Below are 72,089 nucleotides of genomic sequence, written 5' to 3'. Positions count from 1 at the left end.
ACTCATGGCAGTTCGATTTACAGATATCCCCATTTTGATTTCTCACTAATTCAGCTTCTGGTGATTTTTCCTTCAAATAAATCATGTATCGAATCTTGATAATATTTTTGTTATTTACAGCAGTTGGATTAGTGAAATCACATAATGAAGGAGGTGAATGGAGTTGTGAATCAGAATCTGAAAATAGAATTGAAGCTATTTTTAAACCTGGTGTTATCACAATCGATGGGCATACAGATGATTGGAAAGATATCGATGGTTTTGAATTTTCTCTTCTTCCTGCTCTTGACCCACATCAAGATGATGCTTATAAAGCTGGATCAATGACTGTCAAGGTTCGTGCTTCTTACCCTCAATTTTTAGTTGATTTTCTGTAAAATTTGCTTTGTTTTAGTAAGGATTTTGTTTAATAAAACAAGGTTTGTTTTGATTTAGGCTGTACATGATGGCAACAATGTGTTTTTCATGTTGGAAGTTAATGGCAAGTATGCTTACTCAAAAGGGTAAGTTTCAATCAGCTTTTTCAAGTTCATTCATCTACCAAGATTTTTAGATTACATCATTCTTTACTGCAGGGTCACCTCCCCATCTTGAACAGGATGTACTCTAATAGATTCGTTGTTTCACCATATTCAATTTCCTACTAGTAGCACACTAAAGAAAAAATATTGATTTTGTTTTTGATTGTGCTGTAGTGACAATAACAAATGTCCTTCTGTTGCTCTTATGTTTCAAGTTGGGGAGAATGCCACATATCATAATGTAAGTCGATTTAAAGGTCTCAACATTAGATTGGTTGCTTAGTTGGTATGAATTTATATGCTTTTTGTTTTTTGTTTCTTAGAATTGAAACTGAGAAAAGCTGTATTTTTCAAGATGGGAGGGTGTAAGGAATCACCAGATTCATGTTCCAGCAAGACCTGCAAAGGAACTGAAGTGGATATTATGCATTTCTCCATTGGAAATGCTATTCCTGGACGGCTCTATGGAGGAAATCCAATAGATAATAGAGAAGGACATGGGGGTGACAGGTGATTAAGTCTCAGTCAGTTGGTTTTTGGATTTGAATGATTCATGTGATGTTTATCGTTATGTATGTTAATATATCTTTTGGTTTATAGGTTCGGACATTTGGTTGATCTGTATACTTGGACTCCTCACTGTCGACACCTCGATGGTATCAGTCCTACAGGTGCTGGTTACATTTCTTGTTTTTGTTTTTATTGTTCTTCAAAGTTCAAACTGAAACCAGCTGTAAATTAACAATATTGTCAAACTCTATTCTACTCCATGTCTATAACTACCGACTGTGCATGAATAGAGTAAACATACACTTGTAGTAAACACAGAGGTGTATCATTTTTCCAAATTCTTGGATAATTAAATTCTTAGTTTTGGACCTCTTCAATTGTGATCCGCATTCTTCCTCCTATTTCCTGTGTTTCTTTTTGCTGCATTTATTTATTATTTTTGGTTCCTTTCTAGGAAATGATACTAGTGCCCAAAATGACTGGAAAGGTGCATGGTGGCACGATAGCTTCAAGGTCCACTCAGGTAACACACCCATATGCTGATTGATCTTAACCATCTTACTAAAGACTTGAAAATCACAAAAAGAATGAAAAGAGAAATATCGTTTGAAGAACTCTTCACTGTTTTTAAGTATCGTTGGGTTAGGCCAGACGACAGGACCATCGAGGAGGAAACCTCTACTATTTCTGATCAATAGGGCTTGTACTAAGCACACAACTCCTTTTTCTATATGAATTTGGTTAATATTTTCGTATGAAATATATACGTCCATGCAACTTTCTTCTGGTCAACCTTCAAGTTCTGAAAGATTTCTCTGGCAGGTTTTGTAGCAGAAGACAGCCCATATTCATCTGAGGATCAAGATGGTAAATACTTCTTCGAATTTTCCAGGCCTTTGAGAACCATGGATCACCTTCAACAGGTTAGCCGTCCTTAACTTCTGCTTTTGGTAATCTTTGACTTCCCAAGGAATTATGTTTAAGCCAATACACGTTCTCCAGCATGTTAACCTAATTAAAAGAGTAATGCAAATATGTTTCCTTTCAGTAATCATAGAGCAATTTACAAACCTGAACCAACTTACTAAGCCAAGTTAAAACTGCACATAATCTAAACTAGGATTGTTCAAAAGTTGTTCAAGCCATGTATAGGGATTGTTGCTGGAACTGCTTCGCATTTTGCTTCCTGTAGGCGAAATGCCTAGTTGACCTGTTTTGAAGAACTTCTTTTGAAATTACTGAACACCAAATTCACTAATTCGATGAGGTCTAAATGTCGAGATGAGTTGCAATGATAAATTGATAATATATTGGTTCATGCCCTAGCTGTTAGAGTTTAAATTCATTACTGAAAAATGCAGGATGTTCAATTTTCAATCGGCCAACCAACAAATATGGCAGTAGCATTCTGGTACCCTGAGGATGGAAAACCATGGCACGGGTCTGGGCATTACTCTATTAGCTGTAACTGGGTACCATTAGATTTGCCCTCAAGCAGCTCACTTGCTACTAGGGCAGGTTCAGGAAACTCATCCGGTGCTATCAGTGCTTTCTCTCTTCTCTTCTCTTTGGTTGCATTTTTCTCATCTATATTTGTCGGGTATTATGTCTCTAAAAACAAGTCTATCCCTTTCACGCCTATGGATCGTCTATAGGTGGTATGGTTGAGGCTTGATTTTTTATTTATTTTTCGTGAGTTTGTATTCTTTTAGGCGTGGTTCTGTTGAGGTTTGTGTTGCCTTTGATTTCTTCCCCAGGGTTGGCAGATCTGATTTCACTTGATTCTTGTATGTGATTATTGTTAAAGTGTCATAGTTGATAAAGTTAGGGTACGAACGGTTCAGTTAAAAGACCATTCTATTGTTATTGGTTAGAGTTGAGTTTTCATCTCATACTGGATTCTCATTACACCTTTTCCAGTTCTACTACACTCAATCCCTTTAACTGAACCCAAAGTACATACCATTAGCATATGAATAAGTGTGTCTGGTCTAGTATTGTTTACAATGTGAACAGGGTAAGGTAACATTTTGATGAAATTTCAGTGTATCTAGCATTTGGAGAACCTTGTATATTTCTAAAAGTGGAAAGGAAAGCTCTTATTTTATAGACAGAAAACAGTCTTAAATCTGGAACTCTTTATACAGAATTCTAATAATCCAAACTCAGAGCTAGTACTCAAACATTGAATGGCGTGAAACTAATAAAATTTGGAAGGGCCTTGTTTACCATTCGTTGATTTCTATGCATTTTCTAAGCTTGGACTTTTCTCCTAAAGCTTTCAGGGAAACAATAGTATTCTTGTGAGGAATGGCTTGAAAATATTTCAAATCGCCAGCAGCAGCATCACCCATGAGCTTTTTAAAAGTTTTTGCTTCTAAATCATAGCAACAAAGAACGGCTCTGTTGTACCACAATAGAACATTATTGTTCTTCAAGAGGGCGAATGGCTCATAATCTTCACACTTGTTGAGTCCCTGCCACGCTATACTGAACTCCTTACACCAGCTCCACGAAGAATCATAGCTATCATGTCGATTCATGCTAGAATCACAAAGCTTATTCCTCCCCGTCATTTTTAGCAGCCAAATGTCGACACGGTCACTTGGCTCTTTATGAACGACGCACAAGTGTCCTCCCACTTCATGGAGTCTATAAGAAGAATACTTACCTGAATTGTTTAAACACGGTGGTGATAGGATTAACTTAAACTCCTCATCGACCAAATCGAAGGCCGTTATGGTACGGCATATGCGGTCTAGCCAATGAAGAGCTCCATCAACGAGGATGCCCGGAGATGATAAGAACTGGCAAGCAACTTTTCCTATTTTTCTCCACCCATGACTACTGCCAAGAGTGTATACCTCAATCTGTGCAGCAGAGGCCTGATCTAAGAATTTGTTGTAGATTCTTACAACCTTGTACTCATTGGTAACCTGATGGTAACCAAAACCGCTCACCACAAGGCCATCTTTTTCAGTTATTCCTGGAAGATTAACGTATTCTCTAGTGTAAGGGTTACATATATAAATAGGATCATCGATACCATGGTGAGGTATTGAGAAACAAACCAAAACGTTGCACGAACCAACCATGACTTTGGTACATGACCGATATGGCATGTTGATGGGAGGATGGTCAGTCTTTGACTTTGTAACAAGTGTTCTGTAAAAGTGTTCTTTATCAGGGTCATTATCATCACACTCTCGATAACAAAGGCTGGCCCTGCCTTCCTCACATAAGACAATGGAGAAAAGTATACCCATCTTGGCAGATTGGAGGAGATTCCGCATTGTTTGACATACTAGTTTGTAGGAATTGACGTTTAGTCCCAAAATTTGTGGGCTTTGGACGTTTTAGTCCTGTCCTGTCAAGCCTAGTACAAGAAGGTCTAAACTTATCAAATCTGTCACCATAGTGTCCGTGCTTCAGTTATGAGAATTTTGATATTTTCTGATGCACGTTTGAGCAATATTTGGAGAAAATATGCAAAATCCATGGTTTTGCTGAAACCGGCAAAAATACATGAGATGATGAAAATAATAAATAAACAAGGAATCACAAGGTGTGGGACTGGCCACGGCTAGGGCATGGCCGGCCGGCTGACACGCGGTCCTACATGCTTTTCCCAATTTTATGTATTTTTCTCTGATTTAAGGGAAATTCCATGAAACTGGAGAGTTTGGCGAAATTAGGGAACTTCCATGAGATGAGAGGCATAAATTAAAATATAAAATAGGGAATGGGAGTGTGGGACCGGCAATGGCCGTGGCATGGCCGGCCGTCCAATGGGCACGGGCCCAAAGGCACTCTTCCCAATTTTATGTAATTTTGACGATTTTAGATAATTTTTCATAAAATCAAAGGGATTTGTTGAAAACCAAGATATTTTGTTGAAATTAGAGAGTTTTCATGAAATCAGGAAACCAAACACCAAATAATAATAAAATAATGGGCGTGTGGGACCGACTAGGGCATGGCCGGCCGGCTAGAGCCCGGTCCCACAAGTTTTCCTAATTTTCCATGAGAGAAAATACATGAAATTAGGTAATTTTAAGGAAAATTCATAAAATCAAGGAATTTTCATAATTTGAGAAGAAATAATAAAATAATGGGACGTGAGGTGTGGGATCGGCCAAGGCATGACCGGCTGGCGGTCCCGCGACACCTTTCCCTAATTTTATTAAAATCATGTGATTTAGATAAAAATACATGAAATTAGGTAACTTTCATGATTTTAGGGAAAATTCATAAAATCAAGGAATTTTCATAATTTGAGAGAAATAATAAAATAATGAAGACGTGAGGTGTGGGACCGGCCACAGCCAAGGCATGGCCGGCTGGTGCTCGGTCCCGCGACACCTTTCCCTAATTTTATTATTTTTTGATAAAATCATGTGATTTAGATAATTTCTTTGAAATAAAGGAAATTTGCTCGAACGAGAAGATTTTCATGAGATCGTGAAAATAGGTAAAAATATGGTAAAATATAAAATTGGGAGAGGGACTAGTCATGGCATGACTGGCTGGCGAGCCTAGTCCCCTGGCGCTTTTTTTTAATATTTTATTATTATTATTTTCCCTTCCTATTTTGCATAGCATCCTCGTTCGTTCGTATTTTTGAAATGCTCGTTCGTGCATTCAAAATGCTGGTATGTGCATTATCTGCTAATTACACTTGCACCATTTTTGTCAGGGCTTATTTGATGCTTAGATGCCTATTCCGTTGAATATTTATTACTAACCTGTGGAATTCTGTTGGGAAGAACCACAGATTGAAGTAACGAAATATAATGAGGAATCGTAGAATATTGCTGAATATTCAGGCGATTAATTGACGACTCGTAGAATATTGCTGGATATTCAGACGATGGCTCGTAGAATATTGCTGGATATTCAGACGATTTAAGATAATTAATTGCTGGCTCTATACTAGAAGGGCTTCCTGTCTAGGAGCATTAATTACCTGAGGGCTGAGCAATATGAACTTGCTGGAGTGTCATATTGCTCTTGCATAGTCGGGGAAAATCTAGTTACATCCCGAAGACGTTGTCGCTCTATACTAGCAGACATGTTGTCTAGGAGCCGCCCAATCTTTCGATTCTATACAGTATGAGATGTGACGTGGCCTCAGCTGAGAGACTGCACATCTTCATCTTCTCTGAGAGACTTTCTCCATCAGAGGTGGCATGAGCTTTCATGCACAGAGACATGAGTCTCGATACTCATATGATTGCCGGATCCGGAGTAATTACTGAAATTGCTCAGTATTCATGAGATGTGTTGTGGCCTCAGCTGAGAGACTACACATATACACGTACTCTGAGAGACATCCTTCTCAGTCATAGATTTATGACATGAGCTTTCATGCTTTAATGAGAGACATGAGTCTCAATACTCATCTGGTTGCCGAATCTGGAGTATAGTTTTACAATTCTACCCTTTGTTGAAAATCCACCATCTACACACGGGTACCCTGCTTAGTGAGGAACAGTCATGTTTCTCAGTCAGCATTTAATGGTGATTTTCCAGGTATAAAAATAAGTAATTGAACTTAGTCATACGATAAGATATTACCGGATTTCGACTGAATGAGAAAATCATGGTTTGAGCGGGAACCTATGTGGCATAATAGAGCGTCATCCAGTGAACATAAAACCGTGTAGAACCGCTGGTTCGATGGTGGAACCTTGGTTGGTTTAGGATTCACGGGTCGGGCGCAAAAGGGAAATCCTTATGGAATTAGGTTTTGGAAATAAAATTAGGTATAAAAGGAAATTAATCCTTTTTTTTATTTCTTCCCACAACCGACCACCATCTTCATCTTCCTCCCATCTCACGTCCGAGCATCAGGAGCAGCAGGAGAAGTTCGCCGGAATTCCACCGCCGGCGCCGTCCGTTCACCGTCCGGCCGAATTCCGGCCGATAACGTCCAGGTAATTTTTTTATTTTTTATTTTTGTACTTTTGCTGGATGATTTCATGAGTTGTTCATACTTCCATCATGTTAAAATTCTATACATGTGTATATGTTGACGTGAGTTTTGTAGAAAAACCCTTGTTTTATCAAACATATGTTCGTTCGATCGTTAGTTTTGAAAACTAATAAAAACCTCTGATTTATGGGAGATTTTTTTTTATATATATGGACTTAGGTCCAGTGATAAAACTTAGTGTATGAGCTTTCATGTGAACCAAGATTTTACCTTAATAGATGTGAGCTTTCACAAAACCGAAATAAACCCCGTTTTAGAAGACGATGCTCATTCGAGGAAAATAGATATACATTTTTATGTATGTGAACTTATGTCCAGTGATAAAACTTTATTTATGAGCTTTCATGAGAATTAGTATTTGATCACAATAGGTGTGAGCTTTCACAAAACTAGCATAAACCTTCGTTTTTAATAAAACGCTAATACGAAGGAAAATAGTTTTTTTGTATATATATGTAGCCGTGACATATTTTATGTGAAACATGATGACATATTTTATTCACATGGATTTTTTCTTATTAGATAAATTCTGAAAATTTATATGAATAAATTGCATTAATTATTGTTTTGTAAAATCAAGACATGGGTTTTGAGTAACCTTTAAACTATACAACTTATGTGTGATGAAATCATGTCTTATTGTAAATATCATAGTTCAGTTGTGCGAATGTTCACATTATGAAAATTATGTACATGATCTTATGAGAAAATCATTTTCCATGAACTAATGAAGTGTTGTTCTTTATTGCAGGTTTCAAGGAACGAATTGATTTCGTGTGTTACCTCTTGTATTGCAACCACTATTGTTAGTGAAATTGAAAGAGGTAAGAGTTCAAGATTTACCGTTTGTATACACCGGCGTTTTTAATTTGCATGATTCCTTCATCTTATTGAATTCTCGGATGACTAAAATATTGTGTGGATTTCACAACAGCTTTGCGAGGATGTCTGATTTTCCAGCCAATGACGCTTCCAGAGATGAAAGGTGTGCAGATGATGATATCTACATGGAGGAAACATGCACGGATGAGACTTCCGTTGGTGAGGAAGACGAAACACCTGGAGTCAAGAATGTCCCAAACATAGATGACGCTTTCTTTAAGTTTCAGGAGCCCGAAAATCGTCTCAAGTCCCCGGGATATCGCCTTCTGATCAATCCCAGGACGGTCACTCAAAAGAAATTGGTGACTCCTCGTGCTGCTATTCGGTTCTGTCTTGAACGAGGATTATTCCAGGCTTCAATAATTGAATTTAAGCTTTCTCGACGCCCTTTAGAGAAGATTTCGGGATGGTCTAGGCACATGCTGGGATTTCCTCGTGTTAGAGCTATGATGGATAGAGCACAAATTACCAGGGTCGTTCAAACATCTGGATATTTGTATATCTTTCATGATACACGAGGTATTGTAGCTCTTCTTTCTCGCTGGTGCATCCCAACTCATACGTTTATATGCAGCCGGGGAGAGTTCACTATTACCTTGGAAGATGTAGTTGCTTTGTTGCATCTTCCAATTACAGGTAACTTTCCTGAAGAACTTTGGACGGCGGAAGAGAAAACAGTTTCCAAAACTTTAACAGCTGAGATGGAGAGAATCAACAAGGTTTTTGGTAAAGGTTATTACGCTCATTGGTTGACACATTGGTGACCACGAGACGCCCCTCTTGATGAACCCGAGGATATGTTGTCTATTGCTGCTTTCTTGTGCTTATGGCTATCCAGAGATGTGTTTGAAGATGCTGGTACCTTTTTGAAGCCGTTTGTAATTCCTTTCGCTATTAAAATGGATCAAGGTGAACAACTTCCGCTCGGTAGCTTATTCTTGGGTTCTTTATATTCTAACCTGGACTCTTTAGTCGTAGACTCCAGTGTTTCGAATGGCTTCATGAAGATTGAATGCTATGCCAATACGATGTTCCTCCAAGCTCTGATGTGGGAGTGTTTCGGAAACTATGCACCCATTCCCCGTAGTGTCTTACAAAGTATGAACTCTGTTGATGCTCGAAGTATCTTCCTTGAGAAAGACAACGCTAGGATTATGCGCTGGTCTACGAAGCAAATTCAGTCCAGGACACGCTTCATTGACGTATTAGATGACGAGTCTGAGTTCAACTTCCGTCCTTGGGTGGTGGTTCCTCCTCACGTTTCTCAATTGAAGACTTTCAATGCTGGAGAAAGTAAGTATTTGAAATCTAGTGCTGATTTGAGTGATGGCGAAAGATCTTTCATGCTGAGTTGTACTCCCGGTCACATAATATCAGCAGCGTATGGAGATTTTTCGGTGGAGGAGTATAATATTGACAGAATCGCCTGTCAGATGGGTATGGACCAATGTGTTCCAACCTTCAGAAGGAGAAGACCATCAGTGGAACAACTTAAGACTTGTTTAGATCACACGCATGATGAAGGGAGCTCTTATTGGTTCCCTTGTATTGATCGAACCACGCACGTGACTCCAGGTTACATGGAATTTTGGGATCAGCAGCTTGAGCGTCTTAATGATTATGTGACGGCCTCCCAATATTTAGTGAAGGATCCCCCTTCTTCTGAGATGAGTGCCTCCCGTCCCAGACTAAGAAATATTTCTGGTGGTGACAAACGAAAGACATCTCCAGGAGGTTCACCGGTATGCATTCTCTTGCATATTCCCCATACAACTCGTATAATCGTCTTTAATTACTACATCAATTTATTTTGCAGGAGGGTCGTGCCGTGATACCTCGAATTGAATTGAATTTCTCAGAGGCGGAGGCAATTTCCCACTGTGGAGAAGGCAGGAGCAAGAATTGCAAGTTGTTGCCCAACACCATAAAGTCCCCAGTCGCCTTTTTGGTGAGTTGTTGATATTTTTCCGCTGTGACTTCTTCCATCCGCATTATCAGGATCTCAAAACCAATATTTGTTATTTGGTTACAGGACTTTGCTCCGTCTAGTATTGACGGTCTTCGATTCTCTGCTGCTGAGCAGACGACTTCTGATTTGAGCGTTTAAGAAGAAGTCGCCTGAGTAATTTCCTTTACCATCGGACATAAAAGTTTTATGTGAAGATGCTAATTACTTGATAATATGTCCAGGAGGATGTTATCATGGAGGCGTAAAGTGCTGATGTTCGACCTTCCTCTGAGAATATAAATGAAGGCGCTTCCAAAGATTCGGAGCCAAATAGAAGTAATGAACCCCTTGTCGTTAATACGGACGATCATAATTCCTCGAGTACTTCAGAGACCTCCAAAGTAAGTATATACCCTGTACCCTCTTCATAGAAGTATGAAAGTGCTGATTGGTGAATGAATGATGAGAATATATGTGTATATATGAAAAACTTGGTCGAACTTCGTCGTCAGAAAATTCAGAACCCAGGTTTTTACCAAAAACGCCGTAAAATCTTCATCTGGAGTCGGATTTTCATGATCTGCATATGCATATTCAAGCCATGAAAATTTCCAAGCTTTAGTGAAGAAGCTTTTTAAGTTTTGAGCACATTTAGGGCCTGAAAAAGACGAAATAGTAAACTTCCAGAAGACTTTCAGAACTTTTTTCAGATTGCATGTTGCCCGATGTTTTGACCACAGCTCCTAGCTCGTTCGCCCAATTTCCATGAAATTTTGATATGTTGTGGATGACTTACATACGAAGATAATGGTATATGACCCAACTCTAGAATCCATACCAATTGCTCCCAGTTCGTCATTGAACGCAGGGCAGTGTAAAATTTCTTCAGCTGAGTTTCTTTGAAAACGTGTTTCATGACTTTGATGCTACTTGTACACGTCTTAGATGCATGATAAGGAACTTAGATGATGTTAGTTCACTTACTTTTTTAGTTTTATAATCATATTGGATTTCCATCCTTGAATCATTCTAATCCCATGTAATCTTCGCATTAGGTGCCGAACAACGAAGTTGGGAATTATGAATCCAGTAATGACGGTTTGGGCAATCCAGGAGTTGTCGGTGACAAGACTTCCATATCTGTGCCTCCAGATGATGAAGCACTGGTCGTTGATGCCGTGGAGGTGGAAGAAACTCTAATTGTGCTTCAGACGGTGGAACCCGAACCCGAAATAGCGGAAGCTACTTCTTCTGAAATTGTCTCTATGATCACCGATGTTGCTCCAGTAGTTGAGAACCAGATGATAGTGTATGAGTATCCGACTGCATGGATTTCCTTTGATCCTCAATTTGGTGAGTTACTCCTGTATCACCAGCTTGTTGGAGGATTTAGCGTTCCTATCAGATATGCTGCTATGTACAAGGAACTGTGGGAAATGTATGGACACATTGTTGTCGCTCGGAATCCAGAACGCAGTTATTTTCTGACGAAACAAGTGGAGGCTATCTTGGGTGTCATAGATGATATCCGGATTACTGCCAGAAATGCTATTACTCAAGATGTACTCTTTGATTGAGAATACACCTTGAAGAATGCTGAAGATCTTGGCTTCAATCTGAAGTGGCTTCGTCAAAGACTTGAAGTTATCAGGAAAGCAGTAAAGGGCGATGTTCCCTTCTCTACCAGTGATGTCCTGTTGAAGAAGATGAATGAAGTTGCTGATCTAACCAGAAAGCTGGAGGTGGAAAAGGCGGCTCTGAAAGTCTTGGAGGAGGCAGAGGAGCAAAAATCTTTCTTCGATGGTTTTCTTTAGTTTCCTTTCCATAATCCCATGAATTTATGAACTTCTAAGAGATGTGAGGTTTTCATTTGGGTTTTGATATTAGCTGGTTTTGGATTGCTAGATGGTTAAGGATTTTCTTTTGATTTTGATTGAGATTTTCCTTTAAGTGAAGTGAACTGAATTTTTGATAAATTGTTGAATTCAAATACTGATTGCAAGTATTGCAAATGTTTTTGAGGAATTGAAATACAATGAAAGAAAATCCTAAATGCCAAATCCAGACATCATGAGTGCTCAAACGCTCAGTACCTCAAATACCCAATAATTTCATACAAACGCTTTAAGCCAATTCTCATGAATTACTGACAGGGTTCTGCCATCCGTGTTGACCAATTTTTAGTATCCTCCAGTTATGGATTTAGCAACCATAAATGGTCTTTACCAATTGGATCTCCTTGCGGAGTGGAGATCTCGTTTAGCCGCCTTGAGAACCAAATTCCCTTCCTCGAATTTGTTCGGCTTAGTAGTTCGCGCCTTGAATATCTTTTGCTGATTCCATGGTTGTGGCACGTATGGGCACTCATGTAGAGGAGAGTACCCAGCATACTGTCTGTCGTGCTTAGCCAGGTCTTCAGCAATAAACCTCTTGATAGAATGACCGACTTGGAGAAGCTCTGAACCCAACCATTGGGTATAATATTTGCGGGGTGAAGTTGTCCATTCATAACTTTTGGTAATTGCTAAACCGTTTGTTGGGAGAAGTTCTTGAATCAAAGCATCATATTTGAACATTGGTAATATTGGAGCATGAAGAGGAATAAGACTTGCCTGAGCTCGAAACTTCTTGACAAAGGTATGTGGATTTTCCCCAGGTTCTTGCGTAAGTCCCATCAAGGTTTTTACTTCCTCCAGATGCTCAAATGGTGGGGAGTCCTCTACTTCTTATTCTGACTTGGAGTCTTTGTCGGCGACAGCATGTGTTGAAAGCTTTGAAGTTACCCTTCCAGCATGAATCCAAGTTCTTCCAAGGATCATGTCATATCCAGGATCTTCTCGAATTATGTAAAACTCGGTCTTAGTGCAGACCAAATTCTCCGTGACTTTGAGAATGATGAAGCCGTATGCATATCTGGAGATTCCTTCGTGGTCTCTGATTACTATGGGAGCATGAGTAGCCTCTTGTCGAGTAATGCCAGCAGCTCTAGGAGTTTTCAAAGGGATGATGTTGACGGCGGTGCCGACATCAACAAATGCTCTTTTGAATTCATTTCCTTTAATATGCACGGTGGTGAGCAGTCCCCAGTCATACATTTCTTTGTCGGTGGTTGATGGTTTAGGAGGTACTTCTGGAATCAGTAAGCGTTTCCCAGACACTATGTGGTTCAAAGTTGTGAACATGTCTCCTCTTTGTGCTTTTGATAGATAGATAAATTCGCAAACATGCTTTATCAATGACTGAACTGCTTCCTTGACTGGTGCTTCAGAAATAGAGAAAGTCCTGACAGGAAGAGGATCTCTGTGTACTCCTTCGGCTCCAAGGTTAAGTTCTCCTCACTCAACCTTTTCTCTGCATATGCGTTTCAAAACTTTGCAGCTACTTGTGGGGTGATTGGAGAACCTGTGGAATCGGCAGTAACGAGGATTTTTCATGTCTTCCTCAGTTGGGTCTCTCCTGACGTATGGAAATTTGATTGCACCATCTTATATCCAGGCGTCTAATAGTTCGAGCACTTCTCCAATGAGGAGAGGGAAATCAAGTGCATCATCAGGAGTATCTGTGCGTTGGCCAGGAGCTTGTGTCTCTGGTTTGTCATTCTTTTGCGTCTTTGGAGGAGATGCAGCATGTTTGTTCGGGGATTCAGCCTTGTGCTTGCTCCCTTTTGCAACAGCGTTTGTAGAAGACTGCAGGTTGTACTGCTTATTGATCAGGCGTCTGCTTCCTCGAGTGTCACGTGATTCCTCAGTCTTTGTGGAATTTGCTCTTTCTAACAGAGCAGGTGCAGTGGTTGCTGATCTCTTCACGGCTTCGTGAAGTTCTGAGAAAGTCTGGAATCGAAGATTCTCCAATAGAGCTCTGTAGAATGGGAGCATGCCGTTGATACAAAAATCTACCAGCTGATGATATGTGACATTTGGGTCATGACAGTCCAGGGCTTGGACTCTGAATCTTTTCACGTAATCATTGGGATTCTCACTGACCCTCTGGAACATTCTTCCAAGGTCAGAGAGAGTGACTTGCTCTGAAACGAAAAAGTACTTCCTGTAGAAGGCGTTGACCATTTCTCCCCAATTGTTGATAGTCCCCGGTGCGATGTTGTTGTACCAGGTGTATGCTCTACCTTTCAAGGATTTTTAAAACTCCTTGAGGCGAACAACATGGTTATGTTCATGTTCTCCCAAGGCTTCGAGGAAACGAGAGACATGTTCTCGAGCATTGCCAGTTCCGTCATACAGAGTGAAAGTTGGAGAAATGTAACCTTTTGGAAAGGGAATCCTCTGCGTAGCGGCAGGATAAGGAGGTTGGTGACGATGGACATGTGATGTCTTGTCTTTTCCACGGTTCTACAGAAGGCGTTCCACGTCTTCCCGAGTAATGAAATTTGATGGTTCCTTTGCTGATGAATCTGCAGCTTTGCCAGTTTCATCATCATCCACTGTATAGATTGGGATTACTTCAGGATCAGCAACCTTTGAGGATTTCTCCTTCTCTTTTCCCTTTTCTTGAGTCTTCTCTTTCATCTTATCAGTAAGAGTTTTGAGATAATTACACAGCTCCTTCTGTGTAGTAGCCATGTCAGTCTGATTATTTGAGAGAGTCTCCTGCACTTTGATAAGATCAACAATGGTAGGTGGTGGATTTCCTCTGACTTCTTCAGGGTTTCGACCGAACAGGGGATGACCTTCAGCGTGAGGAGGAGTAATGTCACCACCGTCAGTGTTGGAGGCCGGAATCGTTTCCGGGATATTCTGATTGTCATTATTGTTGTTGCTAGTACTAGCGTCGTTTGTGTTAGAACATGTAACTAAACCAGACCTAAGACCAGCCATCTTGTGAAATCGTGAGATTGCAACCGAGAGATTAAATGATAGGCGCATTTATGTGTCTAATTTTTCCTCAGTGTCTCTATTGTTAGTGCTTGATTTTGTACTTATTATGGTGTTTTTATGTTTGTGTAGGTGTTCTTGGAGAAATACACTTGTGTGGAAAAATTTGCTCGCATAGTGATGCTTGCACCTCTCTGAGAAAATTAATAAAGGCACCTGCACTTTGGATAGGGGCACCACCTTCTTCTTCATTTTCAAACAGAATATTGGCGAGAAATTTGGGTTTCAACAGTAAAGAATTTACAATTTTTAAGACAAGAATATCTTCTTCCTTATAAACAGGAAATCTATCAGTATTAATTACCGGAGTTTTGAAAAAAGGAAGTTATCTTCTATTAAACATGAAAGATATCTTAGAGGATTTTCTCTTGGATTTGATTCTGCGAATTAAAGAAGATTTGGGTATAATAAAGAAATTTAGAGAATATAAAGAAGATGAAAAATTCTTGAAGATATTTTTAATTAAAAAGAAGAAGATTTTGGAGTTATGGAAGAATATATTTGATTAATGGGTTTGTGTGTATAAATAGAGAGCAAGAGAGCACAACCAAGCAGGGCGGGTGAGCCGGTAGCCAGTTTCATAATTTTCTTTTATTTCTTCTATTTAGTTTTCTTTGTAATAATGAGGAGCTAAACCCAATCCTTGGGGCAATGAGGAAGCTATTTACGCATGAATAATTTGTTAACTATTATATTTTCTCTAATATTTAATTATAATTCGCTCAATCACTGCTTTTGCAGAGTTTTTAATTGTTTGCATAATTTTCTTCATTAGTTGTGATTCAATTAGATAGGTTATGCTTTGATTAGATAATCTATGCTTAGGGGATACAATTAATTTTTGAGAATTTGCCTGATTATTTGTGAGTTAAGAAAATAAGGGACTTAAAGATAATTAGAGTTTTGGGTTAGTTACCATCATTCATTCATGTGTAATAGTGGAATCAGTGTCTTGGTTATCTTCTCATATCTTGAAATCAAATTTTGAGTTAAGTTTTCTTTAATTTTTAAGTCTAAATTCTTTTGCTTTAACAAGTCTCAACAAACCTTTTTACTACAACATTATTGAGTCACATCAATTTTCACATCAACATTATTGACTTCTTCAAGGTGTCGACAGAACAGGGGATGAACTTCAGCGTGAGGAGGAGTAATATCACCACCGTCAGTGTTGGACGCCGGAATTTTTTCCGGGATATTCTGATTGTCATTGTTGTTGTTGCTAGTACTAGCGTCGTTTGTGTTGGAACATGTGACTAACCCAGACCTAAGACCAGCCATCTTGTGAAATCGTGAGATTTCAACCGAGATATTAACCTCCAACTGTGGTCGCCAATTTGTGAGTGGGGAAAAACGATTTGCTGGTTTTTACGGAATTGAAGAGTCGACCGTGTGGAGACTCCTTGAACCGAGCGGAATGTTGAACTTCACACAGATGCACTGCAAGAAGGGAGTGCTTTAAGTTAGAGAGATCAATCTGTAAGACCCCGGACTAAACTAAGAACAATGGCCGTTCCAGAGTAAATTCGGTCACAAGAGAGGATGGGTTGATCTGTAGGAGGGAAGCTGAGAAATGCGTGAGACCAATGGTGATCTAAGATTGTAGGTGTGTTGTGAATTCAGCGTGAAAATGCTCTGAATGATTGAATTTTTCTCAATTGATAGTAATTTCTATGAGTTCGTGTAGACGAAAGATTTTCTGTATGAACTTTGATGAGAAATTGCTCGTCTTGGCGAATATTGTTCGAGTGTTCGAAAACTTCTGTCTTTTTAATCAAGATTCAGGGACATTTTATAATGCCGAAGTTGAAAACACCATGATCCCATGAAGTGTGACAGTTGCTGGAATCAGAGAATGAGAAATGGGGAAATCATGTTAAAACCAATTACTCATCGTACGGAGACTTGGTTAACTTTCCACCCACTACTTTGCTGACTCTTCCAACTGATTGCACGACTTGCTCACATTCTCATCGTGGGTGAACACATGTGCCGTAGACTGCCAGACCAAAACCCTAGTCAATATCCCCCCATGTGACACGATTGAAATCTCGTGATTGTGGAGTCAGTTGCTGACTTTATGGGACGATGAGTCCATGTAGCGCTGAGTTGAACATGATTACCAAATGTTTCGAAACTCATGAATTTAATGTGTCTGCTGAGACGAGGTATCATTATAACCTAAGACGAGCAAAACTGTGTTGCTAAATTATTGAATATTGATAGTTGAACCAATATTCTTTGATTTGAGAAAATATTGCTAGTCTGAGCGAATATTGCTAATTGAGTAAATATTGCCGGTTCGAGCGAATATTGCTAGTTTGAGCAAATATTGCTAGTTTGAACAAATATTGTTCTTTTGATGAATTGTTGGTAGCTGGACCAAATAAAATGTTAATTTAAGTTACTGACTGCTGAGTCGAGCAAAATAAATATGAATATCAATCATGAAATCAACATAAAATTATCAGAGTGTTCGAATCTGCACAGAATCACGTTTCTGCAGAGCTCTGGATTCAAAACCCTAATTTTATCGAAATGATGATTTATTACAAATCAACACGGGACCGGCTACATGGGATGACAGGTTCACCATATAACGCCCAGATGCTCGAATGAGCAAAAAATACCAAAGTCTCTTGAGGACTAGTTGGTGAAAGAATGATTAAATGTTGGTTTAATCATTTACTGAAATAATGCTCGTGTAAGCAACAAATCATAAAACCTGATGTAGAAAATATGAGGGGCCGGCCAAGAGGTCATGAGACCAGCTCTTGATGGTCATGTGTGTAGGATCAGAATCTCGCAACAATAATATTTTAGCGAAATTATCAACAACACAACACAACAGCGTCGCAGAACAATTTAAGAAATGATATAATAAACGACGTCATCTAAAATCATGAGAAAGATGTGATGGTCCTGCGAAAATTAGAGAGTTTGCGAGATTAAGATTTGTAAGGTTGCGAGAATGTCGCAAGTCATATTCGAAAATAAAGGACAGATTAGCTGTCATCCACTATGTATTTCCCTATAAATAGTCGTTCAGATGTAAAGGAAGGGGAGAAATCTTTTTTGAGTAAGAAACAAGTAAATAGGAGAGAGAAAGTCTAGAGCAGAGGTCATTCTTGATTCCTTTATCTTTTCTTGTAAGAATATTCAAAGATTGATCAATAGAATTAAGAGTGTAAATCTAAAAATGAGTTGAGTAATAATGAAATCATATGAGGGGTGTAGTGTAGGATTTCCTGCAACTACATAATGGCGCTAGAAACAGGGAATTGAAGATCGAAAGTTGAAAATTTTTGTTGAGAATGTTCAAATCAAGAAAGTGATTAAATAAATCAGTGAACCAGTTAAAAGAAAGATGATCAGAATTAATGAAGATGACAAAAGATTGGAGTGTAATATGATAACAAAAACGATGGTTAATGAATTCCATGAAAACATCAAAGGAAGAATACATAAACGAAATTTTGAAGGAAGGGAGGTTATGGCGGTAGAAAAGACATCACCCTTGAAAGATTGGTAAAAGCAAAAAATTACATTCATGGCGGCAGAAATACCAAAAGAAAATTTGAACCACACATCTCCATTGGTTATTACAGTGCCTATTACGCGAAAAGAGAAGGAGACAACAACAAAATCCACGGGAGAATGGATATTGAACAGAACTTTAATCGATACAGGAAGTTCAGTGGATATAATATTTTATCATGCATTCCGGGGAATGGGATTTAAAGATGAAGAAATTTCCAGTTCAACATATTTTATTCACAGCTTTGGAAAATCCACAACAAAACCTAAAGGAGAAATAGTGGTACGAATTCCACTTGGAGAGATCGAAACACACGTAACACTGTGCGTGGTGGATATGGAATCGCCATATAATATGTTATTAGGAAGACCATGGATACATGCGATAAAAGCTGTAGTATCAACGTTGCATCAATGTATTAAATTCCCCACACCAAATGGAATAGGTGAAATCAGAGGAGATGTTGACAATGCGAAATTATGTCATCAAATTGAAGTAAAGCATTATGAAGGACAAGCAAAAAGAAACAATTTCGCAGAAAGTTGGCAAAGGAAGCAAAGAAAAAGAAGAATTTAGAGTATATATGATAAGGGCAAAAGAAGGCAAAGGAATACCCAGCGAAATTTCGGAAGAAGGAGAAGGACCTGTGAAAACAATAAAAGAACCAACACCAATGGGAGAACCTAAACCCAGTTACACTGCCGCAGAACCAACAAAAGAAATAAACGTTGGGACTATAGAAGAACCTCTAATATTGAGAATTGGAACCAAAATGGATGTGAAGAAGAAGAAAGAACTGTTAACTTTTGCGAGAATATAAAGATGTTTTCGCAGGAAGCATGGATGAGATACCGGGAATAGATCCATCAATTGCATGCCACAAGTTGGAGATTAACAAAAATGTGAGACCATTTAAACAGAGAATAAGAAAAATTGCAACAACTTACCATTCCCAAATAGAAGAAGAACTACAGAAAATGCTTGATGCGGGAATCATAAGAGAAGCTAAATACCCAGAATGGATAGCGAATATGGTCATTGTCCCAAAGAAAAACAAAGGAATCAGGATTTGCATAGATTTCACTGATTTAAACAAAGCTTGCCCCAAAGATAGTTTTCCGTTACCAGATATTCCTCAAATGGTGGAATCCGCAGCGGGAAATGATAGGGTATCGTCTTTAGATGGGTACAAAGGGTATAACCAAATCCCTCTCGCTGAAGAAGATCAAGAACATACTGCTTTCTTCGCCCCTAGAGGTTTATATTGTTACACGAAAATGCCATTTGGTTTGCGAAATGCGGGAGCGACATACCAAAGAATGGTAGAGAAGGTGTTCGCAAAATGGATACACAAAACATTAGAAGTATACGTGGATGACATGTTAGTAAAGAGTAAAGAAGCTAAAGACCATGTACAAGACCTGAGGGAGATTTTTGAACAAATGCGGCAGTATAACATTAAATTGAATCCTGAGAAGTGTACTATTGGAGTTGCATCGGGAAAATTTTTAGGCTACATTGTATCAAAGGAAGGAATACAGGTTGATCCAGAAAAAGTGCAAGCAGTTCGTGACATGCCAACACCAGCAACAATAAAAGATGTACAGAAGTTGAATGGGCTTCTAGCTTCGCTGGGGAGATTCATTTCGCGATCATCAGACAAATGCAAATATTTTTTCGATATACTCAAGAAGGGTGCGAAATTTAAATGGACTGATGAATGTGAAAAATTTTCAAGGGATCAAAGAACATCTTATGAATACAACTATTTTACAAAAAAGAATCAGGAGAAGAATTATTGATCTATCTTGCGACGACGTCGCATGCATTAAGTGTTGTGTTATTGCGAGTAGACGCAGGAGTGGAGAAACCCATTTATTACATTAGCAAAACTTTTAATACTGCCGAGAAGAATTACTCAAAGATTGAGAAGTTAATCTTAGCATTAGTTTATGCATCATTTAAGCTCCGCATATATTTTCACACAGCAAAGATAAAGGTATTAACAAAAGTACCAATTGAATCAGTGATGAAGAATTCTAAAAGATCAGGAAGAGTGGAGAGATGGAATGCACAAGTAGGCCACTTTGATATTAAATATGAAATTTTGTCTTCACCAAAATCACAAGTTGTTGCAGATTTCTTGGCAGAATTTCCTTTAGAAGAAGATGAAGCGTAGAAGAAATGATGGATATAGAAGAAGAACACGGAGATCCAAAAGATTTATTAACAGAACCAAATAGATGGGAGATATTGGTAGATGGATCATCAAATGGAGAAGGAAATGGAGTTGGAATTGTTTTAATTTCGCCAGAAGGAATAAAGATGGCTTTTTCATTCAGATTGGAATTCATCCACTAATAATGAAACGAATATGAAGCTGTGATACATGCCTTAAAATTCGCAATAGAAATGAAACTAGAAAATGCCAGGATCACTAGTGATTCGCAGCTAGTTATTCGCCAAATAAAGGGAGAGTATACTACAAATGAACCATCCTTGAAGAAATACAAGAAGCTCGTTGAAGAATTGTCAGCGAAAATCCCAAAAATAAAATGGAGGCACATTTCAAGAAGGATAACAGACTCGCAGACGCTTTTGCTTTCATCTCAAGCATGATGACAGATCCAACTGCGAGATGCATAAAAATACAAACACTTCTCACCATCAATCAATAAAGAAGAAGAAGTGGATGTGATGATAATAGACAATGAAGAAGAAGAACAAACAACAATATCGCAGACTGGAGAATGGAACTTCATGCATATTTGGCGAAAGGAGAAACACCAAGAAATAGATTGGAAACACACAAGTTAAAAAGCCGCGCAACGAATTATGAATTAAGAGATGGGCTGCTATACCGAAAATCCTTTAATGGACCATCACTCAGATGTTTGACACGAGAGGAAGGAGAAAAGTGCTAAAAATGTTACATAGTGGGGATGCTGGCAATCATAGCGGGGAAGATCTTTGGCACATAGAGCAAAAATGCAAGGCTATTACTGGCCGTACATGCACGAAGATGCAAAACAAATATCAAGCGTGCGAAGATTGTCAGCGGCATGGAAAGAAAATACATGCACCTGGAGCACCGTTATCATCTTCAACCAGTGTGTGGCCTTTTGGAAAGTGGGGCTTAGATATTGTGGGGCCATTTTTACCAGGTTCTGGACAAAGAAGATATTTAATAGTCGCAACAGATTATTTCACAAAATGGACAGAAGTGAAGCAGTACAACATATTCGCGACAAAGATATCTTTACATTCATATTCGAAAATATCATTTGCAGATTGGAATTCCTGCGCAGTTGGTATCTGATAATGGGAAACATTTGAAGGACAAATATAGAAATGCTACTTAATGCATTCAAGATAAAATGTGGAAAGTCTACTCCTTTGTATCCACAAGCTAATGGGCAGGTAGAAGCAACAAACAAAACAATTGCAGATATATTAAAGAAGAAATTGGAAGGACATCACAGAGCATGGTGCGAACAAGTACATAATGCAGTATGGGCTTATAATACAACTAGAAGAGAACCTACTTGAATGTCACCTTTTTGTTTAACATACGGAGTTGAAGTGGTGTTACCAACAGAAATTGTTATTCCGACAACAAAAAGAGAAGCTTGGGAGAAAAATCTTAGTGCGGGTTTGATCTTAAATGAACTTGATGAATTAGAAGAAAGAAGAGAAAAAGATTTACAACATATGGAGAATTATCAGCGAAGATTAACCCGAGAATATAATAAACGTGTCAAAGTACGCGAATTCCAACCAGGAGATTTAGTTCTGCGAGAGACACCAATATATCAGCGAGAAAAAGGTGGAAAATTAGCGAAAAAATGGGATGGACCTTACATCATTAAGGAGATAGTTGGAACAGGATCTTATAGATTAATGGATCCAGAAGGTAGAGATGTTGGTCATAGACTTGACAGACCATGAAACAGGTTGTACTTAAAAAAATATTATCCGTAAGAAGCTTTGAGAAGTTATGGATTCTGAAAGAATAGTTGCAAGATTATTCATATCAAAACAAGATTATGATGTGCGAAATTTTCGCAGAGATAAGCACAGAACAATGACATAAAAGAAAGGGGCGAACCTTTATGGCGTACACCCTAGTTCGCGAATAAAATTTCGCAAGAGGCAAATGTAAGACCTAAAGTACGTCATATTAGGGGGTACCTTTTGCATGGCTCAGGGAAAGGCTACACCGCCACCGGAACCTGAGTCATGGAGACTTGGGGTCAATAAAGCTCATCCGGGAGAGGCACCTTGGATTATCATCTTAAGCATATGACTTGGGTTGGGCGACTAAGGTAATAAGGACTCTCCCAAGGAGTGCAGATCTGATCAAGGCGCCGAGGTACACGGTTCAGTCAAGAGTGCCAGGGACGTTCGAAGCGTACCTTGCCATTCTTGACAAGTCTTGGCTTATACTGCACTCGTCCCGAAGAAAACCCCACTTAGGGTCAGTCTCGTAACCATAAGCCCTATAGGTAAAAGGAATAAGAGCCTGCGAAAACAACTGGTTGTTGTTAAGACTGGATGGGAGGAGCTAACCTTGTATGGTAGAAGTACGCCTCCTTGAAGGGGCAACCAGGGGGGAGATAAGGGCGGCACCCTCCATTAGGGAGCTGATAAGTGTCTTAAGACGCAAATGTCATGAGGCTTTTTATTCGCAAGGGTATTAAGGCTTGTCATATTTGTGCAACAATCCTGAAGAGGCAATAATACAAAAGAAAAAGATAAGACAAGATCAATGGGTTTTCGCATGAAAATGCGAAGACGTCCTGCGATTTCGTCGCAAGACGACAATGTCATGGGGCTTTATTTTCGCAAGAATATTTAGGCCTATCATTTTGTCGCAACATTCCTGAAGAGGCCATAATACAAAAGAAAAAGTTAAGGCAAGATCAATGGATTTTTGCATGAAAGTGTAAGGACGTCCTGCGATTTTGTCGCAATGACAAGAGGTGGCATAATAAGACCTTTAATTAGGAAGGAAAAATAAGACCACATGATAAAACAAAATATTTATAAGTATTTGTAACAGATTATTTTTTGCAAGAAAGATAATGAGAGGCAAGTATGGAATCAATAAACAAGAAGCATTATCTTTCTCATCAGCAAAATACTAAAAGGAAAAATTGATTCCAAAGTTGGTTGAAGAATATTATTCGCAAAAGTGATAAAAGTAAGACAATTCAAGAAGATAAAACTAGATAAGAAGCTCAAGCTTCAGCATTAATTCCAGTAGAAGGAGATAACAGACGTTCTTCGCCAATGTTCTCATTATCGCAAGCCTCTCCTTCATTTCGGTTCTGATCTTCGCCTTGATTAGCACCTTGATTATCGCCAACAATTACTTCTTCAGGAGAGATTTCTTTCTCATTTTGATTAACACCAGCAGATGCTTCCTTAGAAGGAATTTTTTCTTCACCTTCCAAGAAATCATCCTCTGCACCACTTTCATAATCATAATCACTATCAGCAGGACGAGGAACTTCATCATCATCTACTTTCAAAGGTTCAATTGATGTAGGAGGAAGAGATTTGGACAATAAAATATCATTTACAAGGACTTTAGCCCGGAGATGAACTTGACGAAGAAGTGCTCTATGATGATTCCTATCTTGAATATCCTTAAAATAAGCAAGATAATCAAGTCTTCTTTCTGCTCGGTCGCGAGAACCAGTAAGGGCAGAGACGAGCAATGCATTTTCTTTGCGAATTTTGGCATATTTAGCCTCCAAAACAGAAATGGAGGAATGAAGATTCTTCTCAGACTCTGCGAAAGGTAAAATACAAAATTTCAATAAGATGAAGAACTCAAAAAAATATTACAAAGAAAAGATAGTTAAGGCAGTCAAACTATTATGACTACCTTCCTTTTGCGAAATAAGGTGTTGAATCAAGGACAAACAACTATTCTCCCAACAGTCCATTGCGTCATCAAATTTATCTCCAACTAAACCTTTAAGTCGAGATTGAAGATTTTTCTCTTTAGAAATAAGAAAGGCATTTTTATTCGCAAGAGAAGAATACGATTCTTCTAATTTGGAACATTGTTCTTTAAGTTGATTCTCCTTTACACTTAAAGTTATTCTACCTTGAATGAGTGTATCTCTTTCAGCGATAGATGATTCTGTTACTTCTTTAATTTCATTTCTCAAAGAGCGAAGAGATTGCTCTTGATCATCACATACTTTCTGAAGAATGCTAAGTTGTTGCGAAGATATCGCCATCTTGTTTAAACAAGTTCGCTTCTCTTGAGATAAGGTTTTATTCTCATCTGATAAAGTTTCCATCCCTAAATTAACTTTAGTTAAAGAATAAGAAAGGAGAGATACTTCATTACTTAATAAATCTTGTCTCTGAACTAATTGGGTATTTTCATTGGTAAGATTATTTATATGATCAAGATAATATGAATAGAGGTTATCTAATTGGTTATATTGATCTATCAAAATTTCTTTATCAACACGGGCTTCTTCAACAACAGATTCAAATTGATATCTCTCCATTATTCGTTTCTGGTTTAAGGCTTAACATGCGAAAGAGGGATTTCAAGGATAATTAAATATGGGAAGGATAAAACCATTAAAAAGGCAAATTGAAGACACAGATAAGAAAATCATACCTCTCAATTCATCATTCTTCTTGCGAAGATTGTCACGATCCAACAAAACATTCCGAAGCTTTTGATTTTCGAGACGAAGAGCATTACACTCTTTTTCCAAAGCTGTCTGCGAAGCAGCTCTGTCAGAACCTAAATGCTTGCTCAGAATTTCACAAACATTGGACTTGACAGGATCAATGGAGGACTTCTTGCCATCATCCAGGACTTTAGAAAAAACTTTGAAAGCAATATCTATTCCTTCCACGGTTTCTTTCGAAAGGGGAAGAGACTCAGGTAGAGAACTGGCAATGATAGAAGGTTGAGAAACATTCTCAATAGGAAGAGAAGAAGTTTCATTCACAGAAGGATCAACAAAGGGGGTTTCAATCATTGAAAGATCAGTTGAAGAAATGAAGTTTGAGGCATCTTTTTCGCGAATTGGAGATAAGGGTTTATCTTGCGAAAATGTCGCAGGAGATTTAGAAGAGATAAGTAAGTGGAATGGAACAGAAGTTTGAACAGTTTTAAGGTGGCGAGATTTCTTGAGAGGTTTATTGACATCCTTATCACCCTGCGAATTACAATCCAGATAAGAAACAGAGGCAACAATATTGTTATTAGAAAAGGATAATGTTTCTTACTACCTTCTCATTTGCAGACTTTCTTTTATGCGCAACAACTTTATGCTGCGGTTTGGGAATGTTAGGGTTCTGAACCGTAAACTTAGTGTTGGAGGCGCTTTTGCTGAAATAACAAAAGTATGGGAATCACATAAACAACATCAAATAAGGCAGTAAACAAGATCAATTTCAGCAAAACCCATAAAGAAGAAAAAAGAAAACTAACCTTGATGAATCCATGAAAAACACTAGCAGGAAGATTATTTCGAAGAAAATTACGAATGATGAAGATCTGCAGAAGAAATAGTATGAAGATGAAGAAGAAATTAAAAAGATTGAAGAATAAAGAAGAAAAGTTGCAATAACGGAATTTCCATAAGAACGATGAAGTTGCAGAGAAAATAAAAAGAAAGAAAAAGAGAGTGAGAAAGAATATATATAGAGGGAATTTTTCCTCGAGAAGATAAACACGATTAATGCGGGAAGATATAAGCAGTTAAAAAGCAGCAGTTACAAAAGACGTGTCAAGAAACGGATGGAAGAAACAATACGTGTGATAAATGCAGAAAATGAAGAGAGGAACAGCTGCGGTGTTTCTCACATCATTCTCTACTTCGCAGAAAAGATATGAGAAGAGGCAAGATGTAGGATCAGAATCTCGCAACAATAAATCTTAGCGAAATTATCAACAACACAACACAACAGCGTCGCAGAACAATTTCAGAAATTAGATAATAAACGACGTCAGCTAAAATCATGAGAAAGATGTGATGGTCCTGCGAAAATTAGAGAGTTTGCGAGATTAAGATTTGTAAGGTTGCGAGAATGTCGCAAGTCATATTCGAAAATAAAGGACAGATTAGCTGTCATCCACTATGTATTTCCCAATAAATAGTCGTTCAGTTGTAAAGGAAGGGGAGAGATATTTTTTGAGTAAGAAACAAGTAAATAGGAGAGAGAAAGTCTAGAGCAGAGGTCATTCGTGATTCCTTTATCTTTTCTTGTAAGAATATTCAAAGATTGATCAATAAAATTAAGAGTGTAAATCTAAAAATGAGTTGAGTAGTAATGAAATCATATGAGGGGTGTAGTGTAGGATTTCATGCAACTACAATGGGACCAGTAGATGGTCGTTTGAGCGAACTTCCAATTGTTTGGAAAGAGTTCGAACCTAATATGAGCATCTGAGCAAATTAGGTTAAAATCATTAAAACATGCGGGACCAGCTGTTTGCAAGCCTCAGGGTCACCCTTGGTCGGTCAAGGGGATGTGCCCGTGTCACCATAGTGTCTGTGCTTCAGTCCTGAGAATTTTGATATTTTCTGATGCACGTTTGAGCAACATTTGGAGAAAATATGCAAAATCCATGGTTTTGCTAAAACCGGCAAAAATACATGAGATGATGATAATAATAAATAAACAAGGAATCACAAGGTGTGGGACCGGCCACGGCTAGGGCATGGCGACCGGCTGACACGCGGTCCCACATGCTTTTCCCAGTTTTATGTGATTTTATGTATTTTTCTCTGATTTAAGGGAAATTCCATGAAACTGGAGAGTTTAGCGAAATTAGGGAACTTCCATGAGATGAGAGACATAAATTAAAATATAAAATAGGGAATGGGAGTGTGGGACCGACAATGGCCGTGGCATGGCCGGCCGGCTAATGGGCGCGGGCCCAAAGGCACTCTTCCCAATTTTATGTAATTTTGACGATTTTAGATAATTTTTCATAAAATCAAAGGGATTTGTTGAAAACCAACATATTTTGTTGAAATCAGGCAGTTTTCATGAAATCAGGAAACCAAATACCAAATAATAATAAAATAATGGGCGTGTGGGACCGGCTAGGGCATGGCCGGCCGGCTAGAGCCCGGTCCCACAAGTTTTCCTAATTTTTCATGATTTTAGAGAAAATACATGAAATTAGGTAATTTTAAGGAAAATTCATAAAATCAAGGAATTTTCATAATTTGAGAAGGAATAATAAAATAATGGGACGTGAGATGTGGGACCGGCCACGGCCAAGGCATGACCGGCCTGCCGGCGGTCCCGCGACACCTTTCTCTAATTTTATTATTTTTTGATAAAATTATGTGATTTAGATAAAAATACATGAAATTAGGTAATTTTCATGATTTTAGGAAAAATTCATAAAATCAAGGAATTTTCATAATTTGAGAGAAATAATAAAATAATGGAGACGTGAGGTGTGGGACCGGCCACGACCAAGGCATGGCCGGCTGGTGCTCGGTCCCTCGACACCTTTCCCTAACTTTATTATTTTTTGATAAAATCATGTGATTTAGATAATTTCTTTGAAATAAAGGAAATTTGCTCGAACGGGAGGATTTTCATGAGATCGTGAAAATAGTAAAAATAGGGTAAAATATAAAATTGGGCGCGGGACTAGTCATGGCATGGCTGGCCGGCTGGTGAGCCTAGTCCCCTGGCGCTTTTGTTTAATATTTTATTATTATTATTATTTTCCCTTCCTATTTTGCATAAGTTCCTCGTTCGTTCGTATTTTTGAAATGCTCGTTCGTGCATTCAAAATGCTGGTCTGTGCATTATCTGCTAATTACACTTGCACCATTTTTGTCAGGGCTTATTCGATGTTCAGATGCCTGTTCCGCTGAATATTTATTACTAACCTGTGGAATTCTGTTGGGAAGAACCACAGATTGAAGTAACGAAATATAACGAGGAATCGTAGAATATTGCTGAATATTCAGGCGATTAATTGACGACTCGTAGAATATTGTTGGATATTCAGACGATGGCTCGTAGAATATTGCTGGATATTCAGACGATTTAAGATAATTAATTGTTGGCTCTATACTAGAAGGGCTTCCTGTCTAGGAGCATTAATTACCTGAGGGTTGAGCAATATGAACTTGCTGGAGTGTCATATTGCTCTTGCATAGTCGGGGAAAATCTAGTTACATCCCGAAGACGTTGTCGCTCTATACTAGCAGACATGCTGTCTAGGAGCCGCCCAATCTTTCGATTCTATACAGTATGAGATGTGCCGTGACCTCAGCTGAGAGACTGCACATCTTCATCTTCTCTGAGAGACTTTCTCCATCAGAGGTGACATGAGCTTTCATGCACAGAGACATGAGTCTCGATACTCATCCGATTGTCGGATCCGGAATAATTACTGAAATTGCTCGGTATTCATGAAATGTGTCGTGGCCTCAGCTAAGAGACTACATATCTACACGTACTCTGAGAGACAGCCTTCTCAGTCAGAGATTTATGACATGAGCTTTCATGCTTTAATGAGAGACATGAGTCTCAATACTCATCCGATTGCCGAATCTGGAATATAGTTTTACAATTCTACTCTTTGTCGAAAATCCACCATCTACACACGGGTGCCCTATAAGAAATGGGACATAACAAATCCCACCCCCTCAAATCATCCTTGTCCTCAAGGATGGTAGATATGAAAATGGAATAAGCGGGGCCGAAGAGATAAATAGTTGTTGCAGCTTGTTCACCGTCACTACAAAAGATGGAACACATATAATCTTCAACACCAAGGCCCACATAAGCTGAACTCACGTCTAGGTAGGTAATAATAAAAGAGACCACTTGCATCCATGAATACCAACCAAAAATAGTGTTAGCAGTGACTGTAGGAGCACCTTTGGGTATACTGATGTTTGTGTAGCAAGAAGTAGCTAATATGGTGAGCAACTCTTGCCAAGACCAACTAATGAGTATATACTATACTCTTGACTGTACACCATGTATACAGGGAAGCCATGTAGTGTAGTGAATAGAGATATGTCTACTGCAGCAAACTTGAGCATACAAACCCTGGTGATGAGATACTTAGCTGTATTTGGAGTTGAAACCACAGTGTGTGTCAATAATTCCTCGAACGCCCTGAATTCCTCCTGCCACAGCTGACTCCAAAAGGGCCTTATACCACCAGTACGAACCACTGTCAATATCCAAATCTCTTCACCAACAACTTCTATACACATTTGACTGAGCAGCTCATACCATTTTCTTTTCCCGCCATAAGTCTTTACAAGCTTCTCTATACTGTTCACTCTTCTTTTAAAGAATTCCACTCTTCCATAACGGTTCTTTAAAAAAATGATGATCTGACTCCCTAGAAACGAACAGTTCGGAACTGCAACATCTATCCAAGTAAGAACAGCAACCACGTCCGTAGGTAATTCCTCTAACCACTCGTGTCACCCGTCCTCGCCAGTATTAACATCTATGAGCATCTCTGTGACTCCAACCGCCACTACAAGGAATTTCTTACAGTCGAGACACCACTGATTACTACTACAAACTGTAGAGCGAATTTCTTCAGGTAGCCAGTAAAAAACCTACCGAACACATTACCACTTAATATACTCCACGAACCACCACTGCACACAATTAATTCAAACTCTTGCTGTAAAAATTCATCACACAGCTTGCCAGCACTATAAGAAATGAACAAGTGCACACATATTGACTTCTTTAAAATAATCCGTGAGGCATCATCCAGTAACATGGATCTCCAAGGATTTCATATACAGATGTTCAATTTTATGAAGTAAGTCATATCTCAAATTCAATACTTGAGAACCTTCACCACAGCTGGAACTCCATCTATTACCATGATGCATCTCGTAAGATAATTCTTTTTCATCGCTGGATTCAGTCTTCCCTGCCACTTGAAGTAATTTAATGCATAAAACCTTCAACTGTGTGGCATCTGCAGTTCTTTCGAAGTATCCTGACCCGCCACATGCCCCCCAACAATATTCGACAGCCTGCTAGAAAATATATAAAAGAGGGAAAAACAATCCCAGACGCACGGTGAATTGCTCGAGTCCTCATTTCTTTACCTTGAAGGGTGTTATAGATGTCATGCAGATGACTTGGAAAATTCTGGGACAAAGGATATACGAATCTTGCAGCAATGGTAACAGTCAGCAAAATAGTTTGAAGAAGCTTGGGTAGAATTTTCAAAGCCAGCAAAACAATGTCTGAGCCATGTCTACATTCATGTACACCAACACGAAAATTCAATGGTTCACCAAAGACGACTTCCGGCGGCATCAGATAAATCCCCACTACTCGATCTCCACTCTATATTCCCAGCCAATTTACCTTGCTGAAATATTTTTTCACACAATTTGCGAGTAATACAACTATCAAACAAAAATACCTCTGGATACTTAATTAACAAATCAAGGCAGTACGCAAATTCCAGAATTAACTCGTATACAGAATTCCCACTTTTAAGCACGTCCAAATCTTTACCACGATCAAACAACCTTCTACCATAACAATGACTGGTGATACCACCTTTCTGTGACACTTTCATAAACAGTTTTCTACAATAACAACTGTCGCTATCTTTAACAACTAAAATCACATTCGAATTCGCCGACAACAATTCTGAACCATGCCCAAGTTCTGTAATCAGCATATAAACAACAGGTACGTTGAGCTTATTCGTAAAAATTGGCCCATTAAGAACCATTCGACCAAAATTAAGTATACCAAAATTGATATCGAAGTTGCTTCTAACGTAATAAGCATACCTCTTAAGCAATTCTCGCTCATAAACTTCAAATGTAAGTAATAATATGTGCAAGACCCCGATATCTGAAAGATAAATATGACCTTTCACCACTGTGGAAATTGAAATAAGGAACGTCTGGAGGTACCTAAGCTCCTTCAAGGGAATTTTCCACACAAAAACTCGACTCAATCTGGAGGTATAAGTAATAAAATTCCCAGTTATATAATCTGCAATTTTGACGGAAAGTTTTTGTACCTTTCCACTCCCATGTATTACAGAGCGAGCGACCAAGTTACTAAGTACCCAGCACGTCAGATGCAAGATTACAGAACTTATATCATCACTGCCACTCCAGATTCCAGTATGGTGCAGTTGATCAATTAGTTCTCCAGCTTTGCCATAAGCAGCTTCCTTTGTCATTTGACGTAGAAAAACAATCCAGAGAACCTTACCTTGCTGCTGCCTTCTATCTAACAACTTGCAATCATCTTGATTGTAACTCTTTTCAACATGCAGAAACATATTCGACCTCACTAAGAACAATTCAAAACCAGAAGAAATAATGACACCAAAACTGAATTCAAAGCTTCTTCTGTAGTAATAATACCTCTTACTCAATGCCAGCAACCGTCCTCTATCAAATATAAGCCTAGTATACTTAGCATTAGATGAAATATCACGTATAGAAGTTATTTGAGTTGGGTGTGTGATGAAATACAACCTGTTAATAGCTTCAAACTTCTTTCCTCGATCAAGTACTCTACTGGTAAGGTTGAAACAAGGGTGAGAAGATTTCACACTAGCCATTTGGTGACTGATACCCCATTGAAGCATCTTAACAAACATATAATTTCCATCACCAGTATTACCATCCTCAACCGAAACTACTGCACTTGAATTTCTTAACAGCGAATTGAATTTATACCCATGTTTTAAAGCCAACTCGAAAACACATCTCCAATGGTAATCATCAATGAAAATTGACCCATGAAACCACCTTCCACGATCAAAAATGTTACGAGTAAAATCAAGATGGAGAGAAAGACAATTCTTACAGTTCAGATCGAGAGGAGCAATTAAATCCTGGGAGAACTCAATTGTCTCCGGTGTTTCAACTTCTTCACATAGTAAACTCCTACCAGTCAATGAATCAACATCTTCAGATTCAACAAAGAAATATGGAAAAATCAACTCCAATTCAAGAGAATAATCACCTTCTTCTTCAGCAAAGAAAAATTGAGGAATTAACTCTAATTCATGAGAATCATCATCTACATCTTCCAATGAGGTTGACGAATTTCGGCTGAAAACAGTGACCAACTCTATGTCAATTGAGTCTTCAACAATTTCTTCGCTGTCAATTACATCCTCCATCTTCGTTGTTTCTGCACCCTCATCAACTTCAACTGAAGTTTCCTCCGATGGCGGGACCTGATTTGAAGTGTGAAGAAATGACTCTACCTTCCTCTCCGCATGATGGATGAGATCCAACAAATTCAGGAGATTCTGGTTCCGATTTGGTGAATTATTTCCCAATTCAATTAAGTAATCCAATCGAAGATTAATTAGTTCACAATTTGCACTCATTGAAGCACTAATAAGTCTAAAATCATCCATGATCAATCCAATAAAAGACCCAATCTGATACCACTTGTAGTGATCTACACTACAATAAGTAATCAGGCTCAATCCTGTAGGATCTACACTACAGAAATTGAAAGATAAAACCTCAGAGAGGCGGAAGAACAAAACCAAACAATAATTTCTATTTCGATAACTAGAAAGAGGAATACAGACTCGATACATATTAGAGCATCAGAATGTCACATGTGCCAGACGCATACTTAACAAAATACTAACTACACCTAGGGTGCCCTTATACACGGGTGCCCTATAAGACATGGGACATGACAGTCTCCTTCCCTTTTGCAACAATTGTTAGGCTTTTAGAGCGTTTTTGTTCTTTGTCCTTTGTTCTCTTTTGGCAGCATGTTGCTACTTTTGGATTTGGGACTTTTGTGTATCCTCATGGGTGGTACAAGTCTCTTTGTACCCACGTCATTTTAATAAATGCAATCTTTTCTTTATCGATTAAAATAAAAAAAAAATATTGCAACTGATAGCGCTGAAGCTTCTTGAAGTTGAAGAGCATACTCCAAATTCCACGGAACATCTCCCATTATTGGTCTATCAATTCCATGTTCAGCTAAATACTTCTTTGCTGTTTCATCAAATTTTCTTAATGTCTGAAGGTTCAAAAATCTAATGAAATGGGGGTCAATCATCTTCTTTATCTGGCGGCCCTTCCTTAGCCAGTGGATGGCCCATTCATCTATATTCACTTGTTCCATTGGTGGAGAAGTGGTAGAGAAGGATTTATGGCCGGCCGAGAGCACAATATTTCCATTAGCACAACTCCAAAGGAATACACGTCAGATTTCTCTGAAAGTTGCTGCCTGCGAAAGTATTCTGGATCCAGATATCCAAAGCTTACCTTTATTATTGTACTTACATGAGTTTGATCCAGTCTAGGGCCTAGTTTCGACAGCTCAAAATCTGCAACCTTCTGTAGAATATACAATCCAAACACGGCTTTAGTTAATTAAGATATTTTAATTAATCGTGTAATTTATCCTAGTATTTAGGAACCGTTGAATAGGTATATAATACCTACAAGCCAGGAGTTGTGGTTATTCAAGTGACCACGTTTTACGATTGCATGTAGTTAGTGTCCAAATGAATAGGGAACATGAAGGTGCGTCTGCTAGAGTGATGAGGAAATATTATGTCATTTGTAAGCCTATGAAAGGCAACAACAATGTTAATGAAAAATTATGAGAAGTTTTTTTAAATGTAATTTTTATGTGAGTTTTGTGCAAATCTCTCTCTCACTCCTTTCTTGATCCATGGAATTCCAACATGGTATCAGAGCTGGGGTTGAGAGTTGAGTTGGGGAAGAGGGTTATATAGAAAAAGATGTTCCAGAAGAGTTCGAAAAAAATTGTTCAAAGTTTTAAAAATGTTGAAAGAGGGTTTAGAAAATTGTTTTGAAAATTTTGTTTTTAAAAATTATTGATTTATTTTGTCAGAAAAGTGATGTTAGAAAAATTGTTTCCGAGGTAAAAAAAAAATTGTGTGTTTGGAAAACAAGGGTTTCCATTAATAAAAAAAGATGTTTTTTTTTTTAGGTTAGAAAACATGGGTTTCTAGATGTGATGAAGGCAAAGTTGGAAAATAAGGGTTTGAGATGCCAAAAATGTGATGAAGAAAAAATCCTACTAATTAGGTCTTTGAAAAACAGGGGTTTCTATTGAAGAAAACAAAAAACTAAATAACTTGATTACAGTTTTTATTGAGAAGAGAAATTGTGATGAACATATTTTTGGTGCAAAATTATTTTGTTTAAAATATGTAGGGGGGTCTAAGATTTTGTTCAAAAAAAATTGGGTTACTCCAAGTTATGCAGAATGCTGGTTGGCTAACAATGATAATAATGGTGACAGTGATGAAGATCGGTGATGATGATGATGATGCAACGATGAAGATAATGATACGATGAAGACGATCATTATGATGAAGACATTGACGATGGAGACCGTTACGTTGATGATGATGTTTCTGCTTATACATGATGCAGTGATCAAGACAATGGAATGAGATACTTAACGTGTTTGAATTAAGAGAATGTGTAGAACATACGATCCAAACACGGATTTGGTTAATTAAGATATTTTAGTTAACCGTGTAATTTATCCTAGTATTTAGGAACTGTTGAATAGGTATATAATACCTACAAGTCAGGAGTTGTGGTTATTCAAGTGACCACGTTTTACGATTGCATGTAGTTAGTGTCCTAATGAATAAGGACCATGAAGGTGCATCTGTTAGAGTGGTGTGTAAATTGTAGCGCCTCCTAATCTAGCAACTGACTAGTCCAAGAAATTAATTAAATAAGAGGCATTTAAAAATCTAAATCATTTACTTAAACATTGAATTAAGAAATCTGCTACAAAACTTAACCCAAAACTAACCCCGCTCAGAAATACAAGAACTCCTCTGTAAATTCTCTGATCCCAAATTGTCTCTTTATTAATTCACAACAGCATCGTCATCATCCTGATTAATACATCTTCATCAACTGATTGTGTTCAACAAAACCCTACGCAAAACTCTCAATCTCTCAACAAAATAGAAGCAGGGAAGAGGATGAGAAAGAACATGAAAGAGAAGAACGGAGAAGAAAGAAGAAGAAGAAAAGAGAAAGTGAAAATCTTCTCTCGACACGTTTTGGTGATAAGGCTAACGACCCATAATAAAGACACCCACCAAAACGTTAAAGGAAGCCATGTCGGTTAACTGCAAAATAATTATTTTTCCCTTTAAATAAATCTGATGATATCTTCTTCATCCAATGTCCGAATGACACGTTCGAGTAGTCCAAATAGCATAACTTTTCGATAGCTATTCAACGCCACTAATTTCGTATTTAGTTCATTGTAGATTAATTTCTATTAATTAACGTTCGTGTTAAAGTAATCGAGTTATTATCGGATAATACATCTCTTGACTAGTCTAATAGCGTTGAGGAGCTTGAGGGTCCTTACAGAAATACTCTGTCATTTATTAGCCTATAAGAGGCAACAACAACGTTAATGAAAAATTATGAGAAGTTTTCTTAAATGTAATTTTTATGTGAGATTTGTGCAAACCTCTTTCTCACTCCTCTCTTGATCCATGGGATTCCAACACCTTCGCCGTGAAATTGTCATCGAGAAGTATTATATATAATACTCTCAGCTAGAGGTGTGCCAGCACGAGCACAACCCAGCACAACACGTTAAAAATTGAGCCCAGCCCAGCCCAACACGTGACTTAGCCTAGCACGGCACAACACGTTAGTTAAATGGGACGTGCTGGGTTTGACTAATGGACACAGTAGCCCAGCACAACACGCGACACGGATTAGCACGTGACCCATCCCAGCACAACACGTTAAGAAAACACGTCATAGCATGCACAAATACATAATATAACAAGGTATAATACACCACATTTTGTGTATATTTTATAAAAGAGTTACTATTCTATCTAGTTCTTGACCTTTTATATCGGCTTATTTTTATAACAACACATGTAATATCTTAATATTTGGAAATATCGTTGTTATAATGTCATTACCTATATATACTTGACTAGAACATTAATTCACATGTTGTCTATTTAGATATAATGTCCGACTTAATGTATACCATTAAGCGATTTCAAATTGTTTATAGCACGTGTGCCAGCACGACACAGCACGACACATCACGTTACGTGTTGTGCCCGTGGGTTGTGTTGTGCCTAGCTTTTGACTAGTAAAGCACAACACGTTTAAATCGTTGGCACAACCCAGCATAGCACATGGCACGTAAAGCACACGACTTCGTGTGCCGGGCTGTGCCGGGCCGGCACGTTTTACACCTCTACTCTCAGCTGCACCAGTATGAAGGTAGTGTAAGCCTTTAGCAGCTCTAATGAAGATGTCAAGCCTTTGTTTCCATGGAAGTAGACAGGAACCTGAACCGTATAAGTGTCTCCTAAGAGATCATTTCATTGAGTTCTTCACAGTATCCTATTAGAGAGACCAAATGTCTATACCTAAGCGTGGACAGCAATTCAATTTCTGTCTCGAACTCAACTAGTCCTTGATGAGATCGCGAGTTGCCACGTTTTACAGCAAATAAAGCCCCACTCTCCAAAACTCCTTTGTGAACCTTTCCAAATCCACCCACTCCAATAACTGGGCTTTCATCTAAGTTATTTGTAGCGTCACGTATCTCTGAAAATGCAAGAATACTGCCGAAATTTCGAGAAGTCACTACTGAGGAGAAACTTCCCATTGAAACCTTGGTTTCCGAATTTTCTGCATGGGTTGGTAGTTGACCAGGTGTGTGTAAATAAAACAGTGCGGCAAAGAGCTTGTTGGGGTCAAACAGCCATTTCACAGGTTCATTTGTAGTTGTATAATACCATTCTGGAACTGCTACCTAAAGCGCGTACAAGTATAATTCAATTAGATTACTTTTTACATAATCAAGTATTGCTCAGAAAACAATCGCCCATATGACAGAAAAGAAAATTTGTAGTCGGCATTTAACAAGGCTGTCCCAAAAACATTCTCATGTAGGAAATATACAGATTACCCTTCCGTGTAGAACATATCTCAAGATAACAGTACAGGGATACCAAAATTTGTGTTTGTAGGACTAGCTTATACCACTTCACCAACAACGAAAAAAATGCATGATCAACACACAACAAAAGGCTGTATTGCATTATTTCTCATGCTGGGCAAATGGACCCAGATAACAGTATGTAGGTAGTCTTTGTAAGTAAGGTATTGTAAGCAGATAGCAGTTCACCAACAAAAGACCTACAAGAATCCATACCCACTTCGTCACGCCAAAATTCCCAAAATCAACAGCCAAAGTTGCTTAGTTCATCACATAAATTGAAGACCTTGTCACCATTGCTACCTCTACCACTGTTACTATGAATGAATTTCGTTCAGTTTCTTACATTATTGTTCCAGGAAGAATATAAATCCTTCTGTTTCATTCAAAGCCCTGTATCGTGTGGTCAGCGAAATAGTGTTGATGAAGATCAGGGAACTCATATAGGAGATCATCAACAGCTCCAAAAGCGCACATCAACAACCGTGGACGGTGAGTTCTGAAAAAGTTGTAGAATTCTCCGACAGGTGCCCCAAAATGTAACTAACAAAAAGCAATCATATAAACAAAGGTTTAGCCATGGGACTTTTTAGGTAGTCATGGATTTTAAGAGAGTTACATCAAAATAAATATTGCAAAATTAAAAGTCTCAATAGTAGTGACAATCAAGGGATTCAATAGATGCATTACACAACTTACAATACATCTCAATATCAGGCTTGTTGTATCTGGCCAGTTTGTCTCTGGTAGGAACAATACATCTCCGACATTTTCATATGAAATGTTAGACTCTATGTGGAAGCTTACTTTTCTGGAGTGCTTTCCAAACATTAGTTGCGACAGGGGTGGTGGTTTATTGCAGGATCTTTTGTTATGGGACTCTCTCCAAACCAAGCTGATCACTATCTATACTCTTATATCATTACAACTTATAGATATGCACCATTCTTTCAAAATACTAAACCAAACAGAATTCATACTATAAAAAGAATCAAAATGCTAGCTAATAAGTGTTGTCCTGATTCCACTAACTCCATGACACATCAAAGTGGTTTACTTGAACTATCATTTAACAAGGAAACTTAGATTGCAGTACGAAGGTAGTTTCAAACTTGACACATCAACGTTACCTATTAATAATCTTTAATAAATCTCATTCTTTGAGTGAAAATATATATATAGTGAAGTTTTAAACTTGCAACTAGAAACCAAAAAGCATTGTATACCTGACTGCTCAAATCCAATTCTGGAAAGTGACAACCTTTGTTACGGACGTATCTTAACAGCTCGGATGAAAGATTAAAGTTATAATTATGGGAGACTGCTTCAGCATAAGCCCAGTTGTCCAAGAGAGTATCCCATTGATCCCCGGGAACTCTATTTAGTAAATGCATAAAGTCAACTGCAAACTTCAGATGCTGACGCGAGGGATGGTTAGGTTGCAAGATGATAGCTCTCATCAGTTGCAATGTCCCACCTAGCTTATATAGGAAGCCCACGCACTTGGCGGCATCCCAAAAGAGGGGATGCCGCAATAAATTGCATGGGTTGGCATTATAATAATGCCTTAGTATTAAACCTGATGGGCCCCTACAAAAGAAAAACACCAACCTTTTACAACAAAAAAGATAAAAAAAAATTATGTTATCTTGTAACAATTTCAGCTTCTAAGGAGCCTCAGTTTGTGTTTTACACAAAGATAGATAAGATTGTTTAAATTTAAAGAGACAACAACTCACCTTTGACCTGAAATCCTATCAAGGAAATCCTGGGCTTCAGGATAATTCGCAACTACACCTCCACCTCCTACAATCCAGAACCGGACTAGTTCAGTCACAGCTAGCAAATCTGCATCAAAAATTAAAGGCGAAGTTAGCTCTGACGTGCACATTTAATGTGTTCATATATATCCTGTAAAGTTTTGTTTTGGTAAACAAAAGCTTCTCTAGTGTAATGTTGAGACGATGGAAACTTTTCCAATAATACATACTATTAGTTTAGCAATTGTGCTGCCGGAGATGCTAATTGGGAAGTTCCCATATGAGTACTTAAACTCCCTTACAAGTGGCAGGTGGTGCAGTCAGTGAGTTTAAAACCTAAAAATATAATATAAGTTTCTCACCATTTTGTACCAGTTGTCTGTTGCCAGCATCAATGATCTTTGCGTAAATCTTTCCATTCAGTACATTTATTCCAATATGATCTGGGGTCAGGTTGCCATGGAAGGCATGATCCACCAGAAAGTCTTCGAGAGCAAGAAGGATTTGTCTACACCCATTATATATTGGTGGATAAAATGTAACAACAATCGTAATAATAGAGAAAAAAAATACTTAGTTCAAAACCAACGTTTGACTGATGTTTATGAAGATGTACAGATAATTGTAACAGGAACTAGTAGAGGTACGTATGAGATATGCTGACCTAAAGACAATATCGCCTGCTACTCCTCTGAGATGCTATAGCAGTTGGCGAGTCACCTCCAGGATACAACTACTGATAGTACCCCTCAATGTAGCATACAAAGAAGGTACTCTAAGAGCTTGGCAGAGATTTAAGAAGAAAATGAAATAGTTACAGAGAAACTAAAACAGTAGCAGAGAATAATAAGAGAGGAAGAAGTTACTTCTTCTCTGTTGTATGTTTTAAAAACTGAGCTTAACAACTCCTTTTATAGTCAGTCAAAAATTCACTCGTTACTAACAAAGAAAGATTCTCATGCGTATAAAAATATTTTCTGACTTCTGACTAAAGCTAAAAAGAAAAGCAACAATCAAAACAGTATCTGACTTCTGACAAAAGCTGAAATGAAAAGCAGTGATAAGACTTACGCTTTAAACACGTACGGTAGGTCTTCTCCCTCACACAAAAGGGTGTTGACCCAAAGGGCCATGCCCTTTAGCCAATTCTATGGTATTTAAGTCTAAAACTCTTTAGATTTTAGTCTATCTGGGACTATTGTTTTATCTATTCACATGAAAAAATAATTAATGGGCAATAGATCTAGGGATCAAATCATACTTCATGCACATTTGATTTTACAAAACAAAAAACACGTTTTTTTCCAACATATATAACTTATCAGTACACACAAAAAATAAGATATGACAAAGTTTAGTATATAGAAGAATAACACAGCTGAACTTTACCTATATATATCCACAAACATCTCAGGCAAACGACCATTTGATAATAACACAACTGAATCCAATGTGCGCATTATAAATGGAGAAATAAATTGTATGAAACGGTACTCTTGAGTTACTAGTTCCCGAAGGTACAATAGTAGTTTCAAATATATCGTATCTGACATCGTCCTGGTAATAGGGCCCAATATATCTCTGAATGTGCTCTGAAGGTCGATGTAGATGGGTCTGAAACTCGGCAATTTCGACCGTCTGATACTTCCTGACTATTACAGGTTGGCCGCCAAATGCTCCCCGGTAACTTCTGGTGATGTTGGGGTCATTGGTTACGATTTCATGTTCGAAGTAGATTTCAACTCCACCTATTTCTTGGGCCATAACTGCATACATGCCATATTAATGTTAAAGTTCCCTTTCAATCGATTAATGGATCATAAAATCAACATTAAATCTAGTGAGATGGGTAATCAAGGAAGACATGATTAAAAAAGGCAAATACATGGTTCAAAATGCTTTAGTAAAATCAATGTATAATGAGTATAAATGCCTTAAAATGATGGATTATTCTCCATCAAAATTTCTGTATGGCCTAAATATTAAGCAAATCATGTTTCCTAAAAATCATTCTCAGAGCATCTCCATACTAACATATGGAGTGGTAAAGATGCTAGTTAATCTCATGAGAAAGCAGATAGAATTATCACATGACAACTATATATGCAGTTAAAAGTTATAACAAAAACCACACTCTTTGTTACAGAGCCCTAACAGTTACATAGCCCTAACATTAAGAGTTTAAGATATGTGATTTCAGTGTTAACTAAAGACTTGCAAACCGATACTTGGTAAAACCTGAATCCTCTTAGTTTCAATAAATGACAACCTTAAAATCTCTAAAACTAATAAAGCTCATGAAAGAACTCATACAACAACTAAAAAACTTACTTATTATCCAGAACAATTTGTACCAAACAAACAACCAGTATCACTGAAATTTCTGCTCTAAGCTAGCTCGTTCCTTAACTACAACAACCAAACAAATATTAATAAAACCTAGAGATTTGTTTTTTTAACTTTTTTTTTTTCATCGGTAAAAATACAAGTATATAATTAAGAGGAAAAATGGTTCACAAAATATGAACGCAAAAGTACAACCACTGAGAGCAAGTCTTGTGGTGGAAGAGTTCCATCTTCCATTTTCCACGCCACCTCAGCATTTGGAATTGTGGATGGAAGTGCAAGTTTAATGGTGGAACCGCGAAAACGCTAAACAAAATAGCGCTGGAAAAACGCCATTATCAATAGCGCTAGAAAAACGCCAATAAGATTAGCGTTTTTTCAAAACCAGTTCACTGTTTATCCTGTTTGCATGAAATGCGGCAAAAGACTCGCGCAAATAAAAATTACACAAGTTTTACCTCACCTTTATGTAACGAAAAAAATACACTTGTCCGACTCTGGTGAAAAGAAAAATAATATTTTATTAAGATGATAATGAGATGGGACCCATCTCACATATTAACTGCCACTTGTCAACATAACCGAATTTCATATCAGATTAAACTCACGCATTCGTGTAAATCTTGCTAATGAATCAACTAACACCCAACGCTATTGATAATGGCGTTTGATTTATGCTATTCATAATAGCGTTCAACGCTATTGTAATTGTCGTTAAGCGCTATTCTTATTGGCGTTGAGCGCCATTCTCAATAGCGTTCAGATGGATTTCACGGACCCTTCCATAAATTCATGGAACCTTGTTTGGATTTTTTGTGGAATACACCAACTTGGAAGCCACTAGACTTGACATTCCATGATTTTTCCACACTTAAAATAAGTTGGATTCCATCATAAGACTTGCTCTAACCAAACAAAAAGAGCCCAAACTAAAACAGAGATACAGTACGAAAGAAAGGAAAACAAAGAGATGGTGAAGAGGCAGAGATTTGAGATACCTTGGTTCCAGGTGAAAACGAAAGTGAAATGCAAATGGGGATTAGGTTAGGTCGGAATATCCTTTTGTTTAGAGTAGTGGTGCGGCTCCCAAACAGCGGCTACACGGCTTTTGTTGTGGGATAAGTACAGCTCATAACAAAGGGTTGTGCTGTGCGTTGTAGGTTTTTCAATAAAAAAAATAATTGTTGCGCTTCAGAGTTTTATAATGCTCCCGTTTAGCTACTCTTCATGAGATTTCATTGTTCCCGTCGCATCTCTGCTGCAAAGGTTGAAAACTACAAGTACAGGAAAAAGGTGTCGATTCTCATTGGGGGAGCAATCGAGGTCTGACAATTTTCAGAACAAAGCTGAAACGACAAACGTCTTCTGCAACTCGGTACGATTTGGTAGATGAGAGACCCCCTACTATATGGGTTCAATATATAGAAGCCCCACTAAATGGATCATATATCGTCAACTCCATATTTTCAGAAAATGATATTATTAGGCCCAAAACATCAAATTTTCTTCAGATCTGGCCCATAATTAATTATTATGAATTTTAATAATGGCAACACTACCCTTTAGTATATATACAAGAGGAATATATCAGAAGATATTTCATTTCTTCATTCTCTTTCTCTTTCTCTTTCTTCTCCATCTCTTTCTCTCTCGGCTCCAGCGTTTCAGATCTGTGAAGAAGAAGAAGACGAATCGATCCAGTAGTTTTTGCAGCTGATCATCAGTTAATCTTCAAATATGAACCAATCATTCAATCGATTTCATCTGAATCTAGGTTTTAGTTGGTTTTTAAGCTGCATCAGGTTAGGTTTTCGTTGGATCGACTGTTTTTTTTGAAGATTTTGAATCAAATCTAAGTTTCAGTCGATTCGAAGCAGCAGAAATCATTTCCGATTAGGTTCATCATTCTTACTTTTCTTAGTTCGATTAATTCGATTAGGTTTTTGATTTTTATTTTGATTGATTCTGTTCATATATGAGAAGAAGAAGAACCTGATTTTTTTTTTGAATCAATCGAAGATCTTTAATGTAGTTTTAACCCTAATTACTTACTTTTTATGCAGATTCAACAATGGAACTAAGAAGATCTTCAACAGCAGCAGAAATGAATTCGTCGTACGAGAAAATATCTGAAAATCAATAAGATTTCTCTCGTTTTTAATTGAATCAACAAGTTTTAAATCTAGGTATGCGTTTAGGATATTGTTGTTTCTGTTGTTTTTGTTGTTGTTGTTGACTTGTTTTTGTTTTTATTTTGCTTATCTCGCCTACACATCGTTTGATTGATGAATCTGTGGCAGTGTTGGTGGTGGATATGCAGGTTCTGGTGGAAGATGAGGAGGTTGTAGTGGTTGAGTTGGTGGTATTGGAGAAGTTTTGGAGGAGGATCTGAAGTCAGTGGTAAGTAAGCTGATTCTTTCTTTCTTATTTGACATAACTTGCTTTATTTTCAACATTTTTTATGAATAGATGTATTTTGTGTACAAATTTATAGCAATATGACATGTTTTGTGTTGTTTCATTAATTTTGTATTCTGTGTACAAATTTATAGCAATATGACATGTTCTGTGTTGTTTCATTAATGTGTATGGATAGTTTGATACTTAGAAATTACTGTGCAAGTGTATGAGTCTTAGAATTCTGATGCACAACATGTGTAACTTGCGTCTACACATCCAAATTTCATGTGTAACTTGCGTATACACATGTATAATTTGTGTATACACATGTGTAATTAGGAGTTACACATGCTAATTGAATGTGTAGCTTATAGTTACATATGTGTTTTCATTGAACTGCTGGATACACATGTCATATATGGATGTGTAATTCTCAGTTACACTAGTCAGGTGCATGTATAACTCCTAATTACACATGCTAAGAAAACAAAAGCACCCAATTGTTGAGACAAAAGCAATTGCAGGCACTTTCCTCCCCCCATTGTTGAGACATTACTTCCAAAACACCCAAGGTCTTATCTTCGTGTAATTGCTAGTTAGTGGTGGTGTTTTGGTATGAAGCTAAGAGGTTTAGTATGGATAATTTGTATTTGGAGTTAGTGGTGGTGTTTTGGTATGAAGCTTAGAGGTTTGGTATGGATGTTGGAGCTGTGTTAGACACTGTAAGTTGGATCTACTTTACATTCTGTTTGTCTTAGTGGTGGTGTTTTGGTATGAAATATATTTGTATGCACATCATGTTTTAAATATGTTAGCCATCTATAATCTCATCTTTTATCGACTCTGAGAAGGATATCATGTGATTTCTATAACCATATCCTTGTTTATCAGTTTGCAGCTATGTGTACTCTACGTGACAGTCTGCGTGTTTAACTAGCATTGATAGACTATGGATGTGTAACTAGTAGTTACACATGCTAATTAAATGTGTAACTTATAGGTACACAAGCTAAATGGATGTGTATCTACTAGTTACACATGTTAATTAGATGTGTAATTATAAGTTACACATGCTAATTTGATGAGATATGCATATACAGTTCTTAGAAAATATTGAATGGTGCTGGAAATAATTTTGATTATTTTATTTGTTCCTGAATTTTTCTTTTGTAGTGGATTGACTACGTTAAACTACATAGAGCTTGCTTAATTGTATCAGAAGTGCAAGGATGAAGGTTTGTGTTTCGATTTTTAAATGCCAGTACCTTTTGTTATTTGTCTGAAACTTTTACAAGTAATTCACTGGACTTGACTGATAGACTAGATTTGGCACTTGATATCATCACATATATTGACATATTTAAACTGAACCAAGAATGATGTTCATGTGAAACCAATCCTTTTTTAGCTGTTTGCTCCTGGCCTGTAGTTGTATGTTTTATTTGATGTTTGTGAGTCTTCGTTTATATCTGAATAGGTACTTCCTTGGCCTTCTACAACTGAAGTATCTAGTATTCATGTATTGGAGGTGATTTGTATATGAGCATCTAGGAAGATGCTCATGATTTTGTTATATTTAGTTGTCAAATATACAAGTGTGGTGGCTGTGGTAGGAAGTGCAGGTGATGGTGCTTACAGAGTGATGGCTGGTGCTATACTGAAGAATGGTTGCAGCTGCTGGAGTGACTACCAGAGCCACCACACCTTATATGACATGTGTAACTGTTGATTACACATTTCATATGCATGTGTAACTCCAAATTACACATTTTATATGCATGTGTAACTCCAAAGTACACATGCATTTTATGTGTACTAGATGATTATACATGCTTGTTTATGAGTGTTTAGTTAGCTGATTATACATATGCTATGATTTGATGAAATTTGTAGTGGAAGGTATGCTGATCTTTTGTAATGAAATGGTACTGAACAGGTTATGGATGTGTTGATTTCAGAGTATGAAAGTTCATAGAGAGCTGTAGGAGTGTGCAAGTTGTACAGATGCAGATTTGGCATTGGTTTGTAATGAACGAGTACTGTTATTGCTATCATATAGCTCAGGTATGCACTGGTTGAAGAATCAGAATGGTTTGAGTTAATGATGCTCAGGTAGATTTATGTTAGGAGTTAACATTACATGTACTTGTGCAACTAAAGTTAAGACAGTGGTAATGGAATAGAGGAAATGAAGCTGGATGGTGCTGAGATTTGTACTCAGTTGGTGTTGGTTGCAGTTGCAGGACATGGGTTCCCATGGAATTGATATGTGGTAAGTTATGGCCTGAGTCTGAGAACTCAATATTGCATGCTAGATGCATGTTAGGATAAACAGGTGCAGAGTTGCCAATGTATGTTGCTATTGCAGTGGATTTGTCAGGAATTGATGCTGGTAGAGAATGATGAAATGAGTCATGGTGGTAGCTGTAGGATAAATGTTGTTGAAAGTGTGCATAGTGTTGTGTAAATTTCAATTACACTAGATAGATGCATATGTAACTCCCAATTACACTAGACAGATACGTGTGTAACTAATGCTAAGAAATTATTGTAAATAAATCTTAAAGTGTAATACATGTATTTTTTTTGTGTTTACTTTTTTATGTCTATTTTTTTATGTGTAACTTCTCATTACACATGCCATATGGATGTGTAACCGTTGGATACACATGTTATATGCATGTGTAACTTCTGCTTACACATGTCGTACACATGTGTAACCCTTTCATGCCATACCCATGTGTAACTTCTGGATACACATGCTCGTTGCATGTGTAACTTCAGATTACACATCCATATATTATTGGTGGGAGGCAGTGGTCAGCGGTGGTGGCCGCCGACGACGGAGGTGGTGGTTGGTGGTGGTTTCTGCTGCTGCTGGTGGTCACTGGCGGAGGTGGTTGGCGGTGGTGGCTGGTGGTGGCGGTAGTAGGAGGTGGTGGTTGGTGGTGGTTTCGGTGGTGGTGGTCGGAGGCGCTGGTGGTCGCCGGCGGAGGTGGTTGTTGGTGGTTGGTGGTGGCGGTCGTCGGAGGTGGTGGTTGGTGGCGGCGGTCGTCGGAGGTGGTGGTTGGTGGTGGTGGCGGTCGTTAAAGATGGTTGTGACATCATGTTTAGTATATTTTAATATTTTGAGCTTAAATTTAAATTTTATTTAATTTGGGGTTTGGAAATATAAAAAAGGGTATGGATGTCTTTTAATAACTCGGTCCTAGATTTAAACTTCTTTTAACTAGGGGCCTCATACTATGGGTTATCCATGGGTTGGGCCTTAGCCTAATTTTCCCTTTTCATATTCTCAGTTGGTGGGTTCACTTAATGGGCCAGATGGAGTTGGAATTGTAGAGGATAATGGCCCAGTTAACAAAGTTGTAATCTCTTGGGCTAGAGGGGTGGGGTGGGGGTACATTCGGGTTTCTTTCCTAGAAACTTTTGACAGTTACCCCTTTGTAATGATTCTTTTTGTTATTGGGATTCCGGAAAGCTAATACTATGGATTAGGAAAAGCTGACTTTTGGTCAAATAAGATTGACCTAGAATTAATTTAGATGCAAACATAAAATCTTCTAACAAACGCATAAACCTTTTATTAAATACTGAGTGGACAAAATTACTTTATTTTTCCCGAATACTTAACGACTTGATCTCCAAAATCACTAATTATGATTAATTAGGATGGACCAGTTGGTTTATTTATTATCATCCATCTTATATCATTTCACAAGTAACAAAAATCTTATTAGCTCGATCATCTAAACATTAATAATAGAAGTCCTTGGTTTATACTTTTCTTTTTGAAGCATAAATTTTATTACGAAAATACAGAGGGCTATTACTCAAGGGTATATAATACCCGGAGATTCATTAGTTACAATTGAAATGTTATTCCATGAATCTAAAGAAGCAAAATAGAGAAACAAAACATGAGCATCGGACTTCTGATCAGAGTTGCATCGGGGGGGGGGGGGGGGGGGGGGGGGGGGGGAGATTTTGGAGTCGAAGGTCGGAAGGCCTTCGTTCAATGCTTTTCACAAGAAAAGTTGTACTTTTGATGGACACAATAGAGTCCATAAGAATGTTGATGATGGAAGAGGTGTTCGATGCGCTTGATTGAAGGTGCTAGTCATGCAATTGCATCCATATGCTATGGTGTATTGTCCGATCCTTAACTGCCTGTCTCATTTTTTTCATCTTGGTCCATCAGGTGGTGTATACCAGAGAATACAGAGATTACAACTACTAATAATGTTACTAAAAACATAATAGAGGCTATAAAAGAAACAGATTTTTGCTTAAAAGTAAAGAACTAATGCAACTGAGACTAAATGTAAGTAGAGGAGTCGATTTCACCGACCCATTCGCATTATTAGGGTTTGTGCTTGCTGCTGCTGCTATGGAAAAAGTAATTGTAGAGTTGCGATACAATTCTAAATTCATGGTTCCATGGGAGAAATTGTTATGCTGCAAGTTGTGAGATATATTTCGCATTGGTCAAGACATTACAGACGATTATGAGATGTTGTAGAAGAGAATTAAAAATTCGTTGCAATTCTCTGTTGGCTGGCAACCTCTTATTTTGGTGTAGGCTAGAGATTAACTGATGAAGGTTGAAGATTAAAGCTGTTATTTTCCTTGGATGCCCCAGTTAAAGATCAAATGTGATGACCCATAGACAAGTTTTGATAAACCAAATCAAGGTTATCTTTTAAAAGGATCCAATTCCTGATCAAAATACTCTCCAAGGATAATTCTAGGACCTTGGAACACAAGACTAACTTTACCAAAAAAGACCCAAACAAACCTAATCAAACTGAATTCCAAAAAAGATTAAAGAACACAAGAAAAACATTGTAACACTAAAGGGAATAAACGGCAATTTGAAGAAAACAACACCAGGAACACCACCAACAACAGCAAATTAAACGACACTACTAGCTGAAATAAAACTGTTGTTTTGAAAAAAATTCCTTTCAATTTTATAAAAACAGGTTCAGATAGGAAATAAAAGGTTAAAAGGGGCTTTCATTAGCCTAGGGAAGGCTCTAAACAACTTTAGAAAACATAACTTAGAAGCAATTACTAAAGGTTTACAAAATACTAAGAAGCAAAAAGATATTGTGAATGAAAATCAACTGCAACTTCAGGTTTAAAGATCAGGTCAAGGTTTGAGGGACTTTAAAATTAACCAAAGGGTTTTCATGAAGGAAGTGAAGGCAAACAAAGGGCATCACATGTTGTTTTTTTTTTATTATTATTAAAATAAGACAGGAAAACAAGATCCAACACCAGTAATGAGGAAGATTATGTATAGGTATTAACAAAAAAATCTTTATCGACTAGCACGAGGTTGAGCTTTGAATCAAACTGAGATTTACCTCAACTTTGAAATAACAAAGTGCAGACAGAGATCAGGGTCGTAAAGAATTGATGCTGAATAAAGAGGGGTATCACTAATTAAAAGCAGCAACGACCTAATTGAAGGCTAAAGGACGGTGAATCGAGGATTTAGACGATGAGTTCTACTAAATCCATGGAGATTATTTAGGGTTTTGATATCGGTGATGAAAGTTGAAAGATTAGGGTTTGCTTTTTCCCTTTTATTTTGAGGATGTAATCTAGTAGATTGTTTTAAGCTAATACCGAAGGATTGGAGACTGTAGCCGTGAAATTGTTTTTCCTGTAGCTGCTTTGGTTTATACTGATATATACATATAGACTTAAATGGAAACTGTTAGAGTTTGTTTCTTCGATATGTCCATCATATACTTATCTAAGATATATTTTCGAACGTATTCGCTTCTTATTTTTTTCTTTTCTAGTAGACTAAAAGGGATACCAAGGGATACCTTGATAATTAGATTTTTTCAAACTATAGAGAGTTAATTTTGTTCCTTAAGTTGCACATTCATTATGTATCGATCAGATAAAGATTAAGAATAATCTTTTTGTTTCATTAAATTAAAACAATAGTGTTGCAACACTTGAAGACATGTTAGAGTAAAGTTTATTTCCGTGGGTTTCCGCATTTGAGTTATAATTATCATATCAACATTTGGATTTGATGGGAGGAATAATCAGACATCCCCAAAAGGTTCCAAGGCTGAATCATTAGCATTTGAGCTTTCTCTAGTCGTTTGCTAGAAAAATCTTTGTGTGAGAAAGTTTTAACCAATTGATATAAGTCAGGGGCAGATCCAACCCACGGCAAGGGTGGGAAGTTTCCTACCCTGCTGGGTCGTCTCCCAAGCCTAATTTTCCCCAACTTTCACGAAAAATAAAAGATCCAATCCTTTTTATGCCTTATTGCCTACCCTTCAAATATTTTGCCTCCCCATAACAGCATTTCTGCCTCTGCCCCTGATATAAGTGTTCTGGAATAAAAACGAATAAATAATATACTGAAAAATCTAAAAGGAGACAATAATAATAAAGAAGAATCGATTAGTTTCACTAAGCTAAAGAAAAGATTCAGATGAAGCTGATAGCGGAAGAGATCGAGATGAGATAGCGGATGCGAAAAATAATGTATGGTTGTTTATTCACCTCTATTGACTCTAAGTCAATTTTTCATGACTAAAATTCAGCTTTACCTCACTCCATATTGACTTTCCCAATAGATCGAGTTGAAGACCGAAGACGAAGATGAAGACACCGATTAAAGACCGAAGACGTTTCTATGGATGCTGTGAGTGTGGTGCTAGCTGCACATCGAACGGATAACGAGGTAAGTAAGCATATTCCCACCTTCGTTAAGTGGCTGATTTCCTTTCTTAGAGATTGTCAGAAAAAGGGTTTTCAAAATGAATAAAAGATGTGGGTTTTCAAAACAATTCAGAGGGTTTTTGCCTTCCTACTATTCAACGTATCGCATGATTCTCTTTTCATTCCTACCTCGACACATGTGTGACCCATAAAGAGCTATTTATTATTGAGAGCAACTTCATAAAACCCTTTCTTGTGAGGCAGAGTCGAGACTTCCGATCACTCCGAACCCGAATTTCTTTCGAGAAGGGATGGTTATTTCTCTCTCAACCTTTAAGGATGAGATTGTGTTCATTTATGTGTCTAACTTCTTATGACTAGTGTGCATAATTTTTATGTCTTCTTAGCGCGTTGGATACTATCATTACGGAGAACTAGTAAGTTGGAAAAGTAGGTTTTGTGGGTATATCTCTAGTAAACCCTCATGAGATGGAGTTGTATGTATCCTTTAGAATAAGTTTTGTTTGATTTGCTCGAGGACTAGCAAAGTCTAAGTGTGGGGGAATTTGATAGGTGTTGTAAAACACCTAATTTTATATCTAGTATTTATGCTTTCTTTGCTATTATCCTTGTGAATTGCATCTCTTATGTTTAGTTTTGAGCTTATCAGGTGCAATGGAGTCATTATGAGCAAAAGAAGAAGAAAACACTCATTTGGAGCGAAAAGGACAAAAACGGCATTTTACTGGCTAATGCTGCGCGGAGTCAACCTAAGGAATTAGGGGCTTCCATTTTGGTGGCCTATATCAATTCATCGGGTGCCTAGAATCATTGTGGTTGACCCCTTATCTTCCTCACCTGGGTGGTGGCATCCATTCTACTACACAAGCCCTAGAATTCAGAAGAGAGTTATTTCTCAATCATTTGGTTTCTAACTCAGAAGAGTGTGCGGCTGAGTTCAGGGTCTCTGTGTGTTTGAAATTAAGAGAAGGAATCAGAGAATCGTTAATGAAATTCGAGGGATTTTGATGGGTTCAATTCTGGCGATGTTGGTGAGAGATAGAGAAGCAGAAATCGAAAGTTAGGGTTCATTTAATGTGAATTGAGAAGACCCAGTTGTTGTTGAAGAACGAGATTCAGAGCTCGATTCAGGTTAGGGTTTTGGATCTGGTGAATTTGAGAAGAACTGGTGAAGATTATCGTTACAGTTATGGTGAAGATGAAGCTGTTGTCATCTGGTTATTGATTTGAAACTGAAATGGAAGTTAGGGTTTCGATCTGTGAAGAGTTAGGTGTTGATGAATGAAGGGTTCAACTCGAATTTGAGTTTGGAATGATGGGTTTGTGTTGGATTCGAAGAGTACACTGAAGAAGAGAAGATTAAAGGGTTTTGAGATGATTTGTGTGTTGGCAGAGTTACAGATGAGATCTGAGGAATTGAGAAGGAAATCAGGAATGGGTTTCTGCAGTTGATGATGATTGTTTGCTGTAATGGAAGAAGTTGTTGCTGACGAGATATTGAAGTGTTACTGCAGAGAATTGGTGCCATGGGTATTTGATGAAATATAGATGAATGTTAGGAGCATTGCAGGTGTTTCAGGAAGCAAGGGAGATGCTCTGGAGCTGAACTGATGCAAGGAATGTTGTGATGCAGAAATGGGGTTTATGTTGATGCTGCTATGGAATTCCCGAGAGATTGTGTTTGAGATGGTTGCCATGAGGTGAAAGAGTGGTAGATATTGCAAAAGAAGTTGTGGTCAAGATGCTGGAGGTGTTGGCTGATAAGCAGTTGCAACTGAAGATGGTGAAACTGAGTAGATGAAAGTGCAGATGCAGTAGTAAGTGATGGTCCTGGTGACTGCTTTGAGCTGGTGGAATTCATAGTTGAAATGGATGTTTTGTTGGCTGGGTGATTGCAGGTGGAAGAGGTAGCATGGGAGTGTGTTGGTGGTTGCAGCTGAGGACTCAAAGCTTGAGCAGGGGGTATAAGTTGCAGCTGAAGTAGTGCTTGCTCAGAAATCAGAGTGATGATGAGTGTACAATGCAATTAAGAGCATGCAAGAACTGAACTAGATGAATGCTTAGGAGTGATTACAGGACAATGCAAGAAGGAGGTGACAGTGTTGGTTTATAGCAGGTGAAATGAGTGTTGCAGGTTTGCAGGGGGCACTAGATTGAAAAGGAGATGATTGTGCTGCTTGTTGTTACTGTCTTGGCTAGGGGAGAAGAACTGAGCTGTTAATGGAAGTGAATGTTGAATTTTGCAGGGAGTTTTTGCGTTGCAGTTGAAGAAATGAAATGGTAATGCTGGCTTAGATGTATGTGTAGGATACAGGGCTGGAATGTACGGAGTAGGTGGTTCAGTACAGGCAGTTGCAGGTGGTTGTTTGTGTTGGCCTGAGTTCTGTCGCTGCTGCGAATAAGGGACTGTAATGTGCTATGCTTGTTGGTGCTGAAAATGTGGATTTGAAGCTACAGCCAATGGATGGAAGTAATGGCTGGCAATATGGCAGTGCTGCACAATGATGGTGCACCACAAGATGGCTGGCCAAGGAGCTGTGATGCACAATCGTTGTGCAACACACTTTTGGCCTGAGCAAGACAGCTTAGGCTTTGGCCAAGACTAGTCAGATGCTGACTAGAACTGACTCACCCTGACTTAGGTCTGACTCAATGAGCTGACCAGGTTTGACTGAGTTGATCCGAGTTGACTCGTTGGCCTGACCGTTTTGACTCGTTGACCGGTGACCAGACGGACTTTGCCGGTCACCTGAGATGTTTTCCGGCAAATTTCCGGCGACACTTTTTGGACAAATTTTCTACGTGGTTCTCCACACACATGGGCTTGGTGGACTTCTTGGTGATGGGCTTTTGAAGACTTGACCTAAGAAGAACTACAGAAAGAAAAGTTTTTTACTTTCTTTTGGAATCACGTATTATTCTTGGATCTTTGGAGATAGCTACAACTAGGGTTTGCTTTCGTATATTTTTCATCTTCTTCAATTATTTTATGATTATGATTATGATTAACTCCATTATTATGAGTAACTAAACTCAATTATTGGTCATGGGATAAAAGTTGATTTCTCAAGCATGAGATTTGATTCAATGAATTAGTTTTGTCTCAACTTTATTGTTTAATATTGTTTTATGATTTGAATGCTAGTTTGGTTGAGTCCGGAATCAATTAGATTAGTCTCCATCTCTATTGCTAGATTAGGGTTATTATACGAAAAAGTGATAATTCCTGATTGCAAGTAGCATAGTGCCATTATTACTTGTAGTGATACATCTTTTTAATTGCATATGAATCATAACCTTTGTTAAAACGAATTAGTGGTTTTACACGTTTGTTTGCATTGATTAGTCTTATTTCATAGAACTTTTTGCTCTTAGGGAGTTAAACTTAATTGTGCTTTTACACTTTAGGTTGCTTTCTAGGTAGATTTCACAATAGCATCTTTTAATGTTGTTTGTGATAAAATCGGGAAATAAACGGGATATTCTTGCGATCAAGATATCCTAGGACTTTTAGTAAATGAGAGATTAAAATTCCAATTCTAGTCATTGATGAAAATACATGTTTGTGAATGATACTATCCCATGACCAATATCTTCTCCTTATTGATTATTCAAATTATTTTATTGCTTTTGATTACTTTTATTGCTTTGTTTATTTAGATAAAACAAACCCCCCCCCCCCCCCCCCCCCCTTTGGTTACTAAGAAACTGAAAATTGATAACAACAAAAGCCTCTCTGTGGGAACGAACTCTTTCTTATCACATACTATATTTTTATCTAGTTGAGTGAGAAAGTGAATTGTATTTGCACGGCTAACAACCGGTCAAATCAGTACTGTCAACTTGAAGCATAATGATCTTCTGCTTCCCTTTACAAAAGTGACCTTGCTTGTACACCCCATCACAATTATAACACAACCCCTGTGCTCTTCTTCTATTCATTTCCTCCTGAGTGAGGCGTTTAATAGTAGGGGAAGTACTTGTGGGTTTAGATGGAGGAGCGAAAAGTGACTTTGGGGTGGTAGGAACAGATTTAGGGGAAGTTAGAATAGGATTTGGTGGAAAGTTTGGGGATGAGGACTGCCTATTAGAATGAAGTGAATTAGTAAATGATCTAGTAAATGGATTAGTAGCAGAAGCAGCAAGGTTAACTTTCTGTTCTTGTAGTCTAGCTAGAGAAAATGACTCAGAAAGCGTAGCTGGTTGAAACATTGAAACAGACTTCCCAATTTCTTCTTTGAGACCACTCAAAAAACTCATGACAAAATATGCCTCAGTAAGAGAGGGGTTCACGTTAAGCATTAAAGCTTTTAATGACTCAAATTCCACATAATAATCATCCACAATTGAGCTTTGAATAAGTTTATTAAAACTACTCACAAAATTTTCTTCAATAGGGTTTTCAAAACGAGCACACAAATGAAGAACTAGATCTGACCATGTAATACGAGGTCTATTAACTTGAAAATTTAACCATTTCTCATCTTTACCTTCCAAGTAGATGGCAGCGATGTTCACCTTCAGGTGTTCCTCAATACTGTTGAGATGAAAGTATCGTTCACTCTTCTGAATCCATCCCCTTGGGTTATCACCATCGAAGCGTGGAAAATCCAATTTAGGGGCTCTGTAATGTTGAGGCGGATAAAACTGTTGTTGGGAATGATTGTGGGAACCACTAGCTCGGTCAGGATTTGGTTGATTTTGTTGCTGCTCGAACAGCTTGAACATGGAGTCAAATTTGGAGCTCATGATATCAAATTTACTGTGAAGATCCGTCAGATCAGATTGAATTAGATTGTGAGCACCTTTAAGTTTCTCCACCTCATATTCAACTTCTTTTAAGGTCATGATTTGAAAAAAACAATTGGAGTAATTTGAGCTGAATCGAAACGGCTCTGATGCCAATTGTTGTGGTGATACAACAACTAACAATCAGGATGGATAAAAAAGAATGATTAATTGAAGACAAATCTCAAATACGCAAGGGATTGAGCCAATTCTGGTTCCAAAGAACTCAGCCACAAGGTTTTCTTACACAAATTTCAGATAATAAAATCATTACTCCTCTCTTACAAATTTAATACCAATCAACAAACTCATCTAAGACCCAACCAATGTGACACACGTGTTACAATCAAACTGGTTGACTGAATAACAAATCAATGGTTAAGAGAATTTAGCCAAGGCACCCATAAAAACTACTTGGAGTAGACCCTTCAGCTGAGATTAACTGTCACACTGTGACAGACATCAATAAGGACTTCACCAACAAAGGTATGTGGTAACTTATTTTATTTGGAATCTTGCTCAGTTATACCTTTCTAGTCTATCGAAAGAAGTGCTTACTCTATGGAACAATTTCTATGACGGTAAACATATATTTATGTATAAACTAGAGGATATTTGATCCATGACTTTAGTGATAATAACCTTTGTCCCTGAAAAGGTTCCATGACGTAGTGAATGAGCATATGAATTCAATGAGCCAAGAATCACTCAATTCCGAGTTATAAGGAATAAATTATGAGTGGTTTATTGAAGTAACACTTACAAGTGTTGTTGTTGATGTTGTTGTTACAGTTCGTGAACAAGAAACAATCCACGAACTGTTTGTAACAGTTCACAGACTTGGGCGTGAAAACATGACTAGATGCTTTTTTGGTCAAGTTTTGATGTTTCCACATCTAGGCAAGATAGTTATTCTTCCATACACAATTGATTGCCATATTCAAGTGTGTGTGATGTTATAAACTCCTTCATAAGTTAAATTTTAATTTATTTCACCAAAATAAAATTTATACTAAAGGAATTACTAATTTAACTATTGATGCAAGAGTTGTAGCTCACGATTTCAAGCAACCGTTCACTATAAATAAAGGGATCATGTAAGATATACAATTCATCCCTTGAAAAATTGGTGTAAGCTTAATTAGCCTGGCGTCATTAGGGTAGACCCAGAAAGAATTAGGGGCGACAAATAAGACAAAAAAAGGTCATCCAAACCTAAAATCAAGCCACCCCTTATCTAAAAATTCGAAATGACTAAAATGCCCTCCATAATCGGTAGACAGTACTACAATCGGTAGTTTATATTGATGTATGTTGGTTTGTATTACGAAAATTATAATCGGTAGTTAAAATGGTATCTCGTGATGTTAATTTTCTACCGATTATGGTAGTAGTCCCAAATTCAAAAATTTCAAAAACCAATGGAGTTTTGAATTTATCTATTTGCACAATCGGTAGTGTGTGATGTTTATTATCTACCGACTATACAATCGGTAATCTCGTGATGTTAATTATCTAGTGGTAGTCCCAAATTCAAAATGATACGTATTGATCTCTGTACCTTGGTGACTATTATTATAGAGGCGGAATTCAGAATAATAATATACGAAAACTAGAAAACATAACACACACAAGAAAGTGATTCGAAGAAATATATCTTCTCTAAATTATGAACAAGAAAACTATTGCAATTCTCTCTTTGTTACGCTCACAATCTCTCTAGGTAAAATAACCTTAAAGTATTTGCTAAGCTTGCTTTTGCAATAATTAATTTTCTCACATTTTTATCTCTAGATGATTTGTCTCTCAAACCTCCTTTCTTGGATCTAGGTGTGTCTGTATTACAAACCACACTCTAGATTGTCTTAGATATGAGCTAAACATCTCTATTTATAGCTTTAGCGGTTTCCCAAACCTTATAGGAATCTATTTCCTTATCTAGGAATAAAAATTCCCTTTCTAGGAATATTTACCTTTCTAGGAATATCACTTTTGTAGGATCAGAATCTCGCAGCAATAATGTCTTAGCGAAATTATCAACAACACAACACAACAGCGTCGCAGAACAATTTCAGAAATGACATAATAAACGACGTCAGCTAAGATCATGAGAAAAATGTGATGATCCTGCGAAAATAAGAGAGTTTGCGAGATTAACATTTGTAAGGTTGCGAGAATGTCGCAAGCCATATCCGAAAATAAAGGACAGATTAACTGTCATCCACTATGTAATTCCCTATAAATAGCCGCTCAGTTGTAAAGGAAAAGGAGAGATCTTTTTCTGGGTGAGAAGCAAGTAAATAGGAGAGAGAAAATCTAGAGCAGTGGTTATTCTTGATTCCTTTATATTTTCTTGTAAGATTGTTCAAAGATTCATCAATAAAATTAAGATTGTTAATTTAAAATGAGTTGAATGTTAATGAAATCATATGAGGGGTGTAGTGTAGGATTTCCTGCAACTACATAATGGCGCTAGAAACAGGGAGGCTGAAGATCGAAAGTTGAAGATTGTTATTGAGATTGTTCAAATCAAGAAAGTGATTAAACAAATCAGTGAACCAGTTAAAAGAAAAATGATTAGAGTCAATGAAGATGACAAAAGATTGAAGTGTAATATGATAACAAAAACAATAGTTAATGAATTCCATGAAAACATCAAAGGAAGAATACATAAACGAAATTTTGAAGGAAGGAAAGTTATGGCGGTAGAAAAGACATCACCCTTGAAAGATTGGGAAAAGCAAAAAATCACATTCATGGCGGCATAAATACCAAAAGAAAATTTGAACCACACATCTCCATTGGTTATTACAGTGCCTATTACGGGAAAAGAGAAGGGGACAACAACAAAATCCACGGAAGAATGGATATTGAACAGAATTTTAGTCGATACAGGAAGTTCAGTGGATATAATATTTTATCATGCATTCAGGGGAATGAGATTTAAAGATGAAGAAATGTCCAGTTCAACATATCTTGTTCATGGCTTTGGAAAATCCACAACAAAACCTAAAGGAGAAATAGTGGTACGAATTCCACTAGGAGAGATCGAAACACAAGTGACACTATGCATGGTGGATATGGAATCGCCATATAATATGTTGCTAGGAAGACCATGGATACATGCGATAAAAGCTGTAGTATCAACGTTGCATCAATGTATTAAATTCCCCACACCAAATGGAATAGGTGAAATCAGAGGAGATGTTGACAATGCGAAATTATGTCATCAAATTGAAGTAAAGCATTATGAAGGACGAGCAAAAAAAGAAACAATCTCGCAGAAAGTTGGCAAAGGAGGCAAAGAAAGAAGAAGAATTTAGAGTATACACGATAAGGGAAAAAGAAGGCAGGGGAATACCCAGCGAAATTTCGGAAGAAGGAGAAGGACCTGTGAAAACAATAAAAGAACCAACACCCATGGGAGAACCCAAGTCCAGTTACACTGCCGCAGAACCAACAAAAGAAGTAAACGTTGGGACTATAGAAGAACCTCTAATATTGAGAATTGGAACCAAGATGGATGTAGAAGAAGAAGAAGAAAGAACTGTGAACCTTTTGCGAGAATATAAAGACGTTTTCGCAGGGAGCATGGATGAGATATCGGGAATAGATCCATCAATTGCATGTCACAAGTTGGATATTAACAAGAATGTGAGACCATTTAAACAAAGAATAAGAAAAATCGCAACAGCTTACCATTCCAAAATAGAAGAAGAACTACAGAAAATGCTTGATGCAGGAATCATAAGAGAAGCTAAATACCCAGAGTCGATAGCGAATATGGTCATTGTCCCAAAGAAAAACAAAGGAATAAGGATTTGCATAGATTTCACTGATTTAAACAAAGCTTTCCCTAAAGATAGCTTTCCGTTACCAGATATTCCTCAAATGGTGGAATCCGCAGCGGGAAATGATAAGGTATCGTCTTTAGATGGGTACAAAGGATATAACCAGATCCCTCTCGCTGAAAAAGATCAAGAGCATACTTCTTTCTTCGCCCCTAGAGGTTTATATTGTTACACGAAAATGCCATTTGGTTTGCGAAATGCGGGAGCGACATACTAATGAATGGTAGAGAAGGTGTTCGCGAAATGGATACAAAAACATTAGAAGTATACGTGGATGACATTTTAGTAAAGAGTAAAGAAGCCAAAGACTATGTACAGGACCTGAGCGAGATTTTTGAACAAATGCGGCAGTATAACATTAAACTGAATCCTGAGAAATGTACTATTGGAGTTGCATCGGGAAATTTTTTAGGCTACATTGTATCAAAGGAAGGAATACAGGTTGATCCAGAAAAAGTGAAAGCAGCTCGTGACATGCCAACACCAGCAATAATAAAAGATGTATAAAAGTTGAATGGACTTTTAGCTTCGCTGGGGAGATTTATTTCGCGATCATCAGACAAATGCAAATATTTTTTCGATATACTCAAGAAGGGTGCGAAATTCAAATGGACTAATGAATGCGAAAAAGATTTTCAAGGGATCAAAGAACATCTTATGAATACAACTATTTTACAAAAAGCAGAATCAGGAGAAGAATTATTAATCTATCTTGCGACGACATCGCATGCATTAAGTGTCGTGTTATTGCGAATAGTCGCAGGAGCGGAGAAACCCATCTATTACATTAGCAAAACTTTTAATACTTCCGAGAAGAATTACTCAAAGATTGAGAAGCTAATCTTAGCATTAGTTTATGCATCATTTAAGCTCCGCATATATTTTCAAGGGCACAAGATAAAGGTATTAACAAAAGTACCAATTGAATCAGTGATGAAGAATTCAAAAAGATCAGGAAGAATGGAGAGATGGAATGCACAAGTAGGCCACTTTGATATTAAATATGAAATTTTGTCTTCACCAAAATCACAAGTTGTTGCAGATTTCTTGGCAGAATTTCCTTTAGAAGAAGATGAAGCGGTAGAAGAAATGATGGATATATAAGAAGAACACGGAGATCCAAAAGACTTATTAACAGAACCAAATAGATGAGAGATATTGGTAGATGGATCATCAAATGGAGAAGGCAATGGAGTTGGAATTGTTTTAATTTCGCCAGAAGGAGTGAAGATGGATTTTTCATTCAGATTGGAATTCACATCCACTATTAACGAAACAGAATATGAAGCTGTGATACATGCCTTAAAGTTCACAATAGAAATGAAACTAGAAAATGCCAGGATCACTAGTGATTCGCAGCTATTTGTTCGCCAAATAAAGGGAGAGTACACTACAAATGAACCATCCTTGAAGAAATACAAGAAGCTCGTTGAAGAATTGTCAGCGAAAATCCCAAAAATAAAATGGAGGCACATTTCAAGGAAGGATAACAGACTCGCAGACGCTTTTGCTTTCATCTCAAGCATGATGACAGATCCAACTGCGAGATGCATAAAAATACAAACACTTCTGTCACCATCAATCAATAAAGAAGAAGAAGAAGTGAACGTGATGATAATAGACGGTGAAGAAGAAGAACAAACGAACAATATCGCAGATTGGAGAACAGAACTTCATGCATATTTGGCGAAAGTAGAAACACCAAGAAATAGATTGGAAGTGTAGGATCAGAATCTCGCAACAATGATATCTTAGCGAAATTATCAACAACACAACACAACAGCGTCGCAGAACAATTTCAGAAATGATATAATAAACGACGTCAGCTAAAATCATGGGAAAGATGTGATGGTTCTGCGAAAATTAGAGAGTTTGCGAGATTAACATTTGTAAGGTTGCGAGAATGTCGCAAGTCATATTCGAAAATAAAGGACAGATTAGCTATCATCCACTATGTACTTCCCTATAAATAGTCGTTCAGTTGTAAAGGAAAAGGGAGAGATCTTTTTGAGTAAGAAACGAGTAAATAGGAGAGAGAAAGTCTAGAACAGAAGTCATTCTTGATTCTTTTATCTTTTCTTGTAAGAACATTTAAAGATTGATCAATAAGATTAAGAGTGTAAATCTAAAAATGAGTTGAGTAATAATGAAATCATATGAGGGGTGTAGTGTAGGATTTCCTGCAACTACATAATGACGCTAGAAACAGGGAGATTGGAGATCGAAAGTTGAAGATTGTTGTTGAGATTGTTCAAATCAAGAAAGTGATTAAGTAAATCAGTAAATCAGTTAAAAGAAAAATGATTAGAATTAATGAAGATGACAAAAGATTGGAGTGCAATATGATAACAAAAACGATTGTTAATGAATTCCATGAAAACATCAATGGAAGAATACATAAACGAAATTTTGAAGGAAGGAAGGTTATGGCGGTAGAAAAGACATCACCCTTGAAAGATTGGGAAAAGCAAATAATTACATTCATGGCGGCAGAAATACCAAAAGAAAATTTGAACCACACATCTCCATTGCTTGTTACAGTGCCTATTACGCGAAAAGAGAAGGAGACGACAACAAAATCCAAGGGAGAATGGATATTGAACAGAACTTTAATCGATACATGAAGTTCAGTGGATATAATATTTTATCATGCATTCCGGGGAATGGGATTTAAAGATGAAGAAATGTCCAGTTCAACATATTTTGTTCACGGCTTTGGAAAATCCACAACAAAACCTAAAGGAGAAATAGTGGTACGAATTCCACTTGGAGAGATAGAGACATACGTAACACTATGCGTGGTGGATATGGAATCACCGTATAATATGTTGTTAGGAAGACCATGGATACATGCGATAAAAGCTGTAGTATCAACATTACATCAATGTATTAAATTCCCCACACCAAATGGAATAGGAGAAATCAGAGGAGATGTTGATAATGCGAAATTATGTCATCAAATCGAAGTAAAGCATTATGAAGGACAAGCAAAAAATAAACAATTTCGTAGAAAGTTGGCAAAGGAAGCAAAGAAAGAAGAAGAATTTAGAGTATATATGATAAGGGAAAAAGAAGGCAAAGGAATACCCAGCGAAATTTCGGAGGAAGGAGAAGGACCAGTGAAAATAATAAAAGAACCAACACCGATGGGAGAACCTAAACCCAATTACACTACTGCAGAACCAACAAAAGAAATAAACGTTGGGACTATAGAAGAACCTCTAATATTGAGAACTGGAACCAAAATGGATGTGGAAGAAGAGGAAAGAACTGTTCACCTATTGCGAGAATATAAAGATGTTTTCGCAGGAAGCATGGATGAGATACAGGGAACAGATCCATCAATTGCATGCCACAAGTTGGAGATTGACAAAAATGTGAGACCATTTAAACAGAGAATAAGAAAAATTGCAACAACTTACCATTCCCAAATAGAAGAAGAACTACAGAAAATGCTTGATACGGGAATCATAAGAGAAGCTAAATACCCAGAATGAATAGAAAATATGGTCATTGTCCCAAAGAAAAACAAAGGAATCAGGATTTGCATAGATTTCACTGATTTAAACAAAGCTTGCCCCAAAGATAGTTTTCTGTTACCAGATATTCCTTAAATGGTGGAATCCGCAGCGGGAAACGATAGAGTATCGTCTTTAGATGGGTACAAAGGGTATAACCAAATCCCTCTCGCTGAAGAAGATCAAGAACATACTGCTTTCTTCGCCCCTAGAGGTATATATTGTTACACGAAAATGCCATTTGGTTTGCGAAATGCGGGAGCGACATACCAAAGGATGGTAGAGAAGGGGTTCGCAAAATGGATACACAAAACATTAGAAGTATATGTGGATGACATGTTAGTAAAAAGTAAAGAAGCTAAAGACCATGTACAGGACCTGAGGGAGATTTTTGAACAAATGCGGTAGTATAACATTAAATTGAATCATGAGAAGTGTACTATTGGAGTTGCATCGGGAAAAAATTTAGGCTACATTGTATCAAATGAAGGAATACAGGTTGATCCAGAAAAAGTGCAAGCAGTTCGTGACATGCCAACACCAGCAATAATAAAAGATGTGTAAAAGTTGAATGGACTTCTAGCTTCGCTGGGGAGATTCATTTCGCGATCATCAAACAAATGCAAATATTTTTTCGATATACTCAAGAAGGGTGAGAAATTTAAATGGACTGATGAATATGAAAAAGCTTTTCAATGGATCAAAGAACATCTTATGAATACAACTATTTTACAAAAAGCAGAATCAAGAGAAGAATTATTGATCTATCTTGCGACGACGTCGCATGCATTAAGTGCTGTGTTGTTGCGAATAGACGCAGGAGTGGAGAAACCCATCTATTACATTAGCAAAACTTTTAATGCTGCCGAGAAGAATTACTCAAAAATTGAGAAACTAATCTTAGCATTAGTTTATGCATCATTTAAGCTCCGCATATATTTTCAAGCGCGCAAGATAAAGATATTAACAAAAGTACCAATTGAATCAGTGATGAAGAATTCTAAAAGATCAGGAAGAGTGGAGAGGTGGATTGCACAAGTGGGCCAATTAAATATGAAATTTTGTCTTCACCAAAATCACAAGTTGTTGCAGATTTCTTGGAAGAATTTCCTTTAGAAGAAGATGAAGCGGCAGAAGAAATGACGGATATAGAAGAAGAACACGGAGATTCAAAAGATTTATTAACAGAACCAAATAGATGGGAGATATTGGTAGATGGATCATCAAATGGAGAAGGAAATGGAGTTGGAATTGTTTTAATTTCGCCAGAAGGGGTGAAGATGGCTTTCTCATTCAGATTAGAATTCACATCTACTAATAATGAAACGAAATATGAAGCTGTGATACATGCCTTAAAATTCGCAATAGAAATGAAACTAGAAAATGCCAAGATCACTAGTGATTCGCAGCTAGTTATTCGCCAAATAAAGGGAGAGTATTCTACAAATGAACCATCCTTAAAGAAATACAAGAAGCTCGTTGAAGAATTGTCAACGAAAATTTCAAGGAGGCACATCTCAAGAAAGGATAACAGACTCGCAGACGCTTTTGATTTCATCTCAAGCATGATGACAGATCCAACTGCGAGGTGCATAAAAATACAAACACTTCTATCACCATCAATTAATAAATAAGAAGAAGAAGTGGATGTGATGATAATAGATAATGAAGAAGAAGAACAAACAAACAATATCGCAGATTGGAGAACAAAACTTCATGCATATTTGGCGAAAGGAGAAACACCAAGAAATAGATTAGAAACACACAAGTTAAAAAGTCGTGCAACGAATTACGAATTAAGATATGGGCTGTTATACCGAAAATCCTTTAACGGACCTTCACTCAGATGTTTGACACGAGAGGAAGGAGAAAAAGTGCTAAAATTGTTACATAGTGGGGATGCTGGCAATCATAGAGGGGGAAGATCTTTGGCACATAGAGCAAAAATGAAAGGCTATTACTGGCCATACATGCATGAAGATGCAAAACAAATATCAAGGCGTTGCGAAGATTGTCAGCAGCATGGAAAGAAAATACATGCACCTGGAGCACCGTTATCATCTTCAACCAATGTGTGGCCTTTTGGAAAGTGGGGCTTAGATATTGTAGGACCATTTTTACCAGGTTCTGGACAAAAAAGATATTTAATAGTCGCAACAAATTATTTTACAAAATGGACAGAAGTGAAAGAAGTACAGCATATTCGCGACAGAGATATCTTTACATTCATATTCGAAAATATCATTTGCAGATTTGGAATTCCTGCGCAGTTGGTATCTGATAATGGGAAACAATTCGAAGGACAGAATATAGAAATGCTACTTAATGCATTCAAGATAAAATATGGAAAGTCTACTCCTTTGTATCCACAAGCTAATGGGAAGGTAGAAGCAACAAACAAAACAATTGCAGATATATTAAAGAAGAAATTGGAAGGACATCACAGAGCATGGTGCGAACAAGTACATAATGCAGTATGGGCTTATAATACAACTAGAAGAGAAGCTACTGGAATGTCACCTTTTTGTTTAACATACGTAGTTGAAGCGGTGTTACCAACAAAAGTTGTTATTCCGACAACAAAAAGAGAAGCTTGGGAGAAAAATCTTAGCGCGGGTTTGATCTTAAACAAACTTGATGAATTAGAAGAAAGAAGAGAAAAAGATTTACAACATATGGAGAATTATCAGCGAAAATTTGCCCGAGAATATAATAAACGTGTCAAAGTACGCGAATTTCAACCAGGAGATTTAGTTCGAGAGAAACACCAGTATATCAGCGAGAAAATGGCGGAAAATTAGCGAAAAAAGGGATGGACCTTACATCATTAAGGAGATAGTTGGAACATGAGCTTACAGATTAATGGATCCAGAAGGTAGAGATGTTGGTCATAGACTTGATAGACCATGGAACATGTTGTACTTAAAAAGATATTATCAGTAAGAAGCTTTGAGAAGTTATGGATTCTGAAAGAATAATTGTAAGATTTTTCATATCAAAACAAGACCATGATATGCGAAATTTTCGCAGAGATAATCACAGAACAATGACATAAAAGAAAGGGGCGAACCTTTATGGTGTACACCCTAGTTCGCGAATAAACTTTCGCAAGAGGCAAATGTAAGACCTAAAGTACGTCATATTAGGGGGTACCTGTTGCATGGCTCAGGGAAAGGCTACACCGCCACCGGAACCTGATTCATGGAGATTTGGGGTTAATAAAGCCCATCCGGGAGAGGCACCTTGGATTCTCAGCTTAAGCATATGACTTGGGTTGGGCGACTAAGGTAATAAGGACTCTCTCAAGGAGTGCATATATGATCAAGGCGTCGAGGTACACGGTTGAGTCAAGAGTGCCAGGGACGTTTGAAGCGTACCTTGCCATTCTTGACAAGTCTTAGCTTATACTGCACTCGGCCTGATGAAAACCCCACTTAGGGTGCAGTCTCGTAACCATAATCCCTATAGGTAAAAGGGATAAGAGGATGCGAAAACAAGTGGTTGTTGTTAAGACTGGATGGGAGGAGCTAACCTTGTATGGTAGAAGTACGCCTCCTTGAAGGGGCAACCAGGGGGAAGATAAGGGCGGCACCCTCCATTAGGGAGCTGATAAGTGTCTTAAGACGCAAATGTCATGAGGCTTTCTATTCGCAAGAGTATTAAGGCTTGTCATATTTGTGCAAAAATCCTGAAGAGGCAATAATACAAAAGAAAAAGTTAAGGCGAGGTCAATGGGTTTTCGCATGAAAGTGCGAAGACGTCCTGCGATTTCGTCGCAAGACGACAATGTCATGGGGCTTTATTTTCGCAAGAATATTTAGGCCTGTCATATTGTCGTAAAATTCCTGAAGAGGCCATAATATAAAAGAAAAAGTTAAGGCAAGATCAATGGGTTTTTGCATGAAAGTGCAAGGACGTCCTGCGATTTTGTCGCAATGACAAGAGGTGGCATAATAAGACCTTTAATTAGGAAGGAAAAATAAGACCACATGACAAAACAAAATATTTATAAGTATTCATAACAGATCTTTTCTCGCAAGAAAGATAATGAGGGGAAAGTATGGGAATCATTAAACAAGAGGCATTATCTTTCTCGCAAGAAAAATACTAAAAGAGAGAATTAATTCTAAAGTTGGTTGAAGAATATTATTCGCAAGAAATAATAAACACGAAACAATTCAAAAAGATAGAACTAGATAAGAAGCTCTTCGCCAATGTTCACATTATCGCCAGTCCTTTCTTCATCTCGATTCTGATCTTCGCCAACAATAATTTCTTCAAGATGGACTTCTTTTTCGCCGCTATCTTGATTATCACCAACAATTACTTCCTTAGAAGGGATTTCTTTTTCACTGCCATCTTGATTAGCACCAGCAGTTGCTTCCTTGGAAGGGATCTCTTCTTCATCTTCCAAAAGATCAGTCTCTCCACCACTTTTGTAATCATAATCACTGTCAGCTGGATGAGGAATTTCATCATCATCTACTTCCAAAGGCTCAATTGATGTAGGAGGAAGAGATTTGGACAATAAAATATCATTCACAAGAACTTCAGCCCGGAGATGAACTTGACGAAGAAGTGCTCTCTGATGATTCCTATCTTGAATATCCTTAAAGTAAGCAAGATAATCAAGTCTTCTTTCTGCTCGGTCACGAGAACCAGTAAGGACAGAGACGAGTACTGCGTTTTCTTTGCGAATTTTGGCATATTTAGCCTCCAAAACAGAAATGGAGGAATGAAGATTCTTCTCAGACTCTGCGAAAGGTAGAATATAAAATTTCATTAAGATGAAGAACTCAGAAAGGTATGACAAAGAAAAGATAGTTAAGGAAGTCAAACTATTATGACTACCTTCCTTTTGCGAAATGAGATGTTGAATCAAGGACAGACAACTATTCTCCCAACAGTCCATTGCGTCATCAAATTTATCTCCAATTAAACCTTTAAGTCGAGACTGAAGATTTTTCTCTTTAGAAATAAGAAAGGCATTTTTCTTCGCAAGAGAAGAATAAGATTCTTCTAATTTGGAATATTGTTCTTTAAGTTGATTCGCCTTTACACTGAAATCTATTCTACCTTGAATGAGTGTATCTCTTTCAGCGATAGATGACTCTGTTACTTCTTTAAGTTCATTTCTCAAAGAGCGAAGAGATTACTCTTGGTCATCACATACTTTCTGAAGAATGCTAAGTTGTTGCGAAGATATCGCCATCTTGTTTAAATAAGTTCACTTCTCTTGAGATAAGGTTTTATTCTCATTTGATAAAGTTTCCATCCCTAAATTAGCTTTAGTTAAAGAATAAGAAAGGCGATATACTTCATTACTTAATAAATCTTGTTTCTGAACTAATTGGGTATTTTCATTGGTAAGATTATATATATGATCAAGGGAATATGAATAGAGGTTATCTAATTGGTTATATTGATCCATCAAAATTTCTTTATCAACACGGGTTTCTTCAACGGCAGATTCAAATTGATATCTCTGCATTATTCGTTTCTGGTTTAAGGCTTAACATGCGAAAGAGGGATTTCAAGGATAATTAAATGTGGGAAGAATAAAACCATTAAAAGGGCAAATTGAAGACACGGATAAGAAAATCATACCTCTCAATTCATAATTCTTCTTGTGAAGATTGTCACGATCCAACAAAACATTCTGAAGCTTTTGATTTTCGAGACGAAGAGCATTACATTCTTTTTCCAAAGCTGTTTGCGAAGCAGCTCTGTCAGAACCTAAATGCTTGCTCAGAATTTCGCAAACATTAGACTTGATAGGATCAATAGAAGACTTCTTGCCATCATCCAGGACTTCAGATAAAACTTTGAAAGCAATATTTATTCCTTGCACGGTTTCTTTCGAAAGAGGAAGAGACTCGGGTAGAGAACTGGTAGTGATAGAAGGTTGAGAAACATTCTCATTAGGAAGAGAAGAGGTTTCATTCATAGAAGGATCAACAAGGGGGGTTTCAATATTGAAAGGTCAGCTGAAGAAATGAAGTCTGAGGCAGCTTTTTCGCGAATTGGAGATAAAGGTTTATCTTGCGAAGATGTCGCAGAAGATTTAGAAGAGATGAGTAAGTGGAATGGAATGGAAGTTGGAACAGTTTTAAGGTGGCTAGATTTCTTGAGAGGTTTACTGACATCCTTATCACCCTGCGAATTACAATCCAGATAAGAAACAGAGGCAACAATATTGTTATTAGAAAAGGATAATGTTTCTTACTACCTTCTCATTCACCGACTTTCTTTTATGCGCAATAACCTTATGCTGCGATTTGGGAATATTAGGATTGTGCACTGTAAATTTAGTGTTGGAGGCACTTTTGCTGAAATAACAAGAGTATGGGAATCACATAAACAACATCAAATAAGGAAATAAACAAGATCAATTTCAGGAAAACCCATAAAGAAGAAAAAAGAAAACTAACCTTGATGAATCCATGGAAAACAGTAGCAGGAAGATTATTTCGAAGAAAATTACGAACGATGAAGATCTGCAGAAGAAATAGTATGAAGATGAAGAAGAACTTAAAAAGATTGAAGAACAAAGAAGAAAAGTTGCAATAACGGAATTTGCAGAAGAACGATGAAGTTGCAGAGAAAATAAAAAGAAAGAAAAAGAGAGTGAGAAAGAATATATATATAGAGGGAATTTTTCCTCGAGAAAATAAACACGATTAATACGGAAATATATAAGCGGTTAAAAAGCAACGGTTACAAAAGACGTGTCAAGAAACAGATGAAAGAAAGAATACGTGTGATAAATGCAGAATATGAAGAGAAGAACAGATGCGGCATTTCTCAAATATTTATCTACTTCGCAGAAAAGATATCAGAAGAGGCAAGATGTAGGATCAGAATCTCGCAACAATGATATCTTAGCGAAATTATCCACAACACAACAGCGTCGCAGAACAATTTCAGAAATGATATAATAAACGACGTCAGCTAAAATAATGAGAAAGATGTGATTGTCCTGCGAAAATTAGAGAGTTTGCGAGATTAACATTTGTAAGGTTGTGAGAATGTCACAAGTCATATTCGAAAATAAAGGACAGATTAGCTGTCATCCACTATGTACTTCCCTATAAATAGTCGTTCAGTTGTAAAGGAAAATTGAGAGATCTTTTTGAGTAAGAAACGAGTAAATAGGAGAGAGAAAGTCTAGAACAGAAGTCATTCTTGATTCTTTTATCTTTCCTTGTAAGAAAATTTAAAGATTGATCAATAAGATTAAGAGTGTAAATCTAAAAATGAGTTGAGTAATAATGAAACCATATGGGGGGTGTAGTGTAGGATTTCCTGCAACTACAGGAAGCACACAAGTTAAAAATCCGCGCAACGAATCATGAATTAAGAGATGGGATGCTATACCGAAAATCCTTTAATGGACCATCACTCAGATGTTTGACACGAGAGGAAGGAGAAAAAGTGCTAAAAATGTTACATAGTGGGGATGCTGGCAATCATAGCGGGGAAGATCTTTGGAACATAGAGCAAAAAATGAAAGGCTATTATTGGCCATACATGCACGAAGATGAAAAACAAATATCAAGACCTTGCGAAGATTGTCAGCGGCATGGAAAGAAAATACATGCACCTGGAGCACCATTGTCATCTTCAACCAGTGTGTGGCCTTTTGGACAGTGGGGCTTAGATATTATGGAGCCATTTTTACCAGGTTCTGGACAAAGAAGATACTTAATAGTCGCAACATATTATTTCACAAAATGGATAGAAGTGAAGGCAGTACATCATATTCGCGACAAAGATATCTTTACATTCATATTCGAAAATATCATTTGCAGATTCGGAATTCCTGCGCAGTTGGTATCTGATAATGGGAAACAATTTGAAGGACGGAACATAGAAATGTTACTTAATGCATTTAAGATAAAATGTGGAAAGTCTACTCCTTTGTATCCACAAGCTAATGGGCAGGTAGAGGCAACAAACAAAACAACTGCAGATATATTAAAGAAGAAATTATAAGGACATCATAGAGCATGGTGCGAACAAGTACATAATGCAATATGAGCTTATAATAAAACTAGAAGAGAAGCTACTGGAATGTCACCCTTTTGTTTAACATACGGTGTTGAAGCGGTGTTACCAACAGAAGTTGTTATTCCAACAACAAAGAGAGAAGCTTGGGAGAAAAATCTTAGTGCGGGTTTGATCTTAAGCAAACTTGATGAATTAGAAGAAAAAAGAGAAAGATCTTTACAACATATGGAGAATTATCTGCGAAGATTAGCCCGAGAATATAATAAATGTGTCAAAGTACGCGAATTCCAACCAGGAGATTTAGTTCTGCGAGAGACACCAATATATCAGCGAGAAAATGGTGGAAAATTAGCGAAAAAATGGGATGGACCTTACATCATTAAGGAGATAGTTGGAACATGATCTTATAAATTAATGGATCCAGAAGGTAGAGATGTTGGTCATAGGCTTGACAGACCATGGAACAGATTGTACTTAAAAATATATTATCCGTAAGAAGCTTTGAGAAGTTATGGATTCTGAAAGAATAGTTGCGAGATTATTCATATCAAAACAAGATCATGATGTGCGAAACTTTCGCAGAGATAATCATAGAACAATGACATAAAAGAAAGGGGCGAACCTTTATGGCGTACACCCTAGTTCGCGAATAAAATTTTGCAAGAGGAAAATGTAAGACCTAAAGTACGTCATATAAGGGGGTACCTGTTGCATGGCTCAGGGAAAGGATACACCGCCACCGGAACCTGAGTCATGGAGATTTGGGGTCAATAAATCCCATCCGGGAGAGGCACCTTGAATTCTCAGCTTAAGCATATGAGTTAGGTTGGGAGACTAAGGTAATAAGGACTATCCCAAGGGGTGCAGAATCTGATCAAGGCGCCGAGGTACACGGTTGAGTCAAGAGTGCCAGAGGCGTCTGGAGCGTACCTTGCAATTCTTGACAAGTCTTGGCTTATACTGCACTCGGCCTGAAGAAAACCCCACTTAGGGTGCAGTCTCGTAACCATAAACCCTATAGGTAAAAGGGATAAGAGGCTGCGAAAACAACTGGTTGTTGTTAAGACTAGATGGGAGGATCTAACCTTGTATGGTAGAAGTACGCCTCCTTGAAGGGGCAACTAGGGGGGAGATAAGGGCGGCACCCTCCATTAGGGAGCTGAGATTTTTCTTAAGACGCAAATCTCATGAGGCTTTTTACTCGCAAGGGTATTAAGGCTTGTCATATTTGTGCAACAATCCTGAAGAGGCACTAATACAAAAGAAAAAGATAAGACGAGATCAATGGGTTTTCGCATGAAAGTGTGAAGACGTCCTGCGATTTCGTCGCAAGACGACAATGTCGTGGGGCTTTATTTTTGCAAGAATATTTAGGCATGTCATATTATCGCAACATTCCCGAAGA

General features: G+C 37.6%; 3 protein-coding genes across 4 annotated transcripts in view; 1 reads left to right on the top strand and 2 right to left on the bottom strand.

Annotated features, from left to right (window-relative positions):
- Positions 1–3,142, top strand: part of LOC113333232 — a 3,181-nt gene extending 39 nt beyond the window's left edge. The window contains exons 1-8 of the mRNA XM_026579743.1: positions 1–335; positions 436–503; positions 696–762; positions 877–1,031; positions 1,122–1,192; positions 1,486–1,554; positions 1,854–1,954; positions 2,393–3,142. The exon at positions 1–335 is cut by the window's left edge and continues 39 nt beyond it. Of these exons, the coding sequence (XP_026435528.1) occupies positions 84–335; positions 436–503; positions 696–762; positions 877–1,031; positions 1,122–1,192; positions 1,486–1,554; positions 1,854–1,954; positions 2,393–2,686 (1,077 nt within the window). The 5' untranslated portion in view covers positions 1–83 and the 3' untranslated portion in view covers positions 2,687–3,142. The remainder of the gene's footprint in view (positions 336–435; positions 504–695; positions 763–876; positions 1,032–1,121; positions 1,193–1,485; positions 1,555–1,853; positions 1,955–2,392) is intronic.
- Positions 3,143–3,256: 114 nt separating this feature from the next.
- On the bottom strand, positions 3,257–4,324 carry LOC113332844 (F-box protein At3g07870-like). The gene has a single exon (XM_026579345.1). The coding sequence runs from the start codon at positions 4,322–4,324 to the stop codon at positions 3,257–3,259; it is 1,068 nt and encodes a 355-aa protein (XP_026435130.1).
- Positions 4,325–28,803: 24,479 nt separating this feature from the next.
- On the bottom strand, positions 28,804–32,834 carry LOC113333004. 2 transcript variants are annotated; one of them, XM_026579489.1, is made up of 2 exons: positions 31,332–32,834; positions 28,804–31,229 (listed from the first exon to the last, which is right to left on the bottom strand). In XM_026579489.1, the coding sequence occupies exons 1-2, from the start codon at positions 32,691–32,693 to the stop codon at positions 30,582–30,584; spliced, it is 2,010 nt and encodes a 669-aa protein (XP_026435274.1). In that variant the 5' UTR covers positions 32,694–32,834; the 3' UTR covers positions 28,804–30,581. The 2 variants fall into 2 exon arrangements, with proteins under 2 accessions (XP_026435274.1, XP_026435275.1); XM_026579490.1 differs by having other exon boundaries at positions 30,825–30,967; positions 31,096–32,834.
- Positions 32,835–72,089: the final 39,255 nt, after the last annotated feature.

This window comes from Papaver somniferum, unplaced genomic scaffold, assembly GCF_003573695.1.
Source record: "Papaver somniferum cultivar HN1 unplaced genomic scaffold, ASM357369v1 unplaced-scaffold_132, whole genome shotgun sequence".
NCBI lineage: Eukaryota > Viridiplantae > Streptophyta > Magnoliopsida > Ranunculales > Papaveraceae > Papaver > Papaver somniferum.
This window is presented reverse-complemented; position numbering and strand designations above follow the sequence as displayed.

Bases quoted from the DNA above. Each gene is read 5' to 3' on its own strand.
- LOC113332844 (XM_026579345.1), bottom strand. From the start codon at position 4,324: ATGCGGAATCTCCTCCAATCTGCCAAGATGGGTATACTTTTCTCCATT.
- LOC113333004 (XM_026579489.1), bottom strand. From the start codon at position 32,693: ATGGATGATTTTAGACTTATTAGTGCTTCAATGAGTGCAAATTGTGAA. The intron at 31,230-31,331 runs GTACAAAAACTT...ATTCCCTTGAAG, and splicing joins TAATACATGGGAGTGGAAAG to GAGCTTAGGTACCTCCAGAC.